Source organism: Panthera onca, chromosome B3, assembly GCF_046562875.1.
Source record: "Panthera onca isolate mPanOnc1 chromosome B3, mPanOnc1 haplotype 2, whole genome shotgun sequence".
Lineage (NCBI taxonomy): Eukaryota > Metazoa > Chordata > Mammalia > Carnivora > Felidae > Panthera > Panthera onca.
The window spans coordinates 138,441,394-138,504,293 of record NC_138344.1 but is presented as its reverse complement, the minus strand read 5'-3'; the positions used below and the strand labels follow the sequence as shown (position 1 = coordinate 138,504,293).

Below are 62,900 nucleotides of genomic sequence, written 5' to 3'. Positions count from 1 at the left end.
GAAAAAAAAAACAGCCCGTAAAAACAAAAACATGCTCTTGGAGAGACGGATGAAACAGACATTCTTTTGGCATGTAGGTTTCATCAGCGACTCACTGAAAATTTTCGGAGCAGGTATGACAGGCCAGGTGCTGTTCTAGACCCTAGAAAAGGGAGTGGACAGAGCAAAGATCCCTGCCATTGTGGAGCTGCACTCTGGTGGACGTGAGGAGACAATAAATTGATAAACAAGTGAATCTAAAAACGTCTGATGAGGAGGAGTGTTCTAGAGAGGAAAAAAGCATGGAAGAGAGATACAGAGACTGAGATTGGGTAGGTTTGCTGTTATAAAGACGATGGTCGGACCTCACTGAGAAGGCATGTTTGGGAGAAGATCAAGGGGAGGGAGGGGATAAAGACATGCAGATACCTGGAGAAGAGTATTGTGGCAGAGGGAAGGGTGAGTGCAATTACCCTGAGGCAGGAGCATGCCTGGTAGGTTTGCAAAGGAGGCAAGAAAGGTGCTGGTGGAGAGTGGAGGGAAGAGAACAAATACACAATAAAGAGGCGTAAGTATAGATAGATGAGTTGTTTTAAAAAAATAAGTTATTGAAAATGTAGGTTATATTAATTAGATGTGGGATCAGTGGTTGTAGCAAAATAATAATAATAATAACCCTCAAAATAAGTAGCTTAAAAAGAGAAGTCAACTTTCTCATAGCGCGAAGGTACCGACTCCAGCTCCTTCTGCTTTATTGATGTCAGCCTGTTGTCACTGGACTCACCTCTAGGCGTCTCTTCCAGACATCACATTGAAGGAGGAAGGGGAGCTCTCCCACATATAAAGGCATGTGCCAGAGGTTACACACAAGCATCACTTCCTTTACAACCTGAACTCTGAAATCTTGCATAACCTGAACTTTGGTACCTGGTCACATCCAGCCACAAGAGAAGCTAGGGAAAGGTGTCTCATTCCAGGCATTTATACCCAGCTAAAAACTGAAAAATGAGAGAACAGATACTGTGGACAGCCAGCAGTCTGTGCTAAGTAGCTGTAGATCTATCTCTAAAAATGAAAACAAAAACAAAAAACCCACCATGCCGGGTGGTTTTAAGGACAAATTATCCCAAATCTTCAAGAAATAGAGAGCTTCAGGTTACATCCTCTGTTATTGAGCATGGGAAAGGACAGAAAATTTCCTTGTTCATCCTTTCCAGTTGGAATGGTCCCGATACTAAAAACAAGAATAGTGCACACATAAACGCTATAGGTCAATATCATTTATAAATATGGGAGCAAATCCTAATAAAACATACCCAATGGTCTGTTAAGAGAATGATGCAACTCGATTGAGTAGATTCAACTGCCAGAAATATAAATGTGGTTCAACATTAGGAAGTTTACCACACTAACAGATTGAAGGAGAAAATCATATGGTCACCTCAAAAGTTACTGAAAAATAATCTGGTGAAACCAAGTATCTAAGCCTAGATTTAAAAATAAAACAAGGATGCCTGGGTGGCTCAGTCGTTGAGCTCCCGACTTTGGCTCAAGTCATGATCTCACGCACATCTGTGAGTTCGAGCCCCGCGTCGGGCTCTGTGCGGACAGCTCAGAGCCTGGAGCCTGCTTCAGATTCTGTGTCTCCCTCTCTCTCTGACTCTCCCCCGTTCATGCTCTCTCTGTCTCAAAAATAAAATAAAACATTTAAAAATAATAATAAAAATAAAACAAACCGCTTGTTAGCTAGAAATAGAAGGAGATTTATTTAAGTAGATAAAAGAATATGGTGGCAAAATTGTGCTAGTCCCCCATCATCCATTCTCCCCCCCCCCCCCCCCCCCCCCCGCGCCCCGTTGTACCTAACCCCCAGTTTCGGTGGGCAATATGGCCACTGAGCCAGAGACTACATTTCCCAGCATCCCTTGCAGTTGGGTGTGATCAGGTGATAAAGTTTGAGCCAATGGGATGTGAGTGGAAATGATCCCTACAATTGCTAAAAAGAGAACAGTTTTCCTTTGAGATCCCTTTTCCCCTTCCAGCTGGATGGAAAATGGCAATGACTGGCGGAAGTGTGGAAGCTACCTATGGAGGCTGGCAAAACCAGCCCTGGACTATCGCTGTGAACTCTTACGTGAGAGAGAAATTAGCTTCTATCTCACTTAAGCCACAGCATTCTAGACTCTCTTTGTTGTGCCATTTAGCCAATGCCCTAACTAGTACGTGAATGCATAAATCGTGACAAACATAATTTCCAATCGTGAATCATAAAAGCATTCCCCATTAAAATCAGAAACAAGGAAAGGATACCTGCAGTCTTCTTTATTGTTCAACATTTTGCTGGATGTCCTAGCAATTAGGTGAAAATAAAATAATAAATATTAGAGGGCCGCCTGGGTGGCCCAGTTGGTTGAGCATCTGACTCTCGCTTTTGGCTCGGGTCATGGATCCCAGGGTCTGGGGATTGGGCCCTCCAACAGGGTCTATGCGCAGTGTGGAACCTGCTTAAGATCCTCTCTCTCCTCCTGCCCCTCCCTCCCCCCGACTTGTGCTTGCGCGCTCTCTCAAAAATAAAATAAAAATAAATATTAGAAAGGAAAATTAAAATTTCCATCATGTGTAGGCAATATTATCTGCTTTCCTGCTAAAAAGTACTAGAAATGGTGTGAGATTTCAATAAAGTGGCTAAAATACAAAAGATTTGGAGACTCAGTTCCTTGTTTACAAAATGAAAATAACACTTCTTCATAGGATTGTCATGAAGATTAAAGGAGAAAATGATTGGAAAATGCCTAACTCCATGCTTGGTATATAGTAGGCATTCAGTAAATACTATTCCTTCCCTTCTTTCTCATTCATCTGTAATTGGGAACCTCACACATCTATCTATTACAAGAGACAAAAGATTTCTAAAGTTCTGAAAGTAAAATCAGTCTCTACTGCATTTCTGTGCTGAGACAAAACCCTACAGGAGTATAATGAAATCAGGGGCTCTCCGGTTGGAAAAAATCCAACAGATTAGTTTGTCTGACAACCTATCTAGTTCCTGAAGGCTCTCTACAGCCTGTGCCTGAATGCTCTCAAAGCCAAAGAAAATATTATCTTCTAGGAGGATCTGTGCCTTCAGTCCATCCACCCACCCATTCATCCATCCACACCCCCATCCGTCCATTCCACAAACACTTATTGAGCATGTATTATGCGCCGCAGTGGTCGGCATTGGGGCTTTCAAATTGAACATATCTTGGTCGAGACACTCCTGTGTGTAAACATATAACAACAACACACTGTGACAAGTGCTGTAAGAGAGTCCCCTTCAAATTGCTGTGGGAGAAGGGAAGTAATAAGTGCGGGGAGTGCGAGAGAGAGTTCCCAGCAGGGATGACATTTTAGCCAGGAGCTGCAGAATGTCTATGAGATAGTCCCCAAGCAGGGAAGAGAGGACGGACATTCCACATAGAAGCAAGAGGACGCTGAACACAGAAACGAACATACACAAGGTGTCTGGAACACTGTAAGCAGTAGGGCAGGGGTGGGGGTGCGTGGGAGCAGGAGGAGGGGTGGCAGACCGGGGGTCTGCAAAGGTGACAGGAGGCAAAACTCTGCAAGACTTGGCAAGCCCTGCTTCAGTTAAAGTTTTGGTGAGTGGAACAATCATGCTCTAGAAATCTCCTTAAGAAAATATGCAAAGAATCCCCATGATGTTCTTACATTAATCTGTGCTGCCGGCGTGGGCTTAGATGCAGCTTTGCAGAATATATTTTTTAAAGTTTCATTATGCCACTGTACATCAAAATAGGCCAATATAAATTATAATATGGTCATGCCGATAGGACTTGCAAACACAATATTTTAAGTTTATATTGCTTTCCAAGACCCATAAAAATTATTCCGAATGGCTGTTTGCTTTTTGAAGCCAAATGAAAAGGTATTTGCAATTTGATTATTAACAAATCAAATCACTGATATGATATTGGATTCGGTACATCTCAAACTGACTGAGAGCGAAAAAATCCTCAGTGGTCAATTATGTAGCCTGGCTGGTTTATAGTTTCTTGTGTGTCATTAAGAATAAGCATCACAGCCAACTCCGATTTTATTTTGATTTATTTTAACTGTTTCTCTGCTCTAAGAATTTCTCTCTAGGCCTTTCCCAGGCATTGGACCTTTTCTCTGACTCAGGCTGGTATGGATGGGTGTGACCAGGTACACTGTTAGCTACGTGAAAAGGTCAGTGGGTGGATGGCTAGGCGAATGAATAAGTGAACGGATGAATGAATGATACTATGTCAGTGCCACACTAGATTTCAAGAACTGAATTGCTTTCGCAATTGAAAAAGTGTTGGTTTTCTTACTTCCAGCATTGAGTCTTTTTTATTTTTTATATTGCTATGTGTTTTTGCCCTGTGCCTTTGACTAATGGAAAAGTCCCTTTTCTTTCGATACGTTCGGGGCCTCTTGATAGCAATGGCCAGAGAGAAAATTACATATATGCCCTCAAGTAAAATGGATCATCCCGGATTGGGGCCTCCTGTGCCATGTCCCTGGTGCCTCTGCAGATTCAGGGAAAACCTGAACTCCTCCTTCCAGTAAATGGTGCTTCACCTCACCCCTACTTCAAGCTGGGATCTCAATTTCAGGAAATCCTTAGATGACCCAGGCTCGGCTAGGGCATGGAAATGCAGGACCCAATTAATGCGGGGGAAAGGACTCCTACAGAGCAGCGTGTCTGGGGACACAACCTTCTGCCTACTGATCTGGAAATAGGATTTGGGTTTGGGAGAGCCACGTCTTGTCCTGCTTTATTCAGCCTTTAAGGTATCCTTACGTTGCCATGAGCGCTGATGATCGCCTCTTCCAGAGGGCTTCCGCGGACAGCTCTCACAGTCTCCCCACCTTGTGGTTCTCAACCCTGAGCCTCACGATGGGTTGGGCAAGACAGGGGTTATTTCCTGAATTTTGCTAAAACCGGAAGGAAACAAAGATTTAGGGAAGTTACGTTATCTCACACAAGGTGACCGGAATGAGTGTCTATTTTGTGCCTCTCCAGGGTCCGTTTCCCCAACCCCTTTGGTAATAGCCCCCTTAAAGACCCCACGCTGAAGCCACTGTTTGGCTTGGACTGATACCTAGCCCTGCTTCTAGGGGTGGAGAACCCTCCTTCTGCACCCTTAACGTGAAGGAAGATCACGTGACTAGGCTAATGGAACGTATTTCGAGAATTTTGTGTACCTACTGAGACAGAGCAGGTGTGTTCCTTGTCTTGCTGGTAGCAGGGGTGATACAAGTCTGGAAGTTCTGGGGAATATCAGTGGAGAGAGGTGGTTTAGGAAGAAGCCAGTACAGAAGAGAACAAAACATGAAAAAGAGAGAAAAACAAGATCCGGCAATATTATTTGAGCTTCTGGATCCAGCCACACCTCTAGACCTCCTTGGACTTCTGCATCCTATACGTGTTCTGGTCATCTATTGCTGTATATAGCAAACCATCTCAAAATTGAGTGGCTTCAGACAGTAACGTATCACTGTTGTCATGGTTCCGTGGGTTCATGGAGTCAGCTAGGTGGTTCTGACTTGGGGTTGTTCACGTTGTGGTATTCAGATGTCAAACAATGTGCAAAGTGGCATCTTCCCTAACGCATCTGGTTGACTAGGTTAGTGTAGGTGGACCACCTGGGGGCTGGCCAGGCATCTCTCTCTATGCTGCCTCTCCACATGGCTCGTTTGGACTTCCTCACAGCCTGGAGGTCTCAGCAGAGTTGAACTTCATACGATGTCTGGCTTTCCTTGGGATGAGTCGTTCCAAGAGAAGGTGGAGTCTATAACACTTCTGTCTCAGAAGCCGGGAAGCATCATTTCTGCCACTTCAGGTTACAAGCAAGCTTCTGGGTCAGCTCAGATTCAAGGGGGAGGCGCCTATACAAGGCATGTGTACCGAGAGGCTTGATTCGCTACGAAGCGCATTTTTAGAGATAGGCTACCACGATTTGCTAGCCAGTATATTCCTTTTGACGCCCTCAGAGTTAGGTTTCCACTATTTGCAACCAAAAGCAAGTTTGAGCAGAGCCTAGAGAATACAGGCCTGCTCTGCCCTCTCCTCTGCTGAAATCCTACCTGCCAAAACCAAATCAGATACGCTTCCTGGTACACCCCCTTCCTCGGTTCCTCCTCCCCAGTCATAGGAATTATGTGTTTCTTGATCCCGTTGCACTGTTGGAAATCCGTTGGAAGAACTGGTCAGAGCCGGAGACGTGGTGAGGCTCAACACCCTACTTTCGCAGCTCGGGAAACTGAGGCCCAGAGAGACAAGGAGAAATGACCAAAGTTGCCCCATAGTTTAGGAGGCTCATGAGGGAGGCATTCTGGCTGGGAGGATGGATATTATGTTCGTGTCTTATTCTCTCTACCGGACCGTAAACTCCTTAGAAGGCGGGATGGCACCCACTCCATCTCCGGACTCCCAGGGCTCCTTGAACAGGTCTTGGACAGGGAAGACCTTCGATGCTTCATTAAATAAGTGGTTAAAAGTTGCAGAGGTAAACTTTGCATCAGGAACTTCCCCAACCCACTTGGCTCTAAGCAGCTCTCTCTGGCCCCTGCCGGGGGCGGGGGGGGGGGGAGGGGGGAGGGCTGCCACTCTGCCCATGGCAAGGGGAAAAAGGAGACGAAGGACAAAGGCCGGGAGTCCCAGGCCTGGGCTCATGGCCAGGTGGACCTTCACTTCCTCATCTGGAAAGTGAGGTGTGAGAACCACAGCCCCTCCCAGCGGGGCTGTTGGAGGCAATGATGTCTGCAAAGGGGCTTTGAGAACCCTAACAAGCTACGCAAAAGCAGGGGGTTGGCATCATTAGTAGACTGGGACGCGGGGACTCCAGTGTGCCCGGGGGGGTGGGGAAGCGGAGGAAAGGAGCCCGAGCATCCTCAGAAGAGCTGCCCCCCTCGTCCTCCCCTGCCCTGGAAACCCTCCCCGGGCCCAGAGGACAGGCACTCCCACCAGAGCTGCCCATAAGAGCACGGGGCTAAGGGAGAGACGGAGCCCCATCGGATTTTCTCCCTCCCCCACCTCAGATTCCCCACCCATTATTAGGCCCGGGGTGGGGGGAGAGACGTGACTAATGTGCCCACAGTTGCCTCCTGGCATGGACAATTAGCCACCTGCATCTAATTCTGAAGGACCCAGAGGCTAATTGCATCTGCCAGACCCCATGGGCTGTGTGCATGTGTGTGTGTGTGTGCATATGTGTGTCCTCGAGCTACCAGTGGGCACCAACACAGACGCCGCTAAAATAATCGGGTATTATTGCATTCCACATCCACCGAGAGCCTGCTGGCCCCTGAGCACAAAGGGACCAGACCACGACATGGTCCTACCCAAGGAAGAGGGACAGAGGCGGCCGTCACCGGTAAATCAGTGGAGCCCAGTTTTGCAGCTGGAGAGAGCCCTCTGAGTCATTCTGGAGGTGAGGGAGGGGTCCACATCAGGGCTGTGATCAGAACCACCTTGCCTCGGGGTTCTGGACGGACGTCGCCTAGAGACTCCTCCACTCCCATCGGCGCCCTCTGTCCGCACACTGGCGATGGCTCGGAGGCCGGGGCCGGGAGTGTTAGAGGCTCCCCCTGGCTGAATGAATGAATGAATGAATGAGTGAATGAATGAATGGAAGACAACTGCTGCCTCCGGAAGGGCTTGTCGCTAGTTCATTCCTGTGTTAGGACCCCCCGGCACACCTTCTCGCCACACAGCCGCCCTCACCTAGCAGCAAGCGGGTCCCGCCACGGGGTTGGCTCCCATACGGAGTCCCGACACCTTCTCATGGTCCCGCTGTGCACCTAACCCAAGCTGCATTACTAACCAGGCCAGCCCTCCCTCTGGCCCCCGTTCTTCAGTCCCACAGACTTGGCCTCGCGGGCCTCGGTTGTCTGTAGGGGACCCTGCCCTGGCAACCGTTAGAAGTTGTAAACTCCCAGATCTCCGTGGTTTCCCACACGATGCAGCCCCACACAGGTTCACGGGGAACTTGGCTCTGTGCACTCACTGACACTCCCAGGCCCTTCTGTGTGGGCTCAGAGCCCCCCCACTATCCCATCTGCGGCTGGCGGGCACGTCAGGGAAAGGAGCGAGCAGGCAGGGTTGCGTGGCCGATTTCCGTGGCCAGGTCCAGAAGTGGCACAGCTTGCTTCCCTTTTCCCCCCGGCCAGAATTCACACGGTCCCCTAACCGCAGGGGAGCCTGGGACACGTGGTTCGCTGTGCGCCCAGGAGGACACGAGATTCAGCTGGCGAGCAACCAGCCAGGCTCTGCCCCTTCCACCAAGGGTCTTGCAAATAAAGCCACGAAAACGTACAGTTAGGCATTCATTTCCTCTGCGTGCTCCTGAGAAAAGGGAAACACCGTCATCCGACATCTGAAGCCCTGCCTAGTCACCTGCCCTTTCCCTGGCCCCCCCTTCCACATCCTGTGCTCCAGCCATGGCAAGCCAGTCAGGACACCCCCCCCCCCGGGGGGCCCCCAAGGCTCTTTCGCGCTTCTGTGGTTTGGTTATTCCTCTCCTGCCATGGCCTCTCTCCCCTCCCCCAAACTCCATCCGGTCTTCAAGCCCCACCTCAAGGGCTTCTCCCCGCAGAGCTCGCCCCAGCCCCCACCCCCAGGAGAGCGGACAGTATCTCCACCACCGCCCTGCTTTGCTCTCCTTGGCCCACCTGGCAATCCACCTGTACTGGGTTGGATTGTGCTCCCTCGAGAAGGTACGTTCAACTCCTAACCCCTGGGACCTGGGAGTGTGACCGTATGTGGGAACAGGGTCTTTGCCGATGCAATTACATTCCCGACGTCAAGATGAGGTCCTCCTGGATTCAGGACTGGCGTCCTTAGAACAGAACGGAGAGGCGAACTTGACACAGGGATCCCGGAAGACACAGGGAGAAGGCCGTGTGAAGATGTGGGCAGAGATGGGAGGACGCAGCCATGAGCCAAAGCACACGAAGGATGACTGGCCGTCCCCGGAAGCCGGGAGACAGGCAGGGAACAGTCTCACTCAGGGCCCTTAAAGCAACCAGCCCTGCTGGCATCCTTGATTCCAAACTTCTGGCCTCCGGAACGGTGAGAAAAGAAGTTTCTGTTGTTCTAGCCACCGAACGTGCAGTGATTGGTACAGCGGCCGCAGGGACCCAGCGCGGCACCCACGCTGCGTGGCCGCTGAAAGCAAGCTGCAGCTGCTTCCCCAACAGCTGCCACCCGCGTGCCAGGCAGGTGATCTGATGACACGGGAGACCAACGTGAGCGCCTGGCCCGTGCCGAGCGTGAGAACACGTGCTTCTCTGAAGGCCATTCGAATTTCTCCTTGAAAAGAAAACGAAAAGAAGCGCTATGTCAGCAAAACAAAGCCCATCTGTGCTGGGATCAGGAGCCCCACCCCACCTCTAATCGTGCCCCCACATCGATAGATTCGATTATTGTTCCACCCAATGCACTCCCTCCCCACCTCCCCTGCCCCCCCCCCCCACCTCTGAGGAAGGAGAATTTCCCTCTGTCCAACAGATGTAGGGCTTGGCCATTATGACTTGCTCTGGCCTCGCGGTGCACAAGGGCAGAGAACACTTCCCTGCTGCGGAATCTGGCCCGAGCCATGTGACTTGCTGTGGCTGCTGGGATGTTAGCCGATGTGACTGAGCTGAGGGTCGAACAGCCCTTGCACAACTGGGATTGCCTCTTGCACCCCGTGCATTGCACGACTGCTCCCCCCGGCTAGTTGCTGCCCCTTCAGCCTGGGCCCTGACATGAACACTCCTGGAGTAGACCTGAATCCAATCCTCAGAGAGAAGCCAAGCCCAGCATAGATCAGCAGAACCCCAGCCAATCTGCAGAAACAAGTGCACATTCTCGTACATCTTTGTGGGGTTTTGTGACTGTTTGTTACACGGCAAAAGCTGACTTGTACACCCTCAAACCACCATTGGATCCCAGTATGGTCGTGCTCCCTCTCGGTGCCCTGGGTTCCAACTCTAACCTCCTCACCCCAACCCCAGTTAGCACCTCAAGCCCCCACACGCAGCTGGAGACTCTGCTGACCTCCCCTTCCTGCCTCTGGGGTGGCCTCCCCATGTCAGATGCGGAAAACTATTGCACTCCCTTTGTTGTTTTATAATTAACCGATTACATGTCTACACACCTTGTAGACCAGTGCTGTCAGATAGAAATAGAATGTGAGCACATTTGTAATCTAAAATGTTTCCAGTAGCTGCATTGAAAAAGTACAAAAAAAAAAAAAAAAGGGCAGGTGAAATTAATTCTAACAGTGAACGTTTTTTAATCTGATAGATCCAAAATATTATCATTTCAACATGTGACCAATATTAATTATTTAAATCGTAGTATTAAATATTTTAATACATAATAAATACTATGTAAAATATGTATTGTTTTAAAAACATTTTGTGTTCTCTCTCACGCTAAGTCTTTGACGTTTGACATGGCCAGCAAATCACAGTTCAGACTAGCCACGTTTCAAGTGCTCAGAAGCCACATGTGGCTTATGGCTACCATGTTGGACAGCCCAGATCTGGAACGTGGAAGACAGAACTCAATACCGCCAATGCGTAGCATAGAACCTGGCACATACGAGGGACTCAGGAAATAATTGTTAAATAGATGAATGAAGAAATGATAGGGGCACCTGGGTGGCGCAGTCGGTTAAGCGTCCGACTTCAGCCAGGTCACGATCTCGCGGTCCGTGAGTTCGAGCCCCGCGTCAGGCTCTGGGCTGATGGCTCGGAGCCTGGAGCCTGTTTCCGATTCTGTGTCTCCCTCTCTCTCTGCCCCTCCCCCATTCATGCTCTGTCTCTCTCTGTCCCAAAAATAAATAAAAAACGTTGAAAAAAAAATTAAAAAAAAAAAAAAAGAAATGATAAGCACAGGCATTATTTTAAGGTGGTGTTTCTGTAGAGGCACCTGGGTGGCTCAGTTGGTTAAGCATCCGACTCTTGCTTTCGGCTCAGGTCGTGATCTCACAGTTTCTTGAGTTTGAGCCCCACATCAGGCTCTGCTCTGGCAGCGTGGAGCCTGCTGGGGATTCTCTCTCCCTCTCTCTCTCTCTCTCTGCGCACCCCCCATCTGTGTTGTCTCTGTCTCTCTCAAAATGAATAAATAAGCTCACAAAAAAAAAAAAAAAGGCGGTAGAACGATTGTCCCTGGTAAAAACACCAGAGGCTTATATAAGATCCAATTTTCATTATAAACAGCGGTGATGGTTTGAAGGGCCAAGTTGTCTAGAGCTGTACCTGAGTCTACATAGCAACCTTGCTCTAAGACTTCGATGCGCAACTAAAGTGTGACCTGGGGCAGCATTTCCCAAAGCCGTCTGACCACGAATAGTATTTAACTCGCAGTGCTTTGTCGGGGTGCCGACAGAAGCTCATGCGGTATCGTTTACATTAAAGGAGACAGCCCAAAAATGGTCTCACGGATGAATTAATTCTGGTAAGAAATGATCAAAATGTGATCCATACGCTTAATATAAAGTAAACAGGGAATAACTGCACCGATAAATGTCAAAATTATGAGATAGAATGCACGACAAAGACCAGCCATTGTCAAAAAGAAAACACACAGCTTGGCAGCGGGAGAGGCAACTGCGCAAACTGCTGGGGAACAGCGCGCTTCCCCCCCCCCCCCCCCGCCCCCATCTGTCACGTGACCTCGCAGCGCTTTCAGGTGGCGGGGGAGACCCCTTCTCAAAGGCAGATGATCACTTAGAAAGGAAAGCCACCACAGGTCCCAGGGTCACCGCGTGGCGGGCATGGGTCTACCTCTCTGACGCAGGTCCTTGCGTCCGTGCCATTTTGCAGACGAAGAAACCGAGTCGCAAAGAGGTCAAGGCATTTCTCAGGTCAGGTTGTGCCTGAAGATGCTGGGCCCAGAGCCCGCACTTGGGGCTGTTACGCCATCCAGCCTCTCTCTAATTATTAGAACAGCTCTATCGGTAAGCTTAGCCTTTTTCTAACATTTTACTTTGAAATACACCGAACAGGAAAAATGTCACCGGCTGTGATGATGCTCCCTCCTCTGGAACCTCCGTATGCCACGGAACAGGGTTTGGGAAATGGTGTTCCGGAAACATACAGGCTCCGTGTTATGCTGCCAGAAGGTGTATTGAACCATTTATCATTGACAGACTTGATCCCTGGGTTCCTCTCCACCTCCATTTCCCAAAGGCAGCGTACAATAAAAATAGAATACCCTTAGATCGAGAGAGGGGTACAGTGGCCCAGGTAACACTCCAGAAATTAAGCCCCAAACTGCCCTCTCAGCTCCCCAGCACGTGGAGTCCAGAGGGAAGGACCGCAGGCCAAGGGGTTCTTCCCGTCTAGAGGTAGGATCCAGCCTGCGTGTCAGGAGGACCAGTTTCTCTTGGCCCGGTGCCCTAGGATGCATTTGTCACAGGGACATTTGCATAAGTGGCATTGAGCAGCGTAATGAATGATGTCCCCAATAGTCATTTTACAAAAAAAATGCAGTGATGTTCCTTGGGTGGCTTTTCTTAGAGCATCACGTAATCTTTGCTGAGGGCAAAATATTAAGGTGTTGTTGCACAGACGCAATTCTAAAGGGGAACTGAAGTAATTTTCGGGTGGATTCTAGACAAAGGAATTTGAGTTAAGCTGCCTTCCGATCTGTCCCCTCCTCCTTATCCAGGTTGCCACGGCCCCCGGCGACGTCTTAGGAGTCTCCTCAAGGTCTCCCAGCTTCTAACTGCACCACCTCCAACCCCTCCTCCCAACTGTCGCCACGGTGACTGTCCTAACACTCAGATCTGAGCACATCTCCAGGGCTCAAAACACGGCCACTAACCCAGCAACTGCCTTGGCTGTTTTTGTTTGTTTGTTTGTTTGTTTGTTTTTGTTTTTTAATCTTGAAATCCCCAGGGTCCGGCACATAATAGGTGCTCAACAAATGTTCATTGCTGCATAAAGGAATCATCCCAAAGTAAGAAATAAAAACAAAGCGCAAAGTCTCCAGTCAGTCCTGCCGACTCGGTAGTCCCTAAACTGGATGCCCACATGCCTTTCTCTGTGACTCCTCTCTTACTGATCGAGCCCCATCTGTGAAAATTGTACTCGGACACCATCTCCTCTATGACCTTCTCCTCCTTGCCCCCAGTGGAGATGAACCCCTCCTTCTCAAGGTCTCCACCAGCACAGGCTGCTGCCTATCGTGGGCAGCGGGCAAAGAGATGTGGGTCCCGATGTCAGACGGCCCTGCTCTGGGGGACCCGGGGAAGTCACCTAAGCAGCCTGAGCCCTGGTGCCCTCCCTGTAGCATCGTGGTGCTGCAGATAACCACATCACAGGGTAGGAACCAGGAGCATACAGGATGGTGCTCTAAGTCACAAAGACTATTTTAAAGCCCGCACATCCAGCCTGTTCCCCTCCCGCCTGGCAGGCTGCTTCCGAACACGGTTTTCTGAGTCACCGCTGTATCCACCCGCGTGCCTTCCAAGGACCTTGCCCAGAAGGACTGAATAAATCCGGCAGATTTGAACACGAGGGATCCAACATGTGTGCTTTGTGGCTGGCGTCCTAGGGCTTGAACCCAAAATTTCTGGGCAGTATTCATAAATATCCAGGATAACTCCCAACACTTCAAATTTCTTTGACTCCATGGTTCTAAGTATAGAAATAAGCTTTGGATTTTAAATAGAAATCGGGGAGCTGAAGACCCGTGATCAAAGTCTCAAGATATCCAGGCACAACGGCAGAGTTCAGGCAGGGCACGAAACACCGACGGGGCAATCTGTCTGACAGATCTCGGAGCGAATCCAGAGCTCGGAGAGCGAGGTTGGAGCTTGGGCTCCACTGGAAACAGGCACAGCCTGGGCAGGAAAGATGATTAGTAATAAACAGAGAGCACCTCAGGGGACCCTCCTACAGACAGTCTGTCACCCAGTGTTTTTACCATTCCGTTTCAAAGTTTAATGAGATAATCACTTTCCGATGCTTACGTGCAATTAACCCCTTTGGAGCGGCCCTGGTATGGCATCAACTTTCACAGGCCCCAGAAGCTGCAATGCCCCGTGACGGTATTCAGCATCGCGGATTTGAGACAAGCATTTCTCCAAGAGAAAAATAACTCACAAATATTTGCAGGTTTTAAAAAGGGAACTTCGCTCCTAAATGTCGGAAGACAACCATTTCTGCTCCAAGAGCTCAGCCCCCACCATCCATGCCTCCTTCCTTGTGAAAGTCCAGAAACAGAAAGAACACGCTTTGGCTGGAGCCACGCTGCCTCCTTCCCCGCCAAGGGAGCACAAAGACCGTTGCATTCTTCCCTTCAAGGGCAAGCATCTGGTTAGTTGCAAATGCATGTGCTCTTTTCCTCACTTGTCGGAGGCTGCTGCCGCTGGTCCCATTTAAATCAGTGGAAGAATATGGACCCCTTTGGCGACTTTCAAAAGCAAGTTGCTTATTTGCACGGTTTTCCAAAGCATTCCTATATGTTACTGACCCTCGCAATACGGTGGCCGGGAAAGAGAGCATTGGGCCCACGGAACATACGAGGACACTGGCTCAGGGGACGTACTCAGCATCACACAGCTGGTAAGAGCCGCAGCAAACTCATACTGGGGGCTGCGAGTTCTTTCCACTAAGCTTTTATTATTATTATTATTAATCCAATGAGTACTGACTGAGTGCTTCCTACGCGGTAGGCCCTGGGGATTCAGCGTCTAGACCCAGGAACCACCCACGTTCAAGGAACTCTGACTCTAACAGAGCAGGCAGACAAAAAGATGTGGGGTGACAGTCCACTGAGAGATGTAAGTCTTGGAAGCCCCCAGATCCCAGACAACGGGCCTGGTCTGCCCCTGGGAAGCCGGTGGGAAGTTACTCAACAGAGCCGGGCCTCTAGGGTAAGACCAGCGAAGTATCTGGTGAGCAAACTTCAAGGAGGCCCTCGCTCTTAGAAGCATACAAGTCATGGCCCTCTCACTCAAGGATGTGCTGGTAAGTACTGGATAAATACTGGAAACTGGCTTCCGGAGGAGAACAGACCTGTTGTAGCATTTGCCCGTTTTCATGGCATAAAGACTCCCACGACACCTGATTTCGAACTACTAATGTGAATCCCCAGCTCGCGAGAGGTTGGTGCAGGCCAGGGCAAGCCGGTTCCGACTCAGCCACTGAGCTGGCATCTAGCTGAGACCCGAAGAGCTCATACCATTTGGTTATAAAGGATGGATGTGGGTTTGAGTGAGACCGGAGGCAGAACTGAGGACAGGTTTTTATAGAGCTGCACGGTCCAACGCTGTGGTCACTAGCCATATGGGGCCGTTTGATCTCCATTTAAATTAATTAAAATTAAATGAAACTACAAAATCAGTTGCTCAGTGCCTGCTAGACATGTCGTAAGTGCTCCGTAGTCACATGTGGCTAGTGGCTACCGTATCAGACAGCACGGATTCCAGAACCTTACCAGGATCACGGAATGTTCTATTGCACAGGTCTCTGGGGTAGAAGGGAGAGAGAGCATGAATTTCTGGCAAGAGAAATTCCAAAACGGGAGGTGAAAGGTCATCTAAAATAAACTTCCTCGACTTCCCCATTTTACCGAGGACCAGCCTGAAATGAAGACTGCACTGAATGCAGGGCACTGGGGTGGCTCGGTCCGTGGAGCGTCCGACTTGGGCTCAGGTCATGATCTCACGGTTCGTGGGTTCAAGCCCCGCGTCGGGCTCTGTGCTGACAGCTCGGAGCCTGGAGCCTGCTTCTGTCTGTCTGTCTCTCTCTCTCTCTCTCTCTCTGAAAAATAAATAAACTTAAAAAAGGCGGGGGAGGCACCTGGGTGGCTCAGTCGGTTAAGCTTCTGACTTTGGCTCGGGTCACGATCTCATGGTTCTTGAGTTCAAGCCCCAGGTCGGGCTCTGTGCTGACTGTTCAGAGCCTGGAGCCTGCTTCGGATTCCGTGTCTCCCTCTCTCTGTCTCTGTTCCTCCCCTGCTTGTGCACTCTCTCTCTCTCTCTCAGAAATGAATAAACATTAAAAAAAAATTTTTTTTAAAAGAAGGGACTGAATGGAAGAAAGCAAAGTCAAGGTGCTCCCTGTCTTTGCGGAACTTACAGCCCTGGATCAGAGAGGTGCTCCATGAATCCACTGAGCACTGGGGGCCATCGGCAGAACGGTGTTCCGCAGAGCCTACTTTGGGAAACGCCCATGCAGGTACATTGCTGGTTTTGGTCCCCAGAGCCCATGGCCGCAGCTACACCACGGGAACGCGGAGTCATGGGGCAACCGAGGGTCTTGGTTAAACCCTCAACTGGGGAGTAGCGCTCTCTCCAAAGAGAGCATGCCATGCATCTTCCTCAGGGGTCAGCAGCATAAGGGAGGGTATGGTGACGGCCACGGAGCACGTACAACAGACACACGGAGGTCAGCTGTCGCGGAAAACAGCTCCACATCGAACAGCGAAGGCGGCAGAAAGCGCTGGGCAGAACCGAGCGCTGCCCGGGTCAGGGAGTAGCATGGGACTCAAACCCGGGCCCCTTTTTCTCTAACGCCTGTGCTCTGTCCCTCCATCTGCCCCCCCCCCCATCATCCTAGAAACTAAGCTCCCCACCACTTCCTCTATCTCACAGCATCTGCTCATCCAGAAACTGGATCCTTTCCCCCTCAACCATCTAGAACCTTCTTCTCCGAGCCCTGGTCACTTCCACACCCACTTTGAAAAGGGAAAAAGAAAGGCGACGGCTTCATTTCTAGTCTAAAGGGAAATCGGTGCTCCTTCCAGAAAACTAGAAGGCCAAAGAGAAGTAGGGGGTGGGGGGGGGGGGAGAATCAAGCCAGTTCCACCATGCAGAGGCAGGCTGTGCACGTGGTTTCCCTGTGTGACTTTCCCTCGCCGAGCGCCTCTCTGATCGTGCTGCTGATGTGGCTTTGAATCCTGCTTTTGCCTCTCTGGACCGCCGGCACCTCCCCGGCCACCGTACTCTTCCAGACGGGACCTGCCACGCCACGTGAGCTGCAGGCGGTGGGCGGACCACAGGTGACCTACAGAGTCCACTTCTGTTGGACAGTTCAGGCTATTTCCAATTTTTCTTTCATAAGCGGCAGCTCAATTTACATCTCTGGGCGTCAAGCTCTTCCCACATTTCAGATGATTTCTTTGGGCCGGATTCCCAGAACTGGAATTACTGTATCAAAAGGTATGAGCGCCTTAAAGGTTCTTGACACAGACTGCCAAACTTCTTTCCAAAAGGGTTGTGTCAATTTATATTCCCCAAAGCCATGCCTGCAACCCTCCTTCTCTCGCCTCCCACCAGCCTGTACTCCTCTGTGCTGCTCGGGGGATGAACGTCCTGACTCATGGTCAGGAATCCCTTTGGCCAATTGAGTGGTGGATCCTTTTCTCCAGCCTGAAAAAAAAAAACCAAAAAAAAAAAACCTGAAAAAGTTCCCCGGCCACCGAAGCTGTCTGCATCCTTAAGAAAGGGGCGCCTCTCCAGGGAGAGGCAGAACTTCTCCTGGAAAGTCCAAACTCGGAGATTCTTCTCTCCCTGCCGACTGGCTCCTGGGGTCCCCTCCCCGGCCCCCTCCCAGCCGCGTCTGCACCCTCACCTAACGCCCCTTCCTCCGATATGGACAGTGGATCCCCAAAGGAGTCTGTGTTTTTAAACCGAAGACGGCAACAGAAAACAAACCCAACAGACACAGGCAAGCAAAACAAAGCGAAAAGGAAGGAACAGCCAGGCCGGGCCGGGCGGGCACCCGTGACCCTCCCGCGTCTCGCAGGGCTTGGGCCGCAGCTAATTCGCCTGCGGTTGGAGGAAGGGGAAGTCGGCTCGCATTAGCGATGATTAAACTGGAGGCCCGTGATTTATTTGCGAAATTCCCGGGGGAGCGGGAGAGGGCGCGAAGGGGGTGGGGGGAGGAAGGGGAAGAAGAGGAACGGGGCAGAGAAAAAATAAATCAGAAACGCAAAGTTGGAGGTGAAGAAACAGAACTGGAGAAAGAGCAAAGAAACCGTGAGGTTATCGCGTAGGAAGAGGAGAAGCGAAGCGAGAAAAGAGAAACAGCCAGAACCCTGTAGGGAAAAAAGACGGAGAGACAGAGCGGAGAAAGCGGATGAGAATTCGCTGCTCTAAAATCCTCGCAACGGAGGGAAACGAGAGCCGGGGTGCAGACGGAGGGTCGGGGGCGCAGCGATGGGGGGCGGGGGGGGCGGTGACGGGCGGAGCAGGGGCGAGAAGGCAGAGGGGGCGGAGGGGACCCCGGAGAGCAGCGCGCGGACTGAGCCGCGGACGCGCGCGGAAATCCCGTCCCGGGGCGCGCGGCGCCCTCCGCGGGGTCCGGACGAACGCAGGCGGCGGGGTGGGCCGAGGGCGGGCGGCCGGCCCGGCCTGGGCCTACGAGCCCGGCGCCCCGGCGAAGGCCACATGCGGGGCCACTCGAGCGAGAGGCCCCGGCCCCCGAAGGGGCTCCCCAGAGTTAGACGCAGAATCGGCCCCGAGCCCCCGCGCGGGAGGGGACTCGTGCTAAATGCACGCGCCCGGGCGCCCTTGGCCGCGCACCCCCGCACCTCCTGCCCCCTCTCCGGGGACCCCGCTGCCGGCGGTGGAGGGCGGGCCGGTCCGCGGCGATGCCGACGCTAGAGGGCGCGCGAGGGCCGCTGCGCCGCGCCTGGTCCTCGAGGAGCGGCCCGCGCGACACGTTCTCAGCCCCGGGGGGCCTGCGGGGAGCCAGGTGCCGGCCGGCCGTGGGGTGCGCGGGGCGCCGCTGGCCGCGTGGCTGATGCCTTGCAAACGGATGTCGTGCACTTTGTTTATTTGGGGGAGAAGTCGCGTGTGAACTGAGTCTTGGCAAGGCAGAGACGGGCACGTGTGAAACTGAATGAAAGGCGGCGCGGCGCGGGGGGGGCGGGTTGGGAACCGGTGGACGGGGTGTAAGATGCCTCTTGACCCCGAGCCCCCGCACCTCCAACCCTCGGCTCCAGTCTGCACCCCTCAACTGCTTAGGAAGAGAGACTCTGATCCCACCAGCACTCACCACTCCACCTAAACACACATCCAAACACCCTTTCAGGATGGGGGAGGGAGGGATAAGTTTAAAAGGCTTTTTAAAGCAGAAAAAAAGAAAAAAGAGGGGAAAAAAAGAAAAAAGAGAACGAGGTTTGCGAGAGGCTGAGGTACTTGAAATGATTTTTGTGTTGCAAATTGCTATGCTTTTACTGAGGCGCTGATGAAAATAAATGAGGCTCCTCTCTCTTTTTGCTAATAAATGAAATGAAAAAAGCACCATTATTATGCCACCTGCTTCTAATTCCTAATTGTGGTAACTTAATTCTCAGATTGTTGTTAGCTGCTTAATATCTCAGGCGCCCCAGCACAGACACACACAGCACGATCGGAAGGCCATTTGGGTCTTTTTTGGGCAGAGGAGTCAGAAGGTGAGGTGAGCAGGCTTCTTTGGTGACGGTTCCCGTCATGAAATATGCGTATCGGAAGGGAGAAATCTTTATTCTCTTCAGCTTCCCAAGGAAAGCTCAGAAGGCATAAAAGGGCTTCTGAGATGCTCAAAATCTAAATAGTGCATGAAAAGTGATCATTGCGGAGGTCCATATATTTTCCCTACTGAAATAGAAAGGTGTATATTTGCTATAAAAAGAGAAAGTGTACATTTCTGTAAGCTTGTTCCTAAGTGCCTTCTGCGAACCCCCAAGCCACACAGTTCCCAGCCTGGGTAGTATAGCCTGTTCTTGGGAATGAAAAGCCCTTTTATCCCCAGAGTGGGGGTGGAGGGATCTGATTGAAAATTCCTTCCTGGCAAGTAGAGATTACCAGACCCAACCACGATTTTGCCAAAGTCAAGAGCTGTATGTAGCGTCGTATCTCAATTTCCGTTAAACCTGAGCTTTTTTGTTTGTTTCTAATGGCCATTCTTATTGTTGGGAAGTTCTGGACTATGGGACGTATCGGGGAGATATCACAGGGCCTCCAAGAAAGACAGAGTTGGGAGAGGGGAAAAAAACATATCTTCGGCACCATTACGAAGGGATAGGGTATTTCCTTTTGCCCCAACACATTTGTCTTCTCTAGGAGTTTGCGAACGGCTAAATGAACACCAGAGAATAATACCAATTTCATCAAGAACGATTTGTCAGTGCTGTTACTTACATCTGTCAGGAAGGCCAAAGTGCCTTTTGTGAAACCACATGAAATCAAGGTAATGCTTATTGCCTCGGCCTCATGGTCTTTGACTTCCTCGCCCTAGATGCTGTTTTTCTCTTATGACTGTGAATGAAGACAGCACAGTGGAACACGCGGTCTCGATGGTATGCAAGCCAGTTAGGGGCCTGGCGAGGAAAGCTGCCAGACCCCCGATCCCAGTTCGAACCAACTTCCTAGCATGCGGCGACACATGGCGATGTCCTGGTGACTGTGAGATCCCCTTCCAGCGAACGAGAGCCACGTCTAGCCCCCGGCAGAATGGCAAAACCCGCATGAGCAGAGAGCCCGATGCAGCCCTGAAATATGAACGAAGTTCACCAGGGAGAGGACGCAGAGCGGCCAGCCGGAGTCAGCCGAAACCAAGGGAAACCGAAAGAAAACACTTGTGAGTGGGACTTAGCAAGCTCTCAACGGAGCAGGTGCATCAGGTACTGTTTAAATAACCAAAATAAGGTGGCAAGGAGATGTATCCCATGAACCCCCAATTCAGGAAAATATGCAAAAGGTTTGTTCTTTCGATCCCCCCCCCCCCCCAAGAACAGAAAGTGGAAAATATGTGTCTGGGCCATAGAGAGCAAGGGTAAATGAAACACTGAATGTTAATGTGTAACATGATCAACCTAGAGTGCCGTGGTTACATCTTAAGCTATTTGTTGCTGATTCTCTATGCTACTGTTTTGTACTGGCATTCTCAAAGCTGAACCAGAAGCATTTCAATGACCCTATGCGTTTGTTTTGCGTCTTCTAGAAGGCTCCGGCACACACACATGCATCCACAGGCACACACACACACACACACACACACACACACACAGCCGGTCCCACATCTATGCACATAGGCAAAGTGTTACCTCCCCACCCCCCTTATCTGTACAAATCTCTGGCATCTCTATATTCCCAAACACAGGAGAATCTATGTATTTATCTCTCTTGAACTCAACTATGAAACACAAGTCAACACTCTTAAATGTCATCTTTTAATACCTCATATAAAAGGCAAACTTTTCCTAACGTGCTTTCCGCCGATCCTATTTAATGAACTCCCCCAAATGCTGCATGCCCCCAGTTTCATCTGTAGAGCTAAGGCTTGATATAAAAAAAATATTTTTTTGGTATTAAAAAATGAAAGGAAAAAAAGCAGGGGAAATATTTTGAAAGTCAATTAAAATTTTGTGTACGTTTTCATTTTTTAATGATAAATTAAGTTACTAATTTTGTCCGTGCTCTTTGTAGACACTGCAGGTTTAATTGCTAATTGTTAACTGCGAATGAATACATTTGCATATTAATTAGCTCCCAATTTACATTTTTAATTTGCTTCCTTCAAAAGGTGCAAGATAAAAGGTCGTGTTATTTTAAATAATTTATGCTTTATTGCATGAAATACGCTAATATGAAATGTGCCTACTAATTTTAACCCCTTTTCTAAGAAGGAAAATGAATACCATTAAAAGGAGGAAGCCAGAGCTGGTGGTGTTTTGAAAAACATTATGCCATGTTGTTCCTCAGCAGCAGAACCTGCTTTTTCCTGCAGCCTCGTTGGGCTGAAAAATGAATATATTCGTTCCTCTACCGTCAGTTTTAAAAGTGATAATATATTTAAAGAACAAAACAGCTGCACTGGATGCAGGCGGCTGGGGGGGGGGGGAGGAGTGGGGGGTGAAGGAGGGGGCTGTTCTCTGCTTTATCCAGGGAAGGACTCACAAAATGGGTCTTGCTGTCTAGTAAATACTGCCAGCCAGCGAGTGGAACCCCCGGTAAGTGGAGAAGCATCCAGCGGAAGCCGCTCTCCGCCCCCCTCCCCCCGGAAAGTCCTGCCACTCCTGTGTCGCCTTTGGAATCCAAGCCGCTCACGCTGGCTTCTTGAAAAACCTTGAGCTTGCTTTAACAGGAGAGAATTAGTTCTTTTCCAATAGCTGACCAAAGAGGTTCTCAAACTGCAATTTCCACTCACCTCTGGTAAGTCAGCTGCCCTGAAAGGAAATAAAACCCGATGGTTAAAGGCAGCGATATTAACACATCATGGCTTCGACCAGGACAGTAACGCTCCATTTGGAAAGGGGTCTACAGCTTGCTGTGTTTTTACCGTTACTGATGGAAATATCTCCTTCATTTTATTCCTTTTTTCTCTTATAGGGTGTCATTTTGAGCCATAACCACTAAAAAGGCGCTAACATTTTATAATGTTTTGTAATAATCTTTCTGAATAAGCATTCATTAAGCATTTTTTAAAAACAGGGTTCTGGAGCTAGGATATACAATTAGAGAAAAATATATTAATAATTTGGAGGATATTGAAAACGGCCGCTTTGTTCTCAGATCGCCCCTGGGTCTTAGCCTTTTTGGTTAGGTTTTATTTTTTTTATTCTTTTTTATTATTTTATTAAAAATGTTTTTTAATGTTTATTTACTTTTGAGAGACAGAGCGGGAGCGGGGGAGGGGCAGAGAAAGAGGCAGACACAGAATCCGAAGCAGGCTCCGGGCTCCGAGCTGTCGGCACGGAGCCCGACGCGGGGCTCGAACTCCCGGACCGTGAGATCGCGACCCGAGCCGAAGCCGGAGGCTTAACCGACTGAGCCACCCAGGTGCCCTTGTTCGGTTTTATTTTTGCAGATGGAGCCCAAGCCACAGCGTTGTGGTGGGAAAACCTCGTAGGTGAGGACGATCTAAGACAGCATCACCAGGGTGAATTGTCTACATTTCCAGGCGGGCAGGCCACAAAAGGAGGAAGGAGGGAGGTGTGGACGGCAGACAGCTCTGCAGGGCAGGAGTACAGAACCCAGGTAACCGGCACTGAGTAGCCTCCCTACACAGGTCCCAAGCTCTGACCCAAACCCTCCCTTGTTCTCCAGATCGAAACACAGCCTCCCGGGGCCATGGAGGCCCGGCCTGGGCTGGAAATCCTCTAGTATCAATGGATATTAGCAGCAATGGAACAGAGTTGATCGTCCCCCAGAGGGTCGATCTTTCCAGATCTTTCCGGGCAATTATAGCTGCAGTGACGGGAACACCGCAGGTTCACTGTGGAAGACACACGGGCAGTTAGGTATAGCCCCCGAGAGGAGCCAGGTGCGTGGGCACAATGCTCCAGGTGGTTAGGATTTTCAGACAGCAAGACTTTTCGTGCGCATCAACATCAACAGAGTGGAAACAGGACACGATGCAGCCTTGACTATTTGTCCGTCTAGGAGCAGATGGCTAAAGGGGAGGACGGGCAGCTTAATCGTGTGCTATTCCCCTCTGGAGCGGGCACCGATGAGGTCCGCAAAGCACCCACATGAAATAACGACCTTGCGGCCATCTCTGCCTGAAAGCGGAAGGGTGAGCACAGGAACGTGCAGGACACTTGCCTTTTGTGCGACACGGGTGGCCAAACGGGTAAGATACACACTGAGACAGGCAGGTGCCATCTGCAGCGAGGATCCTGGCTTTCTACTCAGCTGTGCACGGATGCCACCGTAAGTTCCAGAGCACAGACACTGTGATGGAGACAGGCTTCCCCACATCCTCCCAGCCGAGGGGTCTCCCTGCGTTTCCGTCTCGGATGCAGCTTATCCCATACGCTCCAGCCCTCCCGTAAATCAGGGGCTAATTGTCATTCTTTCAGATCAGTGTCAACGGGAACCCGAGACTTCTGAAGGATCCCTTGCCGGTGAACAGCGTGGAGGGAGGGGCCAACTTTAGGAAATCCAACTTTGCTGCCTTTCCTGAGCCATGTGTTGTGCGTGTGTGTGTTGAAAAAAATACGTCAGGTACCGGCGTTACAAAGTCCCGGCGCACTTTAATTAATAAAGCCACTTAGGATGGGCGCAAATCACGCATGCGGAGTGTTGCGCAGCCCGTGTATCTCTGACATCCAGCCCGGTTTGTTTAGTGTAATAGTCAAAACATTTTTTCTTCTCTCGGGTCATGTTGATCTGTAGGATAATTTGAATTCTCAAGCTGTTATCTATACATCATTCCCAATAGCATCCAAAGGACGGGAAACAATTTCACATTCTATAATTAAGCAATGCAGAGCAAGCAACAGGCAGGGGGGTGTTCTGGGGGGGGGGGGGGTCGGGTCTCAGGTCTGAGCTGCAGCCCCACGGCGGCACCCGGCCTGAGCAGGAACTCAGCACTTTCTCTCCACGTAAGTATTATCCGTGTTCAGACGCATAGCCCCCGTTCCTTCAACGGAATCTTTCTTTCTGGAAAATTCCAGCCTGTGTGACGGATTTATTCCAATGGGGGTCGTCTACTCCCTATTTAAAAAAGAAACCACTTCTGGGCGCAGGGAGCCGTCCAATATACTTCGTGCTGGAGAAGCCTAGGCTGGCTCCTTTCTTTTAATTTTTCTTCCCCCCTCCTAACAGGAGAGGGTTTAAAGAATTGCTTCTACCATGGATACCAGAGAGGGGAATTTTAAGTAGGCAGAATGTAATCACCCAAATTGGAATTCAGCCAGGACACTGCCAGGGCAATTACTCCTCCTCTCGTGCTAAATACCAGGGGAGCGTAAATGACCCAAGTGGCACAGACCTGCAGGTCTGCACCCCCCCGTTCGAGCGGCAGGACTTCCCGGAGCCCCCGGGGGCCGCCTCCCATCCCTCCCCCCCCCCCCCCGACCCTGGTCTTTAGCTCATCTCTGTCTCTGACTTGCCCTGCACCAAGTTCCTGTCATTCACAGGGTTTAAAGCTGAGACTGGAAATGAATTTGGAAAATGACAACTCCCGCTTACACCTGCGAGGAATAGCCCCCCTCTCCAAGGCCCCCCGCCCACGGAAAGACCAGATTATTGTCCTTGGGGCCTCTTCTTGGTGACTCTGCGGAAGCTGCTTCTCTTCTTTCCACTTCCTTAGCCCAGAACTGAGCACCAGAGAGGTTGTGACCTGCTCAAGGTCACAAACTCAGCCTCCCGGCCATGTTTGACCCCCGACCCCCAACTCTGTCTCTTCTTCGATGGGGACCCTTGAACTAGAATCCGTGCCTGACTCAACTCTGCCTATGCTTCTTTCTGGAGCAGACCTCTCTTCAGGACAAGAGTTTCTAGTTCAAATAGGCTTTCACTAACACGGGTAGGACTGTAATGAACACCCTGGCTATGTTCACCCTCACACATGTCTCTGATTATGCCCTTAAAATAATTTCCTAGCGATGGAATTATCTGATCAAAGGGGATGCACATCTTTAAAAATGTTATCACTGAGGGGCGCCCGGGTGGCTCAGTCGGTTGAGCGTCTGACTTCAGCTCAGGTCATGATCTCGCGGTTCGTGAGTTCGAGCCCCGCGTTGGGCTCTGTGCCGACGGCTCGGAGCCTGGAACCTGCTTCAGATTCTGTGTCTCCCTCTTTCTCTGCCTCTCCCCTGCTCACACTCTCTCTCTCTGTCAAAAATAAACATTTAAAAATATTTTTAATGATATCAATGATCAAATCACCCCCCCCCCCCCAGAAGGACTCACCTGCTCAGCAGCTGTGTATAAGCCCGTTCTTAAAGGTTGGATTGTTGTAAACCTTATCATCTGTACATTCAGACTTTGTGTTGATTAAAGACGAAATACTCTCACGTGTTCCCCAAGGCCCCCTGCCCTGTCACCTCTTGCAGCCGCCCCACTTTCCCAGCTGTGTGTCATTTGTGCTTTTGTGTGAATGGGCTGGTTCCTCGGGCTGGAGCGTGAGCTCACTGGGGTCAGGGGTGGGTGCTTTCCCCATGTCCTGAACCCCAGGGCCTGGTCTGGCCTCCCGCAGGACACTGGCTCCACCAAGGCCCGTGCTGGCCTGCGTGGAAAGCTCCGGGGTCCCCCGCAGGGTCAGCACACTCGGGCTGGATGGCAGAGGGTCCGGAGGGTGGGAAAGGACACAGGGTCTGACTCCTCCCCGGCACAAACTGCCATGAGGGCGGAATCACTCTGTCTCCCAGAGAACATGGGACCGTGATGTCCTTCTTGCAGAGCTGCTCCCGGTTTCTGGTCAACTAGATGGTAACACCCGACTCTGTGGTTTTGAGTCTTCAGATTCCTATTCATGGTAGTCTCGTGTCAGTTTATCAACAAAGTTGTCGCCAACCGGCGGCCAAGTGAGAAAAAGGAGAGTAACAGCGAGATTTTTCTTCAAGAGGAACCTATTCAATGCGAAGGGATTTCTTCACTGAGACATGATGCGATTGCTACTTTTTTGCTGCTAAAACCTCCTTTTGTTTCTGAGGGGCTGGTGAAGGCAGGTGGGAAGTTGTTATTGTGTCTATTTTGTTATTTTATTTATTTTTGAGAGAGAGAGAGAGAGACAGACAGACAGAGTGTGACCGGGGGAGGGGCAGAGAGAGAGGGAGACACGGAATCCGAAGCAGGTTCCAGGCTCCGAGCTGCCAGCACAGAGCCCGACGCGGGGCTCGAACCCGTGAACCGCGAGATCATGACGTGAGCCGAGGTCAGAGACGCAACCGACAGAGCCACCCAGGCGCCCCTGTTGTGTCTATATTTTTGACCAGACACATACATCCCCATGAAACACAATAGGTAGCAAACTTCCATGAGCCCCATTGATGCCAGCTTGGTTTTTTTTTTTTTTTGCTTGTTTGTTTGTTTGTTTAGGGCTCAAACCCTAAAGGACCCAGAACAACTGACGAGGCTTAGAGCTCCCTCCTGGATTTCTGAGCAAATACCCCAGCCCCACAAGTGCACGGAGGGCAGCAGAGGGACCTAGGAAGCAAAACAGCAAATGTTCCCCCATCGAACTGCTCACCCTTATTTTTGAGTGACATAAAGAACAAAATGAGCCTCTCGGTTTTGCTTGTTTGTTTGTAGGACAAAAACGTGAGAATTTTGGAGTCTGCCTAGTGGTGGTGGTGGAGCAGTGCTGGATGGGGCTCACCACCCACCGCTCTTGGTTCAGCTCCCCTGCTGGCTTCGTCACCCCCCGTCCTTCTTCGCTCCAAGTGGTTTCTCCAGCTTTTTTTTTTGTCGTCCATCTCATGAATTTCCTCGTCCCCTGTGGCTCGTGATTTTTTCTAAAAAATCAAAACCTACCCGTAAAGAATGGAGATTTGCCAAGGCCCAGGAAACGCATACAAGGAACCAAAAGCTACGGAAAGCCGACAAAGCTACCTTACTTCTTGTGACCTTACGGGCCCGAGTGTTAGCGCACGACCTCACTATGTTGGCTGATGCCATTCCTGCTCGTCTAAGGGATCCCAGACCCCGGCCCCGCTTGGCCTCACGTCTCAGGCTGTGATGCAGGAGGCAAAGCCCAGATAAAGAAGCAAGAATAGAAACAGCCCTTGGAGGAGGCAGATTATTCAGATCCGCTTGGGGAGGTATGTGGGACACAGTGCGGCCCCCCAAACAGGGTCTCATCCTTCCACCAGGGCTCAAGGAACATCCCCAAAGGCGTGGCTTCAAAAGCCTTCAGAACGTAGAGGCCCCAGAGCACTCTGGCTGTGAGGAGGGGTTTTATGAGCGCAGAGGGTGTGAGGCAAGCGGGGGACGTTGAGGAGGTGGCCCTAGTGACGAAGGCCATCACGTGAAGCGCCTTGTCGCGGCTCGAGGGGCGGCTCCCCAAAAGCTGAGTTTACATCCTACACCCCAGGGTCTGTGAATGCGACCTTAGGTGGAAAAAGGGTCTTTGCAGATGCCTTTAAGTGAAGGGTCTGAGGATGAGATCACCCTGGATTATGTGGGTGGGGCCTGAACCCAACGACATGTCCTTGTAAGAGACGCCCGGACACAAAGAAGGCCGTGTGAAGACCGAGGCAGAGATTGGCACGATGCAAGGCCAGGAGCCTCCAGAAGCCGGAAGAGGCTGGCGTGGGTTCTCCCCAGAGCCTTCCGAGAGAGAGCACCTCCACGTCGGAGGCAGGGCCTCCAGATTGTTCGAGAATACATTTCTGTCTGCCAAATAATGGCAGCCCAGGAAAACCAATACAGGCCTCTCTGGGCAGGGGTGGGCCTTTGTCATTTTAGGAGTGAGGGAAATCCCTGACGGTGCCGGGGTGGGGGGTGGGGAGAGGCAGTCGCCGGCGGGACGCAGGGCAGCTCCAAGGAGATGCCACCATTGAGCCCCCAAATCTAAGGGGAGAGCACGTTGTGTCAGGGGTCTTGAAGGGGCTCTGGAACAAGAGCAGAGAAGCAGAAAAGGGAGATGAAATGAATGTGAGACGTGGGACACAGGCCCACAGAGGCGTGAGCAGAAATCACCGCATCGCTCATGATGGCGGAAAACTGGAAACGTGCCAGATGTCCAACTGTCGGGGATTGAAAAATTATCGTACAGCCTTGAAATGATTGTGCAGATTCGTGGTAGTTCGTTGCCAGGGACAGGGCTCCAGATACCTAGTTAAATGAGAGCCATCAGTTGCAAACAATATATATGGTGTGATCCCGTGCCTGAATTATGTAAGTGCGTATTCCGTTTAGGAAAAGCCTAGAAGAAAAGCTCACTAAGCGCGATTATCAGTGGGTGGGGGAATTAGGGGCGATTCTGGCTTTTATTTTTTTTCTCTCGCTCTTTCCACCTTTTCTAATTTTTTCTGCAATAGAATCTCTGGTTGCATAATATCTTTAAGGCTTTGTTTTTCTAAGATCCTCTATTGGAATTGAAATATAGTCTTTTCAAGCAAAGTCCTTAATACAAAATCATCAGCAAAGCTCTCTGCCTGCCTAAAAAAAAGCCTCCAGTACCCCTGTTGGGACTGTGAATTCGTTCAGTCCTTTTAGAGAACAATCAGGCAATGTCTATTAAAATTTAAACTGCTCATACCCTTTGATGCAGGACTTTAACTCCCAGGCATGCATCTCCGAGAAACTCTCGAATACCCATGCAAACAGCTTGCACGAGGTATTCGTTGAAACATCGCTTGTAAGAGCAAAAAAGTGGAAGGTAGCTAAATGTTCCTAGCGGAGGAATATGTGTGTGTGTGTGTGTGTGTGTGTGTGTGTGTGTGATGAGAGGCTGTGTCAAATCCCCTTGCCTCCTCCTTATGAAGACATTGGTGACTGCATTCAATGCCCACCAGATCATCCAGGGCCTTAATCACACAGGCATCTTGCTTCGAGGGCCCACTGTGTATAGCCAAGAGGAGGGAGGCGGCTTTGCGGGGTGAGTGAGGGGGGTAGGGGCCCTTGCCTTTTGCTTTTCTCCAAGTGTGTACTATTCCTATATGTTAAGAATACAGCCATGACTCACGTATGAAAACAAATAAGCTGGGGGCGCCTGGGTGGCTCAGTCGGTTGAGCGTCTGACTTCAGCTCAGGTCACGATCTCACGGTTCCTGAGTTCAAGCGCCACGTGGGGCTCTGTGCTGACAGCGCAGAGCCCGCTTTGGATCCTCTGTCTCCCTCTCTCTCTGCCCCTTCCCCCATCCCAAAAATAAATAAACATTCTTTTAAAAAAGACAAATCAGCTAGATGAATAAAGAAGCTGGAAAGGTTTTCTGCACTTAAGGGGAGCCCAGGACCATGGGCAGGCCCCCTGCCCCTTCACGCGGTCACCTCGCCTCCCCTGTCTGCTCCTTGGTCTCCTCCTCTGTCCCACCGGCAGTGTTCCAGAGCCGGGTCCCGAGCCCCTTTCAGCCCAGAGTCCCCAGTTCTCTGTTTGCGGTGACAAAAGGAAAAGATTAGTCTCCCTTCCTTCGGCTGGGGTGGGGGGAGGGCTCGAGGACCACAGCGTGGGGACCCAACAAGTTGCTTTGTTCGTGAGAAAACAAACTGAGAAAAGAAACCTCTCCTCACATGACTCCCGGAGCCCGCCCAAGACCCAGGGCCCCCAAAGTGCCTATTCTGCAGAAAGAAGGCTGCTTACCTCCGGGAGACTTTAAAAATAGTCGATGTGTGAAAAGATTTCCTGAGACTTTGAGAGGGATTTTTTCGTACCCTCCTCTGTAATAACCAGAAGGTGTTTAATAAACATGATATACAGCAGTTGCTAAGAGAATCTGATTTCCCTACAAGAGCAATGCAGACCAACTGTGCAACAGGGTTGTGTCCTTTTCTTTGTGAATCCTGTGATTCTTAGGAAAGCACTTGGGCTGAACTTTATTTATAATCAGCTTACAGCATGGATAGCTGTATTGTAAGTGCTTCTCAAATTACATAGCAAATCTTGTTGTCTCCTTAGGCAAATAAGAGGCCCGCATCATCAGCTTTAATTGTAATACAGGTCACTGTCAAGGGTAAAATATTTTCCAAACCCTTCTGATAAGTGACATCGTGTATGACTGAGGGAGGGGCTGGGGCCACAGCCTCAGCACCTGAGGACAGCTCGGAAAGCCTCCAATAAATAAATTGACGTTAGGGAAATCTCATTAGGAGAAAAATTTAATTCTTCTACGTGTGTGTTGAAGAGTTCACCAGGAAGCATGGACCGCTCGCGCTAAGGAGCTTCTCTCCAAAATGAGCCCTAGATACATTGCGGAAAATTCGAGGCAGGGAGGAGGCCTTGTTTCGCTAGCCGAGAGAGAAATCAGAACAGATGGGAGAGACCATTTTCCCAGAGACTCAAACAGGACACAGGACAAGACTTTGAAGCGGTCTCCCTTCGCTGCAGCTGCCGGGCAGAGAGAAATCACAGAGCGGTCCCTCAGTTGTTGGTCTAAAACCCCTCTCCACGGGAGCCACCACAGAAGGGTCCCAGAGGAGCCAACACAGCTCTGGAAAACGTTCTCACAATTCATAATTAACACGCCATGGATCCGAATCAAAGGAGCCTGCGTTTTTGGTGCCCTTGTTCTAAAATTTCTTTCACGTTTATTCATTTTTGAGAGACAGAGAGACACAGAGTGTGAGTGGAGGAGGGGCAGAGAGAGAGGGAGACACAGAATCCGAAGCAGGGTCTAAGCTCCGAGCTGTCAGCACAGAGCCTGACGCGGGGCTCGAATCCATGAACCATGAGATCATGACCTGAGCCGAAGTCGGACGCTTAACCAACTGAGCCACCCAGGCGCCCCTGGTGCCCTTTAAGAAAAAAAAAAAAAAAGTTTATCTATTTACTTTGAGAGAGCAAGAGGGGAAAAAAAAAAAAAACCATGAGCAGAGGAGGGCCAGAGAGAGAGAGAGAGAGAGAGAGAGAGAGAGAATCCCAAGCAGACTCCAAGGTCAGTGCAGAGCCTGATGCGGGGCTCGATCTCCTGGCCTGAGCTGAGATCGAGAGTTGGACGCTCAACTGACTGAGCCACCCGGGCGCCCCTTTGGTGCCCTTTTAAAGTCTCTGCGACCTGGCTCTCTCGTTCTGTGAAATGAGACAGAAATGACCTCAGATCGATTCTTCTCAGCTGAGGCTCGTATCGGAACAAGGGACGGTCCGAACATTCCAGGCATCAGCCACGTCCTGGGAAATTCATAAAACTCTCAACAAAATTTAACATACACACATATCCCCTTTCTCTTCCGCTCGTCTTCGAGTGTCCGTTTTTCAATTCCCCCACCTCACCTTCTCTGCCCCTTTCCAGAAAGGACAAGCAGACCCCTCTTCGCCATACCAATTTCGGGTGGTCTCAGAGCAACCACTCCCCCCGGTTAGTATCTGTGTGTGGGTGCACATGAGACATTCGAAGAGCTCCCCGGATGCACCAAACTCGCTTATTCTTTCCACTCACTCCACAGATATTTATCAAGCACCTACTATACACCAGGCATTGTTCCAGACGCTGGAGACACAAAAGGGGCCGAGAGAGAAGGGATATGGTTTCATGAGGGCAAAAGAAACCCAAACAAAATAAAACAACTACGTACGAATGGGGACGATCGCTGCGAAGGAAGCGGCCTGACGAGAAACGGAGGGCCGCCCGTGTTCTGGGAAGGTCTCTCGGCAACCCTGGGGTCAGGAGCTGGTCTGCAGAGGTGGGGTGAGAGCGTTCTGTCGCAACTCAGCGAGGATGAAAATCAATGACCACACGCCTAATGGCTCACGTTGTGGGGGTTTACAGAGAGTGCTGGGTGCTGGGCGGGCTCCCTGCCTCCTTTCTGAACCCTGGGACTCAGGTGAGCAGAGCGGAGGAGAATGTGCTGTCCCCTTTTACAGAAGAGGAAAACGAGGCTAAGAGACGGTGAGGCCTGCTGGGAATCACTCAAGCAGTGAGCAGCGGTTCCTCCCTGCTGTTCCACCCCCAGCACAGAAGCTGGAGCCTTGAGGTGGGTTCTGTCTCATCCCCGAGAGGACCACAGCAGGGGTGATAACACAGCAGGGTACCCTACAAGCATACCCTTCCTTGTGCAGTGACCAGCCTGCACCACTGCACATGGCAGTCCTGGACAGGAGGGTCTCTTCTGGCGTCTGAACCGTGCTGCACTTATCTTCTGTTCCTCTCACCACGTGACTCCACCTGCCTTTCCCACCTGCTTTCCGTCCTGTCTTCCACTTTGCTCCATACACACGGGGCTCCTCCCCACAAGCGGACCTCAGAAAATGCCATTTCTCTTGCTTCTTCCGACTTCTGAGTCCTACTCAGCTTCCTAATTCTCTTGATCCTAATCCAAGGCACCGGTCACTGTGACTCTCTCCCGTCCACGTTGCTAAAACCCTTTCTCTGATCTCCCCGTAGCCTCTCCGACTCCCTTCCCTTCATGTCTCCACTCAGCAGCCATCAGAATATTCTTTAAAGGGTACAAATCACATCGCGCTGCTCCCCTGCCTAAAAACTGTTCCAAAGCTTTCCATGGCTATTCGGGCACAGATCACACCCTCACAGTGGCTTCCAAGAATTTGCTTCATGTGGCCTCAGCTTGGCCCATATCCTCACCTGATAGGATTCTCTCCTTTGGTCCGGTCTTCTGTCTAGTTTCGTGGATTCACAACTTCTTCCTGCCCCGGGGCCTTTGCGCATATTTCTCCCTCTGCCCGGAATGCAGAAGGAACATCCCTGACTTAACTGAAATGTGGTTTTCCTATTTTGCTCTCTCGTAATAAAAGCTAATACTCGGGGCGCCTGGGTGGTTCAGTCGGCGAAGCGTCCAACTCGATTTTGGCTCAGGTCATGATCTCGCGGGTTGTGGATTTGAGCCCCACATCAGGCTCCGTGCTGACAGTGTGGAGCCTGCTTGGGATTCTCTCTCCCTCTCTCTCTGCCCCCCGCCCTTGCCTGGCTCATACGTGTGTGCATGCTCACTCTCTCTCTCCAAACGAATAAAAACTTAAAAATAAACTAGAAGCTAACACTTAGTAAGGGACGTATGCTTCAGACATTACTCTCAAACCTTTTTGTGTATTTGCTTATTTAGTGCCCACACGGATGCCAGGATCTCACTTTAAAGACCCTGTCTGGGAGGCCCTGAGAGGTTGTTAAACACTTTGCCCAGAGACACGCAACTAATTAGAGTAGGATTGAAATTCAGGTCGGTGGGACCTCAGAACCCACAAACTGTCTACTTTCTTGACCCTGAGGGAGAAGCTTTCTATTTATAAGGGACTGCGTGCCGCCATGCCTTATTTTTGTAGGTCCTACACTGAAAAAAAGTAGCTGGAACACACTAAGGCCTCCACAAATATTGAATGTACAGATACAGGAGTCAGAAGTAGCTGGGACACAGACAGAGCCACGCCTGGGGCACTCCCTACGACCACGCACTGCACTGGGCGGCGAAACGACGGTGGTTGCCTCCGACAGCCGTCACGAAGGACCACAAAATCGATGACTTAGAACACCATTCGCTCTCTTTCCTACCCTTCTGGAGACCCGAAGCCCAAAAGCTGGTTTCGGCTTCAGAAATCAGGGTGTGCTCCCCATGGAGGCTGGAAGGCAGCATCCACTTCCTGGAATTTTCCAGCTCCCAGAGCCCTGTGCACCCTCCCCTCTGCCTCCCATTGCAAGAACACTCGTGGTCACATTTAGGACTCCCCCACCCCCTCACCCCCCACCCCCCACCGATAGTCCAGGATAATCTCTCCATCTCAAGATCTTTAACCTAATCACATAGAAAATGCCCCCTTTGCTGTGTATGGTGACATAGTCACAGATTCTGGGGATTGGGACCTGGCTATCTTTGGGGACCATTAGTCAGCAGGCCACAATGCTAATAGGCGCATCACCTGCCGCCTGCCACACGGGGAGCTTCACCCGGGGGCTCCCACCTGACCTCACGACAGCGCTCCCCGGATGGCTACTGTCCGCATCCCCCTCATTTCTAAAGTGAGAAGACCAGGGCTGAGTAAGAGGCAGAACCAGGGTTCGAACCCAGGCCACCGGGGCCCAGAGCCTTGCAACTGACCCCATGGTGCCCCGAAGTTCAGTGGTCACCTCCGGAGGGCGGGCAGCAGACAGGAGAAACCCCGAGGCAAGTGGGTCCCACAGGTTCACAGCAAACCTCCCAAAGGGCACAGACGGGCGCACCCTGGCCACCTTGGCATTGGCAGGGACCTCCCAGCGCTGGAACCTGGACACCTGTGGGCCAGCGGGGGGGGGGGGGGGGCGGGGAGGGGAGGCCCGGCCACGCCTCACGTCAGCCCCCCTCAGCGCCTGTGGCTTTATGGCCTCACCCCTGGCGGGCCTCCGTTACCACCAGCCACTCGGGCTCGGGAGCACTGCACCTCGTTAATGTATTATTTATTTTATTACCTTATTATGGACATTGGTGTTTATAATCCGCTACTTTATATAATGGCCTTCTAATGCACACAGTGCTAAATAATTTAACGACGTCTTAGCCCCCCCCGGCCCCCCCCTTCCCCCCCAGGAGCCTCACCCTCCATCCTGCTAACTAGATCAACAGCTTATGTCCAGTCCTTTTTGGTGGAGCATCTCATGGAGTGGGTGTCTGCGAGAGGCATGCTGGGACCAGGGGTGACTAGCCTCACGGGCATCTGGAACGCGGGGGCGCCGCCCGTCCCCTCCACCTCGAGGACACAGAGCATTGTCTGGGGGGCTGAATAAAGGTCCCCGAAGGCTCCACCTCCTGATCCCGGGACCCTGTGGATGTATCACCTGATGTGGCAAAGGGACTTTGCGGGTGTGATTGAGTTCAGGACATTGAGATGGGGAGGGAATCCTGGATTATCTGAGCGGGCACAGGATCATCACAAGGGTCCCTGTGGCGAGAGGCAGGGTCCTTGCGGAGGGTCCAAGGAGAGAGAAGATAAAGCATTGAGAGATCTGGAAATGTTACACATCCGGCTTGAAGAGGAAAGAAGGGGCCCCGAGCCGAGGAATTCAGGTGGTCTCTAGAAGCTGGGGAAGGCAGGAAGTAATTCTCCCCAGAGCCTCCAAAAGGAACCTGCCCTTCTGACACCTTGATTTTCACCCCATACCCGGTCCCTGCCTTCCAGAACTAGAAAAGAATAAATTTGTGCTGTCGAGAGCCAGCAAATTTGTGATTAGTTCTAGCGGCTATAGGAAGCTAACAATACGCCATGTCGTATGTACGTTTCCATCTAACACAGAGCTTGGCACACGGCAGCAGAGTCTGCTGAAGCAACCCCAGCGTCGACGATGCGGGCGGCGGGCTGGCGGAAGGCTGCCCAATGACCCGTGAGTATGGACACAGCATCCAGACACGTTGACACCAGCCTGGCGAACGCCAGGCCAGATTCCGAAGCCTTGGCCAAATGGGACTGGCAGGCAAATGGAGCCTACAGAAACCCCAGACCTCCGCTGTAGCTAATGGGCTCCGTGTTTTCGCCTGCCAAGCTTTTGGCTGATGAAATGTACAACTATTTGCTCCTAGTCGGACATGCTTTGTAGACACCAGAGTCCCCAGCCCAGCCAGACTCTGGAGGTAAACGGCACAGGCTTCACACCCCCCCAACAGACAAGGAAAGCAGGGCTGGGAGAGGCGAGGAGACTTCCTTGGCACACGGCTTGCCGGGCGGGGGTGCAGACCGAAGGAGAAAACATGAAGTCTGATGTGATCCATAAAGAAACGAGCCAGTGCCCTCACCTCCCCCACCCCATGTGATGACACAGTAGGTCGAGGAAGAGTCACCTATTCACTCGTGGAATTTTCTGGCGAGACCCGTGGTCCCGACTGGAAAATGCATGGCAAATCTTGGAATGCGTCGTGAGGGGCCCATGTTCCAGAGACAAGGAAGGGCCCACCTTGTACCGAATGCTGTGGGTGTGGCATGTGGTGGTCATATTGTTAAGACCAGACGGTGGGTTTACACCCCTCCCTTCCTTCAGGTGTTTGTGCCATACCCGTGCACCGAGAGCCCTGGGGTGCCGGGCGTGACTGACCCAGGAGCTCAAACTCTGCGGCGGGGCGGGGGGGGGGGGGGGGGGGGACGTGCCATCGGCAGATGGGCTGGGTGCTCAGTGCCGGGGTCCAGGGGTGTGAAGGGTGCACCCAGCCAGAGACGCATCTGGGGAATGTGACACCTGCTCCCAGTCCTGAACAAGTCAGAGCTCATTGGGCCGAACGGGTGGAAAGATTGCCGCCATTAATAAGAAATCCAGAAGCAGAGGACATTAGGGTGTCCTCCTGGAAGCACGGGGCTCCAGTCTTTTCTGGAAGGCATCCTCTCGGCTAAAGACAGGGACAACCTGCAACGTTAGACACCAGGGGAGGCCACGAAGGCGCCCCGTGGTTTGAACGAGCGGGGAGCCCTGGCCCTTTCAACAAGAGCTAGGGTTTATCGAGCCCATGCTTGTGGCAAGCCTTGATGGGACTTGGGGGACCTGGCAATGGGCCACGAACCATCAGCCCCGCTAGGAGGGGCAAGTCGAGGGGGGAACAGACCCACAACTGTCGCTCTTACTTTTCACCATGGACACAGGCTGTTCGCCAGCCCGATGTCCCTTCTCCCGGGAACAGATCTGCGCCTGAGCCTTTTACAAGATTTTACAAGAGGAAGAGCTGGTGGGTGACCGGCAGGGCGATGGTGGCAGGAATTAGCCTACGAGACCCCAATGGGGTGGTGACTTTGAGCAGGTGAGTTGGGGCTACTTGGTCATAGGCTGTGTCTCCTCAAGGGGCTCCCCCACCGCACCCCCACCCCGTTTAAGATGCGCACGTTTCTCTTTTTAATAATAAAGCAATAATAATAATGATTATTATTATTATATTATTATTATATTATATTATTATATTATTGTATTATATTATATATTATATTATATATAATATATTATATATAATATACTATATTACTATATTACTATATACTATAATATACTATATTATGGCACCTAATTCTCTGTTTAAAAATGTTGCTGTATTTATTTTTGCGGGAGAGAGAGCAAGCATGAGCAGGGGAAAAGCAGAGAGAGAGAGAGAGGAAGAGAGAGAGAGGAGAGTCCCAAGCAGGACCCGAACCCTCAGCGCGGAGCCTGATGCGGGGCTCGAACTCCCACGCCATGAGACCGTGACCTGAGCCGAGATCAAGAGACAGATGCTTAACTGACTGAGCCGCTCGGGCGCCCTGTATCGCACTGGATTCTTCCACAGCCCTGGGAGTCAAGTAGCACTAACTTTCTTTTACAGACAAAGCAGTTGAGTCTCAGAGAGCTTAACTGTCTCACCCCAAGCCAACAGCCAGGGACTGAATCAGGACTCGAAACCAGGTCTGCCAGAGGTGGGATCAGTCGAGGCGTGGCCCAAAGACCTCATGCCGCACAATCAGCTAGCACCCTGGTAAGCAAGCGGATTCCCGGCTCCCCCTCCGACCCGAAGAATCGGAGTTGGATGTGAGGGTTGCGGAAACGAGGAGAATCTATGTTTGCACGAATCGCTCCCTACCCCTCCCGCCCTGTCCTCCCGGCCGAAGTCTGAGAACCACTTTGCTTTCTGTCTCTACCAACCACGCCAGCTCCTTCGCTATGAATTCCTGCTGCCCCTCACACAGGAAGGCACGGCCCCCGCCCCGACCCCGAATTGCCATTGAGAAGGCGTCTGGTGGTTCTTTTTCCAGAACCAAGGGCCAGGTTCGGCGTCAGGCAGTCCCCACTTGTAGTCCCCGGGCTGCTCTAGGTTCTGCTGCTCTCATCAGCAGGCTGGAGGCCCTCGTGGCTCAGTCCGACGTGGTTAGTTCCCGTCGGGGCTGAGTGTCCCCCCGCTTCCCTCTGCCTCACCCTAGGAGTGCCTAGGGTCTCCTCACTAGCGATTAAATGCCTCAGACAGGAAGTGATGTGTCACTTGGTCGGGACAGCTCACCCGGCGTCTCTACTGGCAGGGGGCAGGCAGGGGGGTCCCCCCACGTGCCCAAAGGAAAAAGAGACCCCGATGGGGCAGGGGCGGGGGCTCTGGCGCATCTGTTCTAGTTGTCTGTCCCGGGAACAGCACCAGATTCGGAGGTGGGTGACCAAGGACCACCCGCCGTCCTGACACAGATGATTCTCCAGAAAGGCACTTGCAGGAGTCCAATTCGGGCCCGTGGACCAGAAAGGGTAAATCTCAAAGCAGCACAAAACTGAGTAAGAGGTGGGGCCGTGCCTGGGCCTCGGGAGACCCAGGTTTTCGTCCTGCTCCTGCCTTTGCTTCTGTGGGCCCTCAGGAGAGTCACCTGAGATTCCTGGCCCACTTTGTCCACCTCACGGCCCGGGGGGGAGGCTGGAGGTGTGGGAGGCCCAACAGCACTGCCACCCTGTGGTTCTAGAATGGACTGTGGCCTCTGACCTCAGGCCCGCCCCCAACTCTTGGACGCAGAGGAGGGTTTCCCCCCAAGAAGCCCCAACAGGCAGAAGCAGCACACGTGGAAGCTGGCCTGCCTGCAGGCCCGTCAGCCAGCGCTGAGTGGGGCAACAGGGGGCCTCTCCAGGCCCCACCTGAGCACCGGAAAGGAGTGGCCCCCGTGACGGGAAAGCCATTTGTCACACAGCTCCGTGTCCCTGCAGGAGCCAGGTTCCCTTTCCCTGGGTGGCCTTTAGCCATACTTGGAGAAGACTCCAGTGTGGGGGCCCTCAGCACTTTAACCCTTAAATCAACACCCAAATACCCCTCCAGGGCATTCCACGTGCCGCGGTGACCCGACAGAGCCCACAGAGGTCTGGAGGATGGGGCCACAGCCCCTCGCTGCTCCTCCCCGGCTCCTGTGCACGGGGACCTCAGCCTCTCCCTGGTACACAGTCCCCTTGCTACGCCCTTGCTCTCTTTGCAACAAGCCAATGAGAAGATTCCAGAAGGCCAGTGAGAACCGAGTTCATACCGGAGGACGTACGTCTCCCACATTTCTCCTTCCTTTCCTTGGGTCGCTAGACTGGGATTATGCATCTGTGCAGAAAAATGCGACTTAATTTGTTTTCTCTAACCGCTCTCATCTTGCAGAAACCCTGATTTTGCCAGCTAGGCTACTCTGTCACTTCCGGGTCAAAGGTTAGTGGCCTCCAGGACTTCTTGCCTGTTTTCAAGGACCCTCCCTTCTTCCTTCCCAAGATGGAGTCAAAGGGTCCACACAGTTCTGGGGGCAGAGCAGAGACTCCTGCCTCATGAGGCTCCCACTGACCTCAGTCAGGGCGTTACTCACCCATGGACGGCAGGTGACAGCCTGGTCCCTCCATGTCCCCTGAGGGGTAACCTGGCCGTTGGGTCTCTGGGCATCTTGCTTTGGCGTCTGCTGGTCCTTGGAGCGTTGTGCTGTGCTCACGGGTTCTGGTTCCAAGAGTCCATGCCATGTGGCCTCCTCACCCAACCCAAGTCACCTTCAGGCTCTGGCCCTTCTGGGCCTCCAGGGCCCGCAGACTCTCAGTTGTTCCCTGGGCCCCTTGCCAGCGAGGGTGGGCCCTGCGAACTGCCTTGGGCCCACTAACTGGACCTCTTCCCTTGGCCATGCACCTCTACCAATCTGCATCAACCTCCTGCTCCGGTGGGGGAGGGGGTGGGGCGGGTCTCCATGTTGAGCCTAGAAAACACGGAAGGAGTGTCCTGTTTAGGGATCTGACCATGGGAAGGGAAGGGTGAGGACATTGGCACTGGCCCTCTCTCCCCTCTCCCTCCCCACCAGGACCCTCATCCCAACCCTGAGCGTCCTTCTTTCTTCCTACCTTATGGATTATTCTACCATCAGTTCTCCAAGCTTCGGCTCTTGAGATGTAAAACCCGGCTCCGGAGGCGTTCTGAGAAAATAGCTTTTCTCTTTAGAAAGCCTGGCTTTCAAGAACATTACTGCACGAGTTTTTATTTTTAAAGGCCAGTTGAAGCTCAAAGTACAGCAAAACCTTCTTTGTTCTTGGCAGTATCAGCCCTCGTTTCCCTGGAGTGAAAGCCTCATGGCCTCATCTTCAAGTTCAAGGGTCCTGAGAGGGAGGGAAGAGGTGGGAGGAGAATCTGAATTTCCAAGAAGACAAAACACAAGTGATATTTCAAAATAGTGTTTCACCTTCCTCCCTCCCTTCCTTCCTCCCTTCCTCCCTCCCTGCCTCCCTCTCTCTCTACCTTCCTTCTTTCCTTCCTTCCCTCCTTCCTTCCCCCCTTTCTTCCTTCCTTCCTTCACTCCCTCCTCCTTTCCTTTCCTTTCCTTCCTCCCCCTTCCTTCCTTCCTCTTCTTTCCTTCCTTCCTTCCTTCCTTCCTTCCTTCCTTCCTTCCTACTTTTCTTCCTTTCTTCCCTCCCTCTTGCCTTAGTTGGACGTTGGTTTACTTCCAGCTACATCCTGGGCTCAGTCACATGGCATTCTGGGCATGTGGGGACGAGTAAGACCAGTACTTGCCTTCGAGAGCTAACGGTTCAGAGAGAGTAGGTTGACCAGCCATCCTGGTCGCCTGAGGCTGAGGGGTCTCCAGAGATCTGAGGCCTTCAGTGCTCAAACCAGCAAAGTCCCAGGGTTGGCTACTCTGAGAGAGACTAGAGATGCCATGTAAGAAAGCCAAGAGAGATTTGTGCCACTGCAGAGTCACTAATTAAACCGAGGGAAATCATGGCATGCTTCATGGAAGAGGCAGCAGGTACCAGTAACAGTAACAGCCCACGCCTGTGTGTGCTCCATAAGCACTACCCTGTCTAGTACTCACAACTCACCCCTGAAGCCATTATTGTTGCTGTTTCGTCGAGGGGAAACAGCCTTAGAGGTGAAGGCACGGGCCCAGTTGTGCTAAGCTGGCCCGTGGGGAGAAGCGGACCCCATGCAGAACATGGCTGTGATCCTCACCACCCCTACCTGCAAGGTGTCAGGATGAGCGAGAGTGTGCTAGGTGGGAAAGGGGGAGGTGGTCCCGGCAGGGGCACCAGGATAAGAGCTGGACTCACGGGAGGAACAGAAGAGAACCCGGTCTGGGTGCATGGAATTCGGATGCCTGAAGGAGATCTCTGTGGGTGGCCCGAGCAGGAAGTTGGCATCTTGTTCCTGAGTGTGAAGGCTTCTGTGTGTCATGCTGAGTTTGGACTCCATGGACAGTCAATGGCGGTGTCTGAGCAAAGCAAGAGTGGGGACATGATGAGCAGAAAAGCAGACAACTGGGTGTCTCCGTTGGTTAAGTGTTCGACTCTTGGATTCAGCTCAGGACATGATCTTCTGGTTCTTGAGTTCGAGCCCCGCGTCGGGCTCTGTGCTGACGGTGTGGAGCCTGTTTGGGGTTCTCTCTCTCCCTCTCTCTCTCTGCTTCTCTCTGCTCTCTCTGCTTCTCTCTCTGCTTCCCTGTTTGCTCGCTCTCTCTCTCAAAAATAAATAAATACTAAAAGAAAGAAAGAAGGAAGGAAGGAAGGAAGCAAGGAAGGAAGAAAAACAGAAGAAAGAAAGAAAGAAAGAAAGAAAGAAAGAAGAAAGAAAAACGAAAGAAAGAAAGAAAGAAAGAAAAGTAAAATAAAGAAAGCCTGCTCAGTTGGAGGGAAGAGGGGATCCCACAGTCCCTCCTGTTTGAGCTTGCTGGCCACTGGGAGAGGAGTCAGATTGCCCAGCAAATTAAGTATTGAAGTCCAGGGCCTTGACCTCACAGCTGAGAGTGAGCCCTCCCTGGGCCTCCCCTATGTGCGTGCAGGGCACTCGGAGACTTTGTGCCACCGTCAGCACTGGAGCAGATTCCAGCCCGGATCCACCTTGCAAAGTGAATCCAAAGCCCGTGTTCAAGGACGCAAGGAGCCGTGAGGACAAAGGGAAGCATATTAGTTTCCCGTTGCTGCTGTGACACATGGCCACAGTTCAGCGACTTAAGACAACACACTTAGTCTCTTAACCGTTCTGGCGGTCAGAAGTCTACAACGGGCCGGCAGGGCTGGGTTCTTTTGAAGGCTCTAAGGAAGAATCTGTCCACTTGTTTTTTCTAGCTCCTGAAAGCGGCCCGCATTCCTTGGCTCGTGGTCCCATCTGGGCATCACTCAGACCTCTGCCTCGGTTGTCACATCTCCTTTCTCGCAGGCCCCTCGTGACTGTGTTGCACCCATCCCGATAATCCGGGGCAGTCTCCCCGACTCAAGATCCCTCACTTGACTCCACCTGCAAAGTCCCTTTTGTAAGGGAATGTAAGGAAACACATTCACAGGTTTGGGAATGAAACGTGGACGTCTTTGGTGGCGATGAGGGCGGCTATTCTGTCTGCGGGGAGGAGACAGTGAGGAGGATCGTGGTCGCGGGTGTCCGAGAAGGCTCAGACCCTCTTATCTATCAATGAGCAAACATGCTGAGAACTGTGCGAGTGCTCGCCTGGGCTACTGGAACAGAGACCCCCCCCCCCCAATAATGGATCCTTATCAAGAATTATAATTCTTAGGGCGCCTGGGTGGCTTGGTTGGTTAAGCATCTGACTCTTAATTTGGGGTCAGGTCATGATCTCACAGTTTGTGAGTTCGAGCCCCGCACCAGGCTCTGCACTGCCAGCGTGGAGCTTGGGATTCTCTCTCCCCCTCTCTCCCTCCCCGGCTCATGCTCTCTCTTTCTCTCTTCTCTCTCTCTCAAAATTAAAAAAAAAAAAAAAAGTAATTCTCTCTCAGGTAAACAGCTGGGGCAAAAATAGTACACGGCAGGGCGCCTGGGTGGCTGAGTCTGTTAAGCATCTGACTTCGGCTCAGGTCATGATCTCGCAGCTCGTGGGTTCGAGTCCCACGTCGGGCTCTGTGCTGACGGCTCGGAGCCCAGAGCCTGCTTCGGATTCTGTATCTCCCTCTCTTTCTGCGGCTACCCTGCTTGCTCTCTGTCTCCCTCTCAAAAATAAACATTAAAAAAATGCAAATTCTGGACCTCTACCCAGACCTATATACATTTTTTAAAAATGTTTATTCGTTTTTGAGAGACAAAGAGTGAGCAGGGGACGGGCAGAGAGAGACAGAGACACAGAATCCGAAGCAGCTCCAGGCTCCACGCTGGCAGCACAGAGCCCAATGCGGGGCTTGAACCCATGAGCCGTGAGATCTGAGCTGAAATCAGATGCTCAACGGACTGAGCCATCCAGACACCCCTACCCAGACCTATTTATAAAAAAAAAAAAAAAAAGTTCAGGGCTGGAGAGCAACTTCACAGTGTCACGGGCCAGGCCGACTGCATTTTGTTCCTGTGTCCTCTTAGAGTATGGCTCTTGACTGCATGGCCCAGGTCGCTTTCTGTCATGCCCAAATTCCAGGCACTGTCAGGGGCCAATGGAAGACGGGGAGGAGGTGTGCATTTATTCTTGAAAGTTATGAGACGGAAGTTAAGCCCTTGGATTCTGTCACATTTTCGTTGACCCAAACACAGTCACGTGGTTATGCCTAGCTGCAAAGAAAGCAGAGAGATGCAGTTCTTGTTCTAAGAGGCCGGGTACATAGCGGAATATTCTATGATTATGGAAAACAGGGTGGCTAGATGTTGGGGTACCATCCCCAGCGTCTGCCATAAGCACATGATAAGTTCACGGAACATGGGTGGAGGGCTCAGGATACAGCCTAAGGAAATCCTTGACCTTAGGAAAACCCACAGACGCTCAGGGGAGACGGACAAGTAAACCAAGAATTATAATTTGCTCTGTTGGATGCCTGTGCGGTGTGCCATGAAAACCCCAAGCCTGGGTGTCTGAGTCCACTCTGGCTGCTGTAACAAATACCACAGACTGGGCAGCGTAAACAACAGAAATTTATTTTTCACAGTTGTGTCGGCTACAAGTCCAAGATCGGGAGCCAGCATTGTCAGGTTCTGGTGAAAGCTCTTTTCCTAGCTTGTAGACGGCTGCCTTCTCACTGTGTGCTCACCCAGCAGGGGGAGACACGGGCGGGGGGCGTGCTCTGATGTCTCTTCTTATAAGGGCACTAATCCCATCGCGAGGGTCCTGCTCTCATGACTTCACCTAAACCTCCTTATCTCCCAAAAGCCTCATCTCCAAATAGGGCACGTTGGACTTTAATATATTAATTGGGGAAGGAGGAGCGGGCCAGGACAGAATTCTGTCCGTAGCCCTGGACGAATGGCTAGGCCCAGAGGAGGACAAGACAAAGAGTCAGAGTAGGCATCCCAGGCAAGGGAGCATCTCAGCAGAGTCTCTAGTAATCAGTGTCCCTCGCTTTCCCCGTCCACATCCCCTAGGTCTGTCACCCGATGTCTTCACAGTCTCTCCACCATTGTCTCCTTCTCTACCCAGAAGCACGCTGGTCCACGGCCACCCTCAAGTACTTTGTCCTGAGCCAAAAGAAGTGCTTCTCTGTGTGTGTGAACACGTACGTGTATGCACACACACGCACACACATGCACATGCACATATAGTGGCTTTTTGTCACCCTTCTTGTTGGAAGCCACCTTACCTCTAACAAACGAGCCACAGTCCCCTAATAGGTCTGAAGATGTTAATTTAGAAGCAAGGCTGCAGCCTTACGAAAGCCATTCTCTGAGCAAACCTTGCCTTCTTTAACCACCACCCACCTGGAGGTCCCCAGACTGGGGAGATGCATCTTCCGCTACTCTGAAAATGGGATTCTCCTGCTCAAATTAACCAAGTACATAGCACCCCCATGTGCGTGCGCACGCGTGCACATGCACGCACACACACACACACACACACGCACACACACGCACTCATGCCCAAATAGACAGTTTCTCAGAAATGAGGAAGCAGATGAGAGAGTCAAGGACAGGCCTTACTTGCCCTCTGTCAGTTTACAAGAGAATTTATTCCACATATTCATCCATGAATATTTAGCAAGGCAACAATAACATCCAATGACACCCATGAGATACACAACTCGGAGAGCTCTGTCCCAGGAACATACAATGCTTGATGTCAACGTTTTCACTGGACTGAATGTTTGAAATGCAAGCATTAGCTCACAATAATCCTCCCCTCCCCTCTCTGTCTTGCTCTCTCTTTTTATTTGTGTACCCAGCCATTTCTCCCACTTTTGATGCAAACCACCAGGCAAATTCTTTACAATAACAACAGAGCTGGTGGGTGATGAGGACAGCTAGCAAAGATTTAAGAAGCATTTGTGGCACAAATGAATTTGCAAACACTCCATGCTTTCTTTTTGCTCAAGAAAACACACACACCTGCGCGCGCACACACACACACACACACACACACACACACATCAAGCAAGGGCTGTTCGAAGATTGGCTGACATTTGATAAAGTCGATAAAGCTTCAGGCTTTTGATAAGCCCCTGTGGCTGCTGAATAATGGTCCCCAAAGATACCTTGCTCCTAATCCCCGGAACCTGTGAATGTTCTAACATATGGCAGAGGGACTTTGCAGTTGTGATTAAGTCAAGGATCTTGAGAGAGGAAGGTGATCCTGGTATCCAGGTGGGCTCTAAATGCAATCACAAGAGTCCTTCTAAGAGGGAGACAGAGTGAGACCATGTGATGATGGAGGACAGAGGAAGGGACCACAAGCCAAGGATGGAGATGGCCACCAGAAAGTGAACAAGGCCCCCAGAGCCTTAGAAGGAACCAGACCGGTCAACACCTTGACTGGGTAGCCCAGGGAAACTAATTTCAGACTTATGGGCCATAGAACTATAGGAGAAAAAAATGTATGTTTTTGGCAGTCACTAAGATCGCGGTGATTTGTTACAGCAGCAACGGGAAACTGATACAGTCCCAACAGCTCCAAGGAAGGTCTTTGTCTTCTCCACAGATGTGCAGGCATCTTCTGAGGGGCTCACCTGCAGGTCGGTCTGCTGGGCTCTGCTGTCAGTGTGGGGCCACTGGAAACTACCCTGGTACTTGCGGGTTTTGTGTTTGTGTGTATTTTTTTAAGTTCTGTATTTTTCTGGGACAACGCCTGGGTGGCTCAGTCGGTTAAGCATCTGACTTCAGCTCAGGTCGTGATCTCACAGTTTATGGGTTGGAGCCCCACGTCGGGCTCTGTGCTGACAGCTTGGATCCTGGAGCCTGCTTCCGATTCTGTGTCTCCCTCTCTCTCTGCCCCTCCCCCACTCACACTCTGTCTCTGTCTCTCTCTCTCTCAAAAATAAACATTAAAAAACTTAAAAAAACAAAAAAAATTTAAAAAATTAAAAAAAAAAAAGTTCTCTACTTTTCTAATAATAAAGTCCATAAAGGCCATGGTAGGAAACATAAGATCTAAAGAAATTTAGAAGAGCATAAAACAAAAACAACACCACAATCGCCCATAATCCCACCCTACGGAAATAACCTTCTCAATAGCAATAACGATTTGTATTAATGAATTTAATTTCATGATCATTTTCTTAATATTGCCTCTTCTTCCTCCCTTACCATGACAACAAGATCCATAGAGGCAGGAACTCACTCTGTTTTGCATACTGCATCTCTAGTGAATAACACAGTGCCTGATATATAGAAGTGGATCAATTATCATGGAATGAATGACCTCTACTAACACTTTAGTACATTTCTTTCCAGCCTCTTTGATATGTATATTCCATAGTTTTACATGCTATGTCTATATGTTTTTGGTTCATCTTCTTCACTTAGTAATTTATCCCGATCATGTTCTAAAGTCATTAAAAAGTCTTCAAAAACTTATTTTAATGGCAGCCTAATAGGGATTTTTTGTTAACTTACTTCCTCTCCCCCACCCTTTTTTTCTGTTCTAAATAATACAGCAATGCACATCTTGGTGCATAAATCTTTATCCACGTTTCTGATTATTTTCTCGAGGTAACTTCCTAGAAGGGGCCTTACAGGAACGTAGCACATCATCATTTGTAAGACCAGCTACAGCTGGTTGTCCATGCATTTCAATGCTTCAAAACCAACTCTGTTACCAGGAGGGGACCCTTTGGGACCTAGATAGAAGGGCAAAGCCGATCCACTTGGTTGTATTTAAGCGAGAATTTCGCCTGGGTAATAGGAGACCCGGGTTCTGGTGTGAGCTTTGCCACTTTCTAGCTAAGTCTGTTTTCTCTGGGAAACTGAAGTCCTCATCTTTAAAAAAATTTTTTTTAATTTTTTTTCAATGTTTATTTATTTTTGGGACTGAGAGGGTGAGAGGGAGAGAGAGAGCACAGATGAGCAGGGGAGGGGCAGTGAGAGAAGGAGACACAGAATCTGAAGTAGAATTCAGGCTCTGAGCTGTCAGCATAGAGCCAGATATGGGGCTCGAACCCACGAACCACGAGATAGCGACCTGAGCCGAAGTCAGATGCTTAACCAACCGAGCCACCCAGGTGCCCCTGAAGTCCTCATCTTTAAAGTTTATTTATTTTGAGAGAGAGAGAGCACAAGCAAGCAGGGGAGGGGCAGAGAGAGAGGGCCCAAGCAGGCTCCGAACCATCAGCGCAGAGCCTGATGCGGGGCTCACACTCATGAACCTGAGCCAAAATCAAGAGCCACTCTCTTAACCGACTGAGCCACCCAGGCACCCCTGAAGTCCTCCTCTTTAAAACAGGGAGAATGGGTGATGACTTTGAACTCTCTTCTCCCAAGAAACTCCTAGCAACCATTTCAAAAGGGAAAAAGCCAATGAAAATTTGGGGCAACGCATGCCAGACAATCAAATGTTGGTTTTCAAAGTCAGACTTCTCAGGTTTGCAAACTAAACCATGATAAGAAGCATCTTGCCACTCTCCTGCCCGCCCGGGCACACCACATTTGCTGTGTCTGGATGTTTGTTGAGAAACGATTCGAATCATTCAGAACATGGAAAACCTTCCCTGCGATTAACAGACTCAGAGAAGTAGCCGGCCTGACTTAGCAGATGCAACAGATTCCATTTATGCAGAGTCGGAAGGAACAAAGGGTGATTTGGGGGAAGTGCCTTTGGCAGGACTTTAAGCTACGTTATTGACACTACTCTATCCCGGTGCTTTGAAAAGTGTAATCCGTATCTGATGCATGGACCCACTGTTAGCCAGTGCCCTTGAGGCCTAGCTCGTGGTCCTGAGCAAGACACCTGAATCCTTCCAGACAGCTGGGGCTCCACAGTCCCCTGGAAATTCGACACTTGTTCAGTCATTCTTTTATTGGGCCACTCGGTCTCTCAACACACATTTGCTGGGAAGCTGGACCAGGCAGACCCTCTGTGGGACTCCGGGGAGATGGTACAGAATAGAGCATGGCCTCGCTGGCACAATGGGAAGGCCACGCACATCCCAGTTTTGCCTCAAAGTGGCCGTGCGACCTACAGCAACGTGCCTCTCCTTTTAGCCTCCCGCGAAGGGGGCCATTAAGATGTCCCCCGGGCGTGTTGCAAGGAATGACTCGAGGTGTGTCCCACGTGTGGCCCAGAGCCTGATACGGAGGAGATGGCGAATGCCAGGCCCTCCACCCCGGCCTCGAAACACTCACAGTTTGACGAGCGGGACAGGAGCCGAGGTTATTTCAACCTAATGGAGGTTTTTACAAAGCTCTGTGCGAGCTTAAGAGACCAGCCGCTCTGGTTTTCCTAGAGGCACAAAGGGGAGTGTTTGAAGTGTGTCGGGGCAAGGCGGCGGGTTTGCAATCCCGGGTGCCACCCTGTCGAGCCAATGTTTGGAATCGGTCTGCAAGGATCCAGGCTGATGGATGTTTATTTAGACACCCATGCCAGCAGCCTGTAATATGTGCCCAGAAGAGGGAAGGGGGCCAGCAGGATTGATAGATTTTATGTGCAAGTACGAATTCCGGCTATGAAATGTGAAGTTTAAGATGCCTCATTTTCGGGTTCGGCTCTGGGAAGAGATGGAATGTATTTCTCCCAAAAGCTAGAGGATTGGGCCAAGTTGGGCTGCAGAAGGGATTTCTGCATTTGGAAGACAATCTCATCTGGTGGGCTTGGGTTTTGGGGCAGGCAGCCTGGGTTTGTGTCCCAACTCAGCCACTTACTAAGCGCGCGAGGCCAGCCGAGCTCCATTTCCTAGAAAGTTCCACCCGACGCCAGATGGGGGTGAATCTGGGGCGTGCTTCAGAGGGCTGGTGTGAGCTTTGGATGGGGGAGTACTGGGAGAGTGCCCAGCCCAGCGAGTTGCCTAATAAATGTTCGTTATTATTAGCAGTAGGCAGGAGGCTGGTTGATACGCTTCGAACTAAATGTTCCCTTGAATCCAAAAAGTCTTCGTCTTTGACTCTTTCCACTGCATTTATGGAGGGTTCGGGAGACACTTTTCAAAAGAGGGGAGAAGGGAGAGGCGTGAACTCTCACGCTGGTGTTTTTCTGGCTGGCACTTCTGATTGGCCAATAGCTCGCTATTCCCCCGGCGAGAGGGTCTTAGGATTCAGATTCAACAAAGGCTCTCTAAATTCTTCCTGTGTTCCAGGCACTGCAGTCCAGACATCACCCTCCCCCATCCAATCTCAGTCCACCCCCTCGGCAGCAGCATGAGGTGACATTAGTGTCTCCAGAGGCACAGAGAAGCCAAGTCATTTGTGGAAGGACACACAGCCTGGAAGTGGTAAGGCGAGGATTTGAACCTGGACCTGAATGGCCCGTGGCCCTTCATTATTTCCAGCTGGGAGGATGTGCGTCCCCTCACGGGTGGGGGTGCCCTCGGAGACCCGCAGAGGGAGTGCTAATTCCTGCCTTGCTCAGACCTCCTGGCGACCAGCAGAAAGATGTCTGTCCCGTGGCAGCAGGCCAGCCGCACCCCGGGGGCCGACTCTGGAAAGAGTTCACCTCTTAGTCTTTTAATCACATCGACAAACACAGGCAACCCGTCACTTCCACATCACTGCAAAAAAAGATGCCAGAAAAGGAGAGTTCATGAGGGTTCATGAAAAGTGCTCGCTGAGCAGAGTCTGGGGACATCGGGGGACAAGACAAAGCCATCTGCCCCTGCGTCTCCCACCGCCCTGCCTGCTTCAGGGAGAGGCAGCAGGCTCTGTCCGCACCCACCCGAGCTCCCGGAGACAGGAGACATCATGTCTGAGCCACCTTTGGCCTCAGGTCTGGCTCGGAGGAGAAGCTCGGCCCCTGGGCATCTGGAAGGTCTCGCAAAGACCCAGGCACTTCATGCAAGGACAGCTCGATCTCCTGACGTGCCACTGGGACCGGAATACAGCTAGTGGCCCGTGGCTTGGCAATTCCTTGTGTGTTCAGAAGTCTGGGGGCAGCCTCCAGGGGCATCCCTCGGGCTCCCACCATGTGGCTGGCCCAGGCGCTGCGTCCCCACAGGCCCCACCCACTCCGGCCCCGGACCTCTTCGGGGCTGTGACTTCTGCCTAAATGCCTTCTGCAGCCCCTACCCCAGTCCCACTGACGGACTCTCCCTCTCCCCCGAGGAGTCTGCTCATGCCCAGAACAGCTGAATGGAGGCTTGGTGAATACCTTCCATAATTAATTACAAATTCCTCATTTTCCCCACACGCCCTCGTGCCCCTCCTGTCCCCTCACTGGGGGAATTAATTAACCGGACTTTCGAGTTACAAACGCATCTCTCCATATGGTCTTGTAATTCCTCCTGATACCCTCCGAGGTAGCTGTGGTTACTTCTCCACGTCCTGGTTCTTTCCCCTTTTCCTCCCAAAGATGAAACTCAGCCTCACGGATATTAAGAATGCACCCAAGGCCGCACAGCTAGGCGGTGGTGAGCGAGAGGCTCCATCTGAGCTCTGGGCTCCGCGTGGGCCAAGGACAAGCATGCCCCCCCCCACCCGGCCCCTGGAGCCCGTCCTGCCCTCAGACGTGAGCCCCAGGAGGGCGCCGGTGAAGATCCGCCAGCTTCTCACCTGGGCCAGGTGGGGTGCGGCCAAGGCCTGGAGGCCCTCCTGCCGGGCAGCCCGTCCTGCCTGCCCACGGGTGGCCTCAGCCAGCTGCCCTCCGCCGTCTGCCGATTCCAAGCTTTTCGGCAAACTGGCACCTAATCCCCCACCATCTGTGAGCAGCGCGAGTCTTGGCTACCTCTTGGTGCTTCTTCAAATCAACTTGCAAGTTTTCAAAGTGACGTGAGTTCTTGGTGCTCGAAAAAATGTCAGCTTCCGTCACATCCTATTAAAACTGAAAATATGAAAAGGTTTTGGATAAACTGAGATGAGCTGAGTTTTCCTCTTTTCTTAAGTGAGATTGCTTTCTTCTCTTTCTTTTTTTTTTTTTTTTCTCGTTTTTCTTTCTTTTTTTTTTTTTTTGAAAATGAAGAATTTGGTTGTTTTTCTCTGATCACGAGAGTGATCATCCCTGTCTCGGTGCCTGTCACCTGACGAGGGGGCCCACGTCGTCCGTCCAGACTGCGGCAGACTCTGTCCATCCCACACGGGTGGGGTCTTGGGTTATTTTCTAATGAGGGCATATTCTTGGGGGCGCCCCTCGATGAGGTAACGGTTGTGGAGAAAATACTCAGAGCAGCTAACACCCCATGCCAGGGACGATGTCCTCTATGCATCTTCTTACTGAATTCCAGAAGAAGATTCTCCTTTCATCTCCATAGAAGTGAGGAGACAGAGCACAGAGATGCCCACCAGTCACAGGGCTAGCAAGTGGCAGAGTGGGGCTGGCTGGCTTGAGGTCCTGCACTCAGCCTCTTCCGGGACACGACCTCTGCACTCCCAGCCAACTCCCCACAGGGTGACAAGCCAGGGCCATGCCGTGGAACCTGCTGGCAGGAGGAAGGCGCTCGGATTCCATCCTAAGAGCAGCGAGGGGCGGAGTAAGGATCTGGAGCAGGGACTGGCAGGGTCAGAGCCACATTATAAAGATTCTCATGGCTGCATCGTGGATCCACTCATCCACCCATTAAGTGGCCTCAGCTGCATAAGCCAGTGCCAGATTCTGGGGAAAACGCGAGATGGGTAAAACCCAAACCCAAGCCCAGGGGAAGAAGCCCGTGCTTCATTATGGGACCACCAGGAAGGAACAAGTGGCCTCCTGCCTCTCCAGGATCAGCCCCTAGTTTTCAAGTCAGCCCCCCCCCCCACACACACACGTGCCCCTCCACCCAAGGGTCAGGCCCCCTTGTCCTGGTGTCTACAGGGATTCTAGCGTCCGTTGCCTGGCTATCAGACCTTACTCCTCTTTCCAGATTAGGCCACGAGGCTCCAAGAAGCTGTTTGGGACATCACCTCTGGGCATGGTGGCCCTGCCCAGGAACGTGAACCCTGACCGGTCTCCCTGACCAGGAGGGAGGTGGGTTTCTTGAGTGCAGGATCCCTCCTCGCTCATCGCCGGGTCTCCTGCCTCTTCCACATCCCCTGAACTCAGCAGGCATTCTGCAAACGCAGGTGGTAGACTTTTGTCCGGTTGACGGAATGGGGGGGGTCCCCAGGCAGACAGCGTGGCACAGATAAGCCAGCGCCAGTCGAGAGCCAGCTCTCTTCCCGACATCCTAGGGCAGGCGTTCACCTCTGTTTCCCCATCTGTAAAAGGGGGCCACAGAAAACCTCACAGAGGTAGCAGACAGACTCGAGCACCGCAGAGATACATGCTATGACAATTAATTAGGGAAGAAATCTTCAACAGTCCTATGCAAAGCTGGAGAGATTGAGTCGACAACCCAGCACAATAGGGCATCATTATAATGGGCTACTTTGGGTGAGACGGAGACCGTGTCACCTGAACCTTGATCAGTATCAGTGAGCACAGAGGGGAGAAAACCCACACATTTGACCCTCGGGGAATGATCGTCCCAATTGGCATATTTTCACTGGCTGAAATATTACACAGCTCTGAACAATGGCAGTGATAAAGAGATCGTCCCACCAGGAAAGAAGCTTATGATGTACCATTACAAGGAAAAGTTTAAGACACAAAATAGAACTACGCTGTTTACAGTATTATAAAATATGTATGCTCACAGACAAGTATTAGAATAAACACAGAAAAATGGAAATAATTAGATTTGAGTATTCAGACCAGGGGGATTTTTTTTTCACAGTTTTCTTTAATATTACTCTCACAGTGTTTTTTTTTTTTCAATTCAAAGGAAAAGAAGAAGAAATATCCCAACAATCTATTGGTAGATTTTCCCCCTTTGTGCATAACATAGATGTATCTATTTAAAAGACTTCTTTTTTTAAAATCTCATTTAGCACCACAACAAAGAGTGCCCGACTCCAAGTTTGTTCCAAGTGAGTTCCTGGAAATAAATGAATTCCTGTTTATTGCATGTGTAATTTGCACACTTTGGGAGATGTAGTGGTTATATAGGAATCCAGAGTTGTCATAATTTCCTGACAGGTTGTTTTCGAAGCAGACAATGTGTTTTTCCTATTTCCCAGGCAATCTGATTGATGGAAAATATCCAGAATAGCCATACCTGAGTCTTTCTTTCTCCCTTCTAATTTCCCACACATTTTCGTGGCTGTCGCCACTGTCCCTGAGCTCCTATGAGGAAGAACTCTCCTTTTGAAGCTAAGTCCTTGCAGACAAGAAATTATAGTCATCGTATCCCTAATGCACTGCTAGATAAGAAAAGGACTTATTATCCTTCAGGAATCTGTGCACAAAGGCTTCATCCCAGCAGGCGGACTCAATCTCCATGGGGCAGGTAAGCAGAAAATCTGACCCAGAGATTTCTGAGCTACGGGAAATGGGTATTTATGTCAGCGCTAAGAACTGCTTTCATTCCAAGTCAATAGAGACCTGGGAAAGACAGGGCAGGAAAGAATGTTTCAGATGATCTCATTCAGCCGCGTCATTTCACAGATGGGGAAACTGAGGTCCACCAAGATGCCATGACTTGCCCAGGGCCACTTGCCACTTAGTGGCTGAGCAAGACTCCAGCCACTCCTAAATCAATATCCTTTCTACCCTCTTTAAGAGGGTCTTTTCTTAACTTAAAAAATTTTTTTTTAATGTTTATTTATTTTGGAGAGAGAGACCGAAGGCAGCAAGCTGTGATGAGGACAGTCACCCCCATTTTACAGGAGAGAGAGCACAGCTCAGACAGGCCCGGGCGTCCTGCTCACAAGGATGCTCTTTCTTAAAAGTCTGGAAGCGAGATTCGTGTGTGACTGTCTGACACCTGTGAGCCCTCCCGACTTCTTTACGAACCTCGACCTCCTGACCAGGAGCCTGAACAGAGAACTCAGCCCATCTGGAGAGCAGGGAGGGTGGACAGCTCTTTGGGGTGGGAGGGCGGTCCTTGGCCAGACTCACACATACACTGACGGGTGCAAGTGACCTCCTACAGGACCCGAGCGTTGCCCAAAGTCAGATGGCTATGGGACACGTTCACCTATGTCCTCCCTGTCAGCAAGCTGGCTTATAGCAGCTTCCCACCTCCAAGTAGGAAGGAAGCCCTGTTGCCCTTGGTAAGCCCGTTGGGATTTTGAGTCTACACTGAGATATTCACAGAGGCAGGAAAGGAAAGCAGACTAGTCTGTTGAAGTCCCCCAGCTAGCAGGGGCCAAACAAGTCGCCTTTGCACGCGGTATCTTTTCATCTCTATGCCAGTTGTGTAAAAGGGGGCATCGACTGCTTTTCCCCCACCCGGCATCTTCTGGAACATTCTGGAAATGACCCCCTGAGTTTCTCTTTAGGCACCCACTCCTCTACAACTCAGCTTTTTAAATAACAGCCTGTTTGCGACAATAGCCACATCCCATACAATTCACCCATTTAAACTCTATTGTGCAGGGGCGCCTGGGTGGCTCAGTTGGTTGAGCGTCCAATTTCGGCTCAGGTCATGATCTCCCGGCTCGTGGGTTCGAGCCCCGCATCGGGCTCTGTGCTGACAGCTCAGAGCCTGGAGCCTGCTTCGGATTCTGTGTCTCCCTCTCTCTCTGCCCCTCCCCCACTCACGCTCTGTCTCCCTCTGTCTCAAAAATAAACATTAAAAAAATTTTAAAAAATAAAAAAATAAAAAAAATAAACTCTATCGTGCAACAGTTATCTTCACAGATGTCCCCAACCATCACCGCAGTCCATATTGAACATTTTCGTTACCTCAGAAATAAGCCCTGTACCCTTTAGCTAGCACCCCGCAATCCCTCATCCCCCCAGCCCAAGCAACCACTAGTCTCCTTTCTGTCTCTATAGACTCCCCTGTTCTTTTTATCCAGTTGGAATCATACAGTATGTGGTCTTATGCGACTGGCTTCTCTCACTTCAAATGCTGTTTTCAAGGCTCATCCGCACTGTACTGTGCATTTGTGCTGTATTCCTTTTTACGGCCGAGTAATATTCCGTTGTCTGGGCAGACCACATTTTGTTCATCCGTCCACCCACCGATTTGGGTGGCTTCCACCTTTTAGCTATTATGAATAGCGTTGCCGTGAACGCTTGCATACACGTTTTTAGGCGGACGCATGTTTTCATTCTTCTTGGGTGCACACCTGGGAGTAGAATTGCTGAATCCCATGGAGACTCTATGTTCTACCATTTGGGAAACTCCCAGCCTGTTTTCCCCGAGTGGCTGCCCTGTTTCACTTTCCCACCCTCAGTGGATGGGGGTTCTGCTCTTTCCCATTGCCACCCACACCTGTCACCGCCTACCCATCTCTAGCTCATCACCCACATGGGGCTCCACGAGAACAGAGACCTTAGTGTGGCCACCCTCTCCCCTACCTGTATCCATGTACCGTCTAGGTACTTTGTGCTGTGGGGAATCGTGGGATTCTTGCTGGTGGGCCGACGGATGGGATAGCCGGGCTACCGTGTGTTGTGTTCAGGTTGCGTGAGGTTCCGGGGGAAGACATTCTGAGCAGGCACACACTACGGAATGAGCATCGTGTGCGACAGCCCAGGACGGAGTCTACACTCCAGCTTCGCGTGTAGGTTGGGGGCTCACAGCCCCCCCTACCTGAGAAATAGGAGAGCATCCTCACGGGGCTGTTGGTGGGGAGAGCCTGACGGGTGACACTTGCAGCAGCAATGGTCGGACTTGTCCCCAAGCAAACCCCCACCCAACTTCTGGGCCTTTCTAACCATGCCCCTGGGCGCCCCCCGGTTCTGCGTCCCGGGACACCATCTCTAATCTTTCCAGCACCCCTAACAGTGTGGATTCAGCATCTCCAGGCTAGGGATGCATATATGAAGCCCAGAAGGTTGAGGGCGTGCACAGGGCCTTGCAGCCAGGAAGTGGCAAAACCAGAATAGGAAACCCCGTCTGGCTGCATCCCGTAGCTGTCCTCAGGGCCACACCCAACGTGCCTCCCCTTTCCTTCCTTCTGGCTTCTTTTCCACCTCCCCCTCTTCATGGGTGGCCAAAGGATGGTCCAAAGACTAATAAAGTCTGTCCTAGGCGCCCTTCTTGCCCGCTTCCCAGCAAGCCACCCTCACCACCACCCCTCCGAGTCTCCCAGCCCAGCTGTTGACAATATCCCCGGTATCATGACAACGAGAGGCTGTCAGTTTTCAGCTGCAATAGACTCCTTTTCGGCTCTGCACTAAGAGTCCATTAAGGATGCCCTCTCCTCTAAAGTGTGGCGTCCCCAGGTTAAATTCTTTATAAGCAGATGTTTATTTTTAGAGAGCCGCTGTATGGGCTATTATTGAATGCTTAAGCAGTTTTTTAAGACAAGGGTCACCAAAGGCTCCCACTGTAGGAAAACCTCCACATAATACCGCCCGCTGAACAACACAGCTGAGGAAAAAGAGAGAGAGAGAGAGAGAGAGAGAGAGAGGAAAATAGGAGCCTTTTATTTAAAGGAGGAGGAATTTGAGGAGCGGGGGTTACTCTGAAAGCATTTCTGTTGAAAGAATCAGACTTACATGTTTCCATTCAATGTGAAAATGGATTCAATAAAGTTTATTTTTTCCAGGTATTTTGAGCGACAATGACAACACCCATCAGGGTGCAGAGGACGGGCTGGGAGGCGCGGTCTCGTCCGGCCAGGGCTTAATGTGAGTGTCACAGAGGTCTTTCAAATGTCTCTATCTCACGCACCTCGTCAAGGGAAGACGTTGGCTCTCAGGCAACTCGTGGGTGCCGGAAGGGGTGCTGTGGGGTTTCCTCCAGGTCTGGACAGGGGAGTTACTGTGGGATGCTGCTGAGGGCAGCGGTGGGTTTTTGTCCCCACATAGTGGTGCTGAGGCCAGGTTTGATAACAACGACTTAAGAAGGATAGTGAGAAAGGGCTACCAATTCTCGGTGTAGCCAGCTCCTAAGGAGACCATGTTCTATGGCAGCAAGGTCTCCCCGCACCACAACAGAGGAAGGGGGTCTGATGACTCCTCGTTTATAGCAAAAGCTGACTCAGAGGGGCTAAGTAACTCGCCTGTGGTGGAGGCTGCTGTGTGTCCATCAAAACTCATGCAGGTAGACTAGATGTCCCAAGCTTCCGGTTAAGTGTGGCCTCATGACTGAGTTCTGGCCGAGGGAACGTGGCCCGAAGGAAAGGGTGCCACCTCCAAGCCCGGCCCAGAACACCGTCCCGGGCGCCCTTGCAGCCTTGTGCCATCCGCTGGCTGCATGAGGAGAATATTCCAAGTGGTGGGGCCATAGGATGGAAGGACCCAGTGAGCACAGGGCAGGCTGTCGGGCCAGATGGTGGTGTGAGTGAGGAAGAGCGACCTGGGGACTGAACCACTAGTAACTCTGGGTTCATCTATAGTGGAAGCTACAGTGGTGGAGGGAAATCTAATCCCATCACCCCGTGCCCCTAAGGAAACTCCGAGAACTGTAGGCTCCCCTACCCCAGATCCTCCCAATCAGTCAGCATTCAGCCACTTTCCACCCCTTGCCAGGCTCTGCCGTCTGCTGGGGTCACGGACGTGTGGCACTGTCCCTGTCCCTGCCACACCCCTTAACAGTGCTCCATTATGGTTTTCCCCTTGACATATTTTGGAGCACATCTAAGGGCCAAGAAACACGGGGAGGGCACAGAAAGGGAAACTGCGGCCCCAACTCTCAACGAATTCCTGGGCCAGTAGGAACATAGTTGGGGGGCGGGGGGGTGCACCAAAGACATCAAGCATGAAGTCCCTAGTTGGCTACAGGAAGTTAAGGAAAGTCTGCAGCAGGTAGTAGTGGTTGAGCTGGGGCTTGATGGCGAGTGAGGGAGATCCCAGCGGGCAAGCAGCATGAAGCGCGTCCAGGAAGAGGGGTCGGCATGAGCAGACATGGCATCATGAGAAAGAAAGGCATGTGATGGAGGGAATCTAAGATCTTTGATGTGACCAGAGCCTGAAGGGCAAGAGAGGAGTCCCCTCCTCACCAGCACCTCTCTGGTGCAGGCTCTCATCTCCATGGCAACGGCCTCCTGTCTCCAGCCGGACCCCCTCCAGGCAGCAGACAGGCACCCTCTAAAATCTCCATCGGACCATGTCCCCACCTTGCTGGGCTGTCGTGGATATCAGCCACCTCCTTACAGCGGTCTACGAAGCCCTTCTGGTTCTGCCCCCTGCTGGCTTCCCTAGTCACATCTGCTACCTTCTGCCCTGAACTCGATCTTTTAGCAAATCTGAGCCACTCCTTGCTGTGCCTCCGTGTCATTGTTCACACCGTTCCCTCTGCCTGGAATGGCCTCCCCACCGACTGGTCCACCTCACCAATCCTACCCACTTCCTACAGGATGTCCATACCTGCCCCCCGCAAAGGGGCTCAGTGCTCCCCTGCGTCTCCTGCGCATCCTCCGCAATCTCCCTTGACTACGGCGAATGGGTTTATCCATTCACTGATTGTCTCGTAGTGGACGAAGCCTGGCACACAGGTGATGCTGGGCTCATGTTTGCTGAACTGATCAGAGGGAGGACAGCCAGACCGCTTGACAAAAACCCAATCGCACCAATGACCTTTGATCATCTGGACTCAGTGATGGTCAACCCAGCTGTAAGTAAAACTGGAGTCAGCTTTGCTCGCTGTAAGATCAGTAGTTGTTTCTCCTCTGCACCCTTCTGCCTCTCCGACTTGGGACAGGTACCTCGGAAGCAGCCTCCGCAATGAGGGTTCCCATGAAATCATGATTGGGACACTGTCCCCAGAGGAGAAGGGAGGTGGGCTGGGAGGAAAGGGGGCCACACAAGGGAGTGGTATCCAGCCAAGGCCCACAGAGGGTAGCTATGGTGCAAACCCTCAGGTGCCCTGGCCCACCTCAGTGTTGCCCCAGTGAGAGACAAGGGCATCGTGGTACCCAGAGTTCGGTTCCCAAACACTCTTGGTCATTTGCATGCATGAGCTAAGTAGACTTCGCTCCTGAGGACAGTTCTCCAGCAAAAGGGCCCACTGCTGGCTCTTTGAGTGCAAGTACATCAGGAGCCAGTGGGTGTGACAATGGCCATGATTACAGAGGGTCCAAGTGGAGCGCCAGGAGCTTTTGCTACATTCTCTAGGCTCAGTGTTTCCATTTGGGGGGGGGGGGGCGGGTAGCTCCCAGGGCTCTCCTATCTCTAACTTCCTCTGGTTCTATAGCCTCAAGATAATATTCCAGCATACTGTCTCCCAGGGGCTCAGAAAGACACGGCAGCCAGCCAGAAGCAACGATAACCCTCTCATGGGCTCTAGAAGCCTGGGGAGGAGTGCCCAGCACAGGTGATGCTCTACCAGGAGTCTTTGCAAGGGAGCGCCATCAGCATAGCACCAAGAGCAGCCAAGAAACTCCTCCATCTGTTCTGGTTCTCCTGTCTCAGCTCGGCCATCTCTAGCCATCAAAGATGCAGCACCTTGGGACAAACTCTAGCCCGCAACTCTCAGTTCAGGCTCCCCTGACCTTTCACGAAGAGTCATGCCTCGAGCAACATGATAAGATTTTCCTACCAGGAAATGCTCAAGGGTTGTGGCTGGATATGCCCATTTGGAGAAACAAAGTCAAGAGGCAGGAGGCGGGGTGCAGATGGCATGGCATGGCGAAACAAGAAGGCATAAGGCATCAGAAGGAGCAGATTTCAATTCTGGTTTTGCCTTTACCAGCTGTATGACATTGGGGTAAGAGACAGAATTCTGTGAGTCTTGTTTTCCCCATTGCCAGACCACACATAACCGTCCTCAAGTTGTTGGAAGAATTAAACTGGATGTCATATGTAAAAGAGCTCTGCACATAGTAGGTGCTTTAAAAACATGTCTGTCTGTTCTCCTTCATTTTATTGACTTCTCATGCTCACTGTTTTTCTTATGAACAATGCTCAAGAAATATTGGTTGAAAGAATGAATATGTGGGTGGATGTATGGGTGGATGGATAGATGGATGGATGGATGGATGGTGGATAGAAAGATGGATCGTTGGATGAATGATGGATAGATGGGTGGATGGATGGATGGTGGATAGAAAGATGGATTGTTGGATGAATGATGGATAGATGGGTGGATGGATGGATGGTGGATAGAAAGATGGATCGTTGGATGAATGATGGATGGATGGATGGATGGATGGATGAAAGAGTCTGGGTTTTGGAGTTAGGCAGACTTAGGTTTTAATCCCAAATCTGCTATGTCATCTTCTTCAGGTTACCTTACTTCACCAAGTATCATCTGTAAAGTGGGCATAACGATTCCTATTCTCCGAAAACGCTGAGAAGGAAAAATGAGACAATGGATATAAGAGACCAAAGTAAATGGTAAGTGATAGATGCTCAACAGAAGTTGTTTCACGTGGAGATGGAATGACTCACTACGGTTCTTTACTCCTCCCTGCACTCATACCCCTGCCATGGCCTCATCATGGACACAGTTTGACCCCTACTTGTTGACTTTGGGTTTGGCCGTGAGGCTCTCTCTGGCCAATGGCATATGGGCCAGCGTGACTCAGCCAGTTCCAGCCTAAGCCTTAAGAGACCATGTTGTCTTGCGTTTCTGCCATAGCCTCAGAAGCCCTTCCCCTGGGGAGCTGCCACCCCTTCTGCCTGGGCCCAGAATCAGCACCTGTGGAGCAGAGTCACCTCACCCAGCAGACTCAGTAGTGAGACAGAGCTTCCAGGTTAAGCCCAGCCCATCTGCAGATTTAGGAGAATAAGTGACATTTGAAACCGGTGCGTTTCAGGGTGGTTCGTCATACAGTATTTTGTAGCAAAAGCTACCCAATACGTGTCCTGCTCGTTGGGGCTCCCTAGGTTCCCCTCTGCTAGTTTATATACCTAGAGTTAGACCCCTACTCTCCTGGAAAGGCCTCTAGCATGCTTCCCCCCACCCACCACCAAACCGTATCTCACCTCCTCAGTCGACGAGTTCTGCCCCAAACGCCCACAGCCCTCAGACACCAGCGGAGTACCCCACTCCAGAGGCAGCACTCTAGCAGAAATGCTTTCGCAGGCAAGAAAAAGCGACAGAGGCAAAGGTCTGCCTCTCAGCCTCTAAAAGAATGTTGTGTTGGTGATAACGCCTTCGACGATGGCGCTCACGTTCCTTGATCGACCACTCGGCACAAGTTAGGGACAGAGGTATGTGTTCCACTGAAGCTGCCCACTTCAATTTTCTCTTTGTCCAAAAGAAAAAAAATTAAAAGTGCTTCATGTGGGCACTGAAGTACATCATTACTTTCTGAGTGCTTTATCATCATTACTGAGCGTTCTCGCGCAATCGCGGAAGACCTTGACTCCCACCAGTCACACCGCCTTCCGCACTGGGGCTGCTTCCACGGGCGCATTTCAGGCATTGTTCCCTTCGGCATTACGAGGCCGTGTGTGAAGGAGCTGGAGAGGAAGCTCTCCAGGTAAATAGATACACTTTCTGTTTCCATTCAAGGCTTTGAGCCATTCCTTAACCCCCAGTGATGCCGGATACATCGACTTCGCTGAGGAGGTCTGGAAAGTCTCAAAAGGAAGAATTTTCCTTGGGGACCTCCATTTATCTCAGCAGATAGTGGGGAGATACAAAGAGAAGGGGGTTAATGCTGGGCAAATTTGAGACGGTCCAGGGGTCTGTTTGGTTGGGTGTGCGGGAATTGGAAGGGAAGTGTGAAGGTTATCTGAATTTAATTGAATTTCTCTAATCCCCAAGGCACGCATGCCTCTCCAAGTTACCTGGCACCTGCTGGTTGAGACTAAATGGGAAGTGCGTGAGAGCCCTGCTTGTTGTTCTGGAGTGTGGTCTCACCAGGCAACCCCCTGCAGCAGGGTGGACGCCAGCACTCCGTCCACCCCAACCCTTGAGCCTCTCCCCGCACAAACCCAGACAAAGGGCTCTCGTTCTATGTCGTTTGCCAGGAAGCACCCCATCCACTCCTCACCGAACTTCATCGCGAGGAAGGAAGTCAGCAGACTAAGCAGGAAACAGAGGCTGGAAAGGATTGCCAGCTAAAGGCAGGTCAAGCCTGTCCACACAGAGCCAGTCTGGGGCCCTGGCCGGGGACACTTCTTGCTACAAGCCAGGAACCCCAAGAAGGGGATTGGTCGGCTCTTAGAACAAAGTGGGGAGTGCACCCAGAAATCATTCATTCATTCTCCAAATATTTACTGGGTACCTATGTGTGTTGGGAACTACTTACCGTAGGTGCTAAGCTATTCCAAGGTCTGCCAGATTATAGGCCTGCAAATCAGACGTGGAATTTTCAACATGGTTGTGCGATCTTGTCTCAAATCCCAGCAACATGAGGGAGGGGTTCTAGAAACTCTTAAAACACGTGGCATGGGGAAAAGCAGAAGCAGGTGTCGTATCCTGTGAGCCTCCGGACAGGAGGGGAGAGGCTTGTTGGTGCCCCCACGCCCAGTGCCCGGCACGCACCTGCCCGCAGAGGCCTCCGGAAGGGTGAGGAATCATCCAGATACTTTCTGTG

At 51.3% G+C, this 62,900-nt stretch overlaps 1 long non-coding RNA gene across 1 annotated transcript; it reads right to left on the bottom strand.

Annotated features, from left to right (window-relative positions):
• Positions 1 to 2,700: 2,700 nt before the first annotated feature.
• On the bottom strand, positions 2,701 to 40,500 carry LOC144616616 (uncharacterized). Its single transcript, XR_013555965.2, has 3 exons — positions 40,073 to 40,500; positions 39,556 to 39,930; positions 2,701 to 9,319 (listed from the first exon to the last, which is right to left on the bottom strand). It is a non-coding gene; the product is annotated as an uncharacterized LOC144616616 (long non-coding RNA).
• Between the last annotated feature and the right edge of the window lie 22,400 nt (positions 40,501 to 62,900).